Genomic DNA, 63,810 nt, shown 5'->3' on the forward strand with positions numbered 1-63,810 from the left:
ACTTGCTTTCACAGCAATTTAAAGCAAGCAGCTATAACGGCTTAAAATGCGCGGCGACGCGAGTTTGATTGATTGCAGAGCAAGAAAACGCTTCCGAGGCGAACCGAAGTGGGATTTGAGCAAGGCACGATGAATATTGAAGAGCATTTTTAATCCCCCCTGAAAAACGCCATAAAGCCCCAACCAGACGTCGGAGACAACAACACGAGATGGGCATTGTTTAGTAAATGTAATCGTTACAGAATCGACTCGGCGAACAAAACAAAAAAACAGCAACAAGCGCTGGGCGTGGACAACCCGCGACGTGTATCACTATTAACAGAAAACCAACATAAACGAGCATAGGGTCGCAACACTGCATTCGTAAATCAGGCGTCATCGGCTCGAGGAACCTCGCGTTGTCTGACGTAGGTTTTGTTAAAATAGAGAAGTCGAATCAAATATAATCATCCCGTTCACGTGTACATGATTTACGTTTCATTGGGTCAATTACCACTTTACGGATGGTCACAAGTACGAATCGCGTGGACGAAAAATTGTGTTTCTAATGGAAAAACAAATGTATATTGTAGAGAGCAGGTCCAATCGAATTTTTCTTGATAAAGCTGTGTGGGAACGCGGGTGAGTTTACAGCGGGAGTAGATCGATGAAGCAAATGCGCGGTCGCACAGTCATTAGCTATTGATTTTGCCTTAGCACACAATTTGACCCGTTATGCGGGGCCTTCATTTTCGGCAGTACCGGAAAACTCTCGTCATATTGCTGCGTAATCATCAGAATATAAGGATCGGGAGGTCTTGTAACCGCGCTTCGGAATCGTTCGATAAAGACGAAAAAACAAGGCCAAGTGCCGATAACCAGCAGTGAAAGTGAATTAAGTGTAAATATCGCTTGTTTGCACGGGGGCGGAAGATACACGCGAGTATCGCAACTTTGCCGATTAAGTATTCCAGTTTGCAAGTTACCACACATGTTGTTAAGAGCTATGTCAAGTCATAACGGTTATTATGTACGCAGTTTCACACTGCTCAAACCAAACTCGTGTACGCAAAATGCTTTTTTGTGTCAGTATCAATTGTCAGGTGATTTGCAACCTGTGCGGTAAATCGTAAAAATAAATGTGCGTTAAAAAGCAAGAAATGTCTGTTACCAACATCAGTAAATTTAATATACAGGCGTATAATTTTATACAAAATAAATTGCCTACGAAATACGACGTTATAGGGGGTGTACGATGCTGTCTGACATCTCGAATGCGAATTAATCAGCACAGCACAATGATGTCTCTATGAGGTCTCACAAATGAGTTTAACGCAGTGTATATACCGAACATTGCGAAGGCACTCACCGGAATATTCATGACAGCTAGGTCAAGGCACACGCCGGTCTGGGTTGTCGCAACTGCGAGTCGGAATTCCGATAATAATGAAAACAAAAGGCGGCTTTGAAAGGGCGGACAACGCTCAAGTGCATAAACGTATATATAGAGGAAAAGCATGTTGAAGAAAGTAACAAGGCTCGGCGTAACAACGCTGGAAGGCGGGAGTTCAAAGAGCCGAATAAACGCCGGGGCTGAACGCGCAAGTCGGATGTATTTATCTGCAAGCCCTTCGTAACTCGCACAAGACTGTTTGCGTCGGAGGGACGCACACGCGCAACTTGTACTCAAAGGCAACGAACAGAATCGCAAGTAAACGAGAAAATACTGCTTCACAAAATCCGTTATCCGCGTTCGGTTCGGTTTAAATACATAAAGCCAAATGTAAAGATCAGTACAAACTGAGCGAGGAAGTTACCAAGAGGTCGTAATCGCGGCCACGGCGACTCCACGGCCCAGAGATAATTGCACCTGCGAAAAACAAAGAAAAATCTTCAGATACACTTCGATCGGTGAGGGAAAGGAACAGGCTTGCGGGCGACAGCTTGGATCCACGGCCACTTCGCCTTGCTTTGTTTCACTACTTTAGGGGTGCATTAAATATTCATGAAAGGATTGCATTAAGCGCAATGCGAACAGATTACCACAGCGGCTTCGCACTATTTTACTGCGGCGTGGACGACAGTGGTTTGGAGTTCGTTGTTTCGACTGCATTTTCTGCCATTGGCAGTGAAAATAATTTCGCTGCCTTTTCTTTTTTTAAGTGTTAACAAATGATTAAATTTTTTTGTGCTTCCGCACAAGTAAACAACCACCGAGCGACTATCGGAGTGGATTTAATCATGAGGGTGGATGACGAATCATCCAAAATACATGGGGTGGTTTTACTGGTGGAAGCAAGATGTGGGGGTTCAGTCTATTTTCAATGCGGTGTAAATCCTACTGTGGAATAATAGTATATACAGAAAACAAAGTAAATTCAGCTATTGACACACATTCATGATTAGGCTAGAAGAAGGGTTTTTACATTCCACAATATAAAATTTAACATGACAAAAAGAAACCTTGGTTTCTCCCAAACTAACCCCAATCTGCTGGACAAACATTAGGAAGATAAATTTGGGGGTGTCCCTTAATCTTGACGCAAATCAAATCTCACTCATTCAAAAACAGTGAAGCGCTCCTACCCTACCTAGGTTATGTTTTGGCTTGTTTCACATGTCTTCTGCTGCAGTTAAAATGGCAAAAAGGTTTGTTTGGCAATAGAGTTGAACAATTTCTTTCAGGAGTAAATTTGGGACAGTGATGCTGTGTCAAGCTGCTTACTAGGATTGATTTTGTTCTACTTTACTAACTTTTACTGAATATGAAGAATATATAACACTTTCACTTACTTGACAATGGGTATTGAATTAGGCTTTCGGGACAGAGACCCCTATTATGATTCCAATGATTGCAAGGATAACAATGACAATAACAATGATGATAATCTTTTTCTACAAAAAGAAAGCACCGAAAATTGTTACTCATGAGTCACACAATAAAGGCACATCATTACCAAAGTTTTACATAGCTATTACAAATATTAAAAACAGACTTGAGTACAACAGTTTGCCAAAATTTCTGCTTGCCCTTCTCTCTCACTTTCCTGTTAACGGCCTGCTTAATGCAACTCTAAAACTGTGATACTCTGCATGATTTTAATTCTCATTTCTTGCAACCTAAAACAACCCTACGAAATCTCATTCCAGAAAGTCAAACATATGCACATCACAAATAGTTCACAAACTTAATTGGGACATTTTTCCAGCACAGACCTGTGTCTAATGCAGTTTGGCCCATATATCTATATCATAATGCATATTTTATGCAATTGATGCTAATTATTATGAATCACATATTTGATTAGAAGTGTACAGAAGCATAAATTATGTTAACAGCACCAAAGAAAGCAGTTGTTTGCTGGCGCAAGCTATGCTACAAGCACCAGCATATTTATTATATGCCAGCAAACCTTTTTTATCAACTTTTATATATCTAGCAGAAGTGTACCGGGGCGCATAAATTTATCAACTATAGATTATGGTTTGGCCAAATCGTGAATTGTTTTCAGTATCAAATTAGTCGCCATTTTGAATAAATTCAGTCATTTTGACGCTCCAATAAGCCATCTATGGAGTACACAAATCCATATTTCATACACAGCATGCATGTCACACAAGATACATCAAACACACAGACAGTGCACAGAAACTACTTCCAGTGATACACACGGTAAAGCACACAATGGGTTGACACTAAACAACTGACTGAAAACGGACACTGTGAATGACGACAGTCTGCATGCTGCCTTACCCTCCGTGCTTTGCTTTGGTACTTGACAGCTTTCTTGGTGTCTGATACTGCCCGCTCAACGTAACCCACTGAGTGTTCGACATTGTACTCAATTCTGTCGATCATTTCGCCCTTTGGGGGGCAGGCGGGGAAAAAAACAACAAAGCATATTTAGTGGGTTGTACCTTGCGAGCTTTGCTTTGATATATAACAGCCTTTTTAGTTTCTTGTTTTGCGGTCTCAATGTAGCCCTGGGCATTGGTGACATTGTACTCGATTTGGTTTACCATTTCACCCTGAAACAAAATAGGTGCTTAAAATACATATTTAGGTGTTACAATTTGGGAGTACAACAATAAAATATACATAGATTAAAACAGATCACCCATTTAGAATTGGTTATGCCTCCTTTTTTAATTTTTTTGGACATCACAATGTCTTTTTAAGTATGAACAAATATTGTTGTAATCATGTTTGGACAGGTACACATTAACTACTATAAAAAAAATACGCAGAATATCAAATTACTTTTCAACAAAATATGCGCGTAAGCATCATGGGACAAAACCACACAAACATAGTTACAACAAATAAACAACATCGACAACACACAAGGTTGAAGGTATTTACCTGAGAACACACTGCTGATACAACAGTATGCAAGTCTCCAACGCAAGCAATGCATTTAAGAAAAATAAAAAGGCTGTTTTAGTAAGTACACACAATGGCCTATGTAAAACCACTATCAAAATAAAACCAAGAAAAACACACATTTTATTAGTCACTTTCAATCTATTCCTAGACCTACAAAATTGCATTTTACCTGTTGCTCAACCAACATGGCCATATCCATAAACATGTCGTGTAGTTCTTTGATACTGTTTTCTAGTTTTATGATGTCATTGTGTCTGGCCTCTATGTCATTCAAGGCCTGCTTCGTCTGTTGTGTGTCCATGATAATCTACATGCAAGGATACCATTAATTGATCAAAATATATTTGGGTATTTCTGACACTTTAAATATATAAATGTTTCCATTGTACTTTTCATGGCTACGGAACATTGAGTTAAAGGAATGTGGCTTAGATATAATAGAATATATAAAATTTATTTACAGTAACCAGTAGACCAGATGTGTTTGTAAATAATGACTTAGAATTGTGTTTCCAGAAACATTTGATACAAATCACAGGTCATCATAAATGCAAATTGGCCTGGCTGCCCTCAAGTTGTATCATTTCCTTATACCCAGTGAAACACAAGTGACGACGTATGCGGTGACTAACCGATGCTGTGAAAATTGCCGGGCTACCATCTTTACTGTTTTCCAGCATGTCTTCCAGTTCATTGTCGGACACTTGTCTCCCTGTGATTTCAAGCTGTCTCTGTATTCTTGCTTTGCACCGTTCTCTGTAATCATTTTGCGTGGTGTTGTACTCTGTCATCACTGCAATGAATTTCCGTGACAAGGTGGAATGCTAAACAGGGAATAAAAGTATTTTTTATATTCTTATAACATTCATCTCACAAACATTTTTACAAACGGTTGCTAATAAGGACCTGAGTTTTTTGGATTCGCTCATGAGCCTGGGGCAGATTTGGGTTTTCTTCGAAGTCTTTTTGGATCAACTTCAGCTTCGCCCTCACTTTATTGGCATTCTGCTTGATGTCAGCCATGCAGTCTTCCATTTCTTCCTTGGTTTCTTAGATTTAAGCAAAGTATTTTAAATCAATAGGGTTTCATGATTAATAAAAATGTTTTTTGTAAAGGGGATTTGGTTAAAGATTTTATCACAATAAAAATCACATATCAATTAGTACTGGAATGACAGTTGGAAAATTAAAACTAGGCCATTTGGGTTAAATTGCCTCCGAAGTAACAATAATCATGACTCTGTCCTAGTTGTAGAAGTCATAAATAATTTACTGTCAAGGGAAATGCCTGCATGCAAAGCCTCAAAATACCACACAACTAGCTGTTTTTACAATTTGGTGTGGATAATGTATTCGGGCCTTGACAAGATAGATTGTAAGGCCGTTTTGTACGATCATAGGTCCTAGTTGTTTCCCAATTATTTGCACCTGGATCTACAATTTGACTTGTAGAATTTTGAATACTGGATTGGTGTTCAAATCATGGCCGAGGCGCCCAAACGCACCCGCCCGCTACCAAAATATTTGCCTGGTCTTGCGCTTTGCTAGGAGCAAAGAAGAGAAAGGGCAAGAGGTGCGCATTGTTGATAACCAGTAAACATAGAAACATTACGTCACAATCAGCGCGCTATAATAGGAAACGCGAAGTAAAACAGGCGGAAGTTGAAAACAGACCGAAAGCGAGTTTTACTTTCTTAAAGTCTTTGGGACACCCCGACGTCCGCCCGACCCGTCGTACAACGAGATGGAAGATTAACGCGACATTGAAAATGCATTTATATGTAACTCTACCACATGCCAATAACTGGAAAAATCAATAACACAAGACAAATGTGCGTTCGCGATACTGCTATAAAACGAACGCTCCCGTCAGTCACTGCAAGGCCTTCAGTACGTCACTTAATTTCCTTACGGTCAATAAACAGGACAAAGGTAGGTACAATCCACAGGGGAATTGCGCTCCATCCAAATCAAAATGAAAGGTAATTACCGTTAATGTACAATGCGACTCCACAAAGGCCGGGCACAAATTTGGTGACTAAAATATTAATGCCCTTTGATTAAAGTTTCCCTGGTGCAACAAGATTTAATAAAAACTACTCACTTTGAAGGAAGTTGGTTTTAAACACAGCAGGAAACACACAGTAAGTCACAAAAGGTGAACGTTCTTAGTCATACAATGCAAAATTCACAAATTACTCTGTTCAGCTTTGCATGTTGATTGTTTGTTGTGTTGCACAACTTTCACAAAACACTGATAAATTAGAGAATAAAAGATGTTGTTGGGTTCAAACATTAAAGCAGGGGTGCACAACTTAAACAGAGATGCATGCCCTTCTTGTTGTACACCATCTATCACATGGTTAACATTGGTGTAACCTTATTTCAGGGGTGATGAAACACAGAAATCGTGCGTACATTTACAATCAGGTTTTGACAAAGCAACCACCTGTTATTTTCAGCTATAGATTGAACTTAAAATAATTTACTAATTTGTACCTTCAATGCTCGCACAGATTTCTATGTTATACATACTTATTTGTGGATCGAGAATGCTGACCTGGCTTTGAGGTGGCCCTTAGCACCTAACATTGCTGTGAACCCCTGAATTAAAGGAAAATAGTGTACAGAACACTCACTGTCATCAGCTTGTGGGGCTGAGAGAATGTCACTTTGTTTCACTTTGACTTCCTGGACTTTGGTTGAGATTTTGTCTATATACTCACGAATTTCCTCAACCTGAGGATTGGACATAGAAACATCATTAAAATGAACAAAGTTTTCCACAACAGAAACCATAGAAAGGATAAGAAGACTACATACATCTTGCTCGTCAAAACTTTAGTTGACATGGAAAAATTAATTCGAATATATACAGTATATGTATAAATTTAGCTAGCATTTATTAGTTTCTTTCACATTCAATGTTTTAGCGAAAACATAAACAAATTAGTGGCATTGCAATCTCAAAAAATGTGATGCCAGCGCAAATTTAGTATATACATTACCTGAATAAAAAAGTCTTTCATATAATTATCTGACTCCATGTTGACCGAAACTGTATCCTCATCTTCCTCATCAATAGATCCACTCATCCCCTACAAATGTTAAGGATATTTTACAATATCGAGCAAATAAACACAGACAAAGCCAAAAAAACATAAATTATTGCTAGTATCCAAGCATGTAACACAAACCTGTCATTTTTTTTATTTAGAGCAAACTAGGGCAGTGACTATTCTTTAAAACTTACACTTTTTAAATCTGCCAATCGGTCCCTCATCTTGTTTTATTTCTTGAGGTTTGGGTGAAAGTAATTCTTTATAAGTTCAGTTTAATCACAGCTTGAAAACACAGTCTTCCTTACAAGTTAGTTGTTCCTAACCATTCTTGACCTGAAATCAAAAAAACAACTCTTTAAAAGTCCATTGCTGATGTTCTCAGACTTGAGATTCTTCTGGTAAAAACTTGTTTAATTCCTGCTTAGCTGAATATTGTCAGGTAAATATATGCAAGTGCACATTTCTAAATAATAGAACTTGACCTACATCCTCTCGCATAACTCACAGCATTTCAAAGATGGATTGATTTTTGACAACTGGTACAAATTTAAATGCTCATGAAGACAATCAAACTTGTATGTAGCCTACACATTATCTACATTCCTAATAGCACGATCTAGTTTCCTTATATTTTATATTTATTGTGTAACAAGCTAGTTTATTATCCATAAATTTTGACATCATGCATATGTTTGTCCTTGTGTTTATACAATTACATTCTTTTCAGATTGGACACAGTGTCATGCACGGAGGAGTTTTGCGAAAATTTACTGCTAATCTGCACAATATAAATTAGCTAATGCATCAACATATGAAAACAGTTGCAAACGTCCGTGCAAATAACAAACTTTCCAATCTGGCAATCTTCTAGTGAAATTGGACTTGGCAAACTAGTCGGTTTAAGGGAATTTTAGCTCATTGTACTTTTGCACTTCCCATTTGATGAATAAACCATTTGGACCCAAAGTTTGTACTAAAAACTACCCTGCTTTCATAAACTTGGACTTCAACGCCACAACAACAAAACTAAGACTTGGGGGAAAACTACAGAAGAAAAAAGACAACGAATTATACATAATTTGTTGTCTACAAGTAAAAAAAGGTATAATATGTTATGCACATGAGCTAAACTTCTACTAATGGCATAACAAAGAGTATATTGTACACAAATAAACTATTCTGCCTGATACACTGTGTGAGTTGGCCTTCAATACTACCACCACGCAATCAACAACACTAACACCACACAATCAACAACACACTGCACTTTTTCTTTCGCCCAGGGAAATTCTTCCGATAAAATCTTGTCCCTGTATATAAGAAAGTTTATTTTTAGCAAGTAACATGGTTCTCGTGACTCGGATAAATTATAAACACAAAGTATAATTTCTCGAACGGGAGTCCTTTTGCTAGTGGAATAATATTTATGTTATATTTTTTTTAAGCCAAATATGAGTGTTTAACATACAATCTTTTAAAAGTTAGTTGTTTTTGCCTTTGTTTTGCGCTTATTGGTGGAAACGCTGCAATCTTTTGTCAAAGAAGATTACAAAAAAAACAGCGTATTGACAGTAAAGGCTTTTTTTGTGTTGTGATAAATTGCAAAACGAACATATTTAGGCAATGCTAAATCACAGATCCCTCACAGACCACTCAAACATATATTTCCGTGACCTTTTCTTGCCATGTGACCAAAATTAAAAGCACGCGTGAGCAAGCTGAAACAAAACATAGGCCTAATATATACACCACAGCTTTCCAAGGTGGCACTAAGTGCTTTCCGCAGTCAATGTAGGCCACAAACAGGAATGCCATGGACTACCGTCCATTTTTTCCTAAGCGTCTTTTGTTTTTACGCATTTTAAGATGTTTTAGCCATAAGCGTCGTATTTTTAGCATGTTTGGATACAATGTTATGTGCACCCTTTTTCGTTTAATTGCAAGCAAAATTTGTTTATTGCCGTTCTCACACCACAACTAAAAGAAACGTGCTAAAATATCTATAGTTTCGGTTTCAAATTAATGACAGCCCTGGCTATAAAGATTTTCTAAGAAAATCATATTTTCTCTGGCGCCTGAATCGATAACTAAGTGTATGGTTTTGTCGGTGCCCATGCCATTTTATTTATTTTTATGTGCGTAGCACTTTTTTTCGTAACGTTTCAAGCAAAAATAATACCAAGTGGATCTGATAACTGGTGATTGCTTGTTGTATATTTTTTCTACCAAATAATTACTTCAGCGCAGAAGTGACCAACTATTCGCTTGCCGTGCCGCTATTTTTTCTCGTTTAATTCAGATGCGCCATTACTTTCCTTCTTTCAAAGAAAGTTAGAATTAAATTTTGTGAAATACACTAGTTAAAAGTGTGCTAGACCTCTTATGTAGGCCTATACATCTTTTGAAAATAAGTTATTGCTATTATTTTTGCACAATCGGGAGACATTTTTTCTTTTGTTACTTCTGCCGGTATTTTGGGTGCCTCTTCTAATTGTGCAATGCGCCAACCCCTGCCTTAATGGTTGGTTGTCCACCTGTCTGCTTTGATTAATTATTGCAGTGAAAAACACTTAAGCAAACAAATAAATTTTAAAAAAGTGGAGAAGAAAAACTGATGAACAAAATAGAAGCATGGAATTGTCATGTTTTTAATAAATCTTATGCAAATGCGTTTACAAGAAAAAAAATACTCTTTATCGTTTCTCAGGGCTTGTTCAGCACTAAATTAAAAAATGTAAAAAATAAAACAGCAGAAACGATCCTCGGTTTAAAAATGTCGAAAGGTAGAGATATACGAACAACGAATTGGAGAATGTAGGAAATAATCAAGAGGTTTAAAAAATTAAAACCCTAAAAACGTCGAACCTGTTGTAACATCCAAATTCGACGTTTGCAATAAAGCGGCGATGCTTTCGCGAGACAAAGTGCGGGATCTGGTTCTTGTATTTGACTGGAAATTATTATTAATACTTCGTTTGACGGAATCTCTCAAGCAGTGAGTCCTCGTTGTTGGACTTGATGTCTGTTTTACGGCTGAATCTACGCTCAATTTTCTTTTCGTCGAACGGCGCCTGCAGCGCGGCGAAAGCACAGGCGATGGACTTCTGGAAATCGTTCGCCCTTCACGCCGTGGGGTAGTTCTCTTGAAAACTTGCGAATTTTTTGGCTTTGCTGGGGAAATAGCCTTCTGTGTAATATTTGAAAGCTTTCGTGGACTGGTCCGTCGGATAATATCAGTTGATGATGCGGATTTCGTCGTTGCAGACTGTTTTGTTGGTGAGAGTGAAACGCGAGGGCGAAGTGAGCGCGTCACTGATGCCTTTATTGGGGCTTTTGTGGGGCTCTGTGAGCGACGGGTCTTTTTCCCAAGGTTGGCGTCGTTCACTGTGGGGTTCGAACACACTCGCAGCGATTGTTGCTTGGTGTTTACGCTAGTGTTTGATTTTCCCGGTGTGTCATTTTGGGACACGCTCGATCCTTTCGATGCGACCTGACGGGCTCTTTTTAGAAACCTACGAACATGTGAAGCATCGGTGTACGATAAAATTGAATCTATAAGGTTGGGTGGTATAAAAACAAGCATACAATAGTCACTCACAGCATTTCCAAACGAATGAATCTCATTTTACAGTAACTATTTTGTTGGAGTTAGTGATAAACAATGCAAACTTACGATGCAAGGTTAAGTCCATTAGATGAAACATACTGGTCCAACTTCAAGTAATTGCCTGCAGATTGCCCATAGTTCAGATGCTGGACAGATTTGCAGTGCTGTGAAAACATCTGGTTGATTTATGTAAGTACGAACTGAAAATCAATGCTATTGTTGCACCTTGGACTCACTCAGGTACGAGCTTTGACAGCACTCACAAAATCCTTTTTGGTCTGCATCTTTCTTCTTTTTAGGTGTCCTGCAAACCACACAGTTTAGTTGAACATTTTTCACAGTTTTGTGCATTGGCAACTTTGGCCTAGTTGTTATTTTTACTTGACTGTGGTCGAAGCCGACGGGTTGACAAATGGACACTGGATTTTTGAACCATCAAAATCCAAGTACATTAAACTTTCCATTTCCTCATACACAGGTTTGCTGAAAAAGTGGCATTAGACGTATGCACTTAAAATGTGATTGAAAATAATTCTCAACACCGTAATTTACTCACTGCTTTAGGTCTTCAATTTTTATACACGGTTCCTTCAGAGGAATTTCTGTTGGCCGAGGAGGAATCTTTTTTTCTTTGATTCATTGAAACAAATACAACTTTAAATATCGAGCAGAGAAGCGTGCAGATTTATTTAAAAAACTCACCAGGTTTAGGAAAATTCTCAGTTTTCTTTGATAACCACTGCCACACTTCTGCAAATAATTTAAACATGATTTTTATGAAAGCATTAACATGTTAATACAAATATGTACCTTCAACATATCGAATCTTAATGCCCAGTTTTTGGGCTGTTTTTACAAAAGAATTAGATGGCACATTTGTTAATCTTGCCTTGGTAGCCAATTTTCTGGATCTTGTGGCCTGAAAAATATTTTACTTCCATTATATTGACATTATTCAAAATTGATCCACCTATTTACCGATTCTGGTTTAAATTGTGAAAAATGTGGTGAAGGCACACTGGTATTAAATGGACTGCATAGGTTTGTTTGGGCAGGGTGTTCACCTGAGAATCAACAAAACATTAGTCTCACACCAGAACTGAATGTAAAAAATCATACTGCTAAGATATAAAATTAAAAATACATTATGTTATATACGGTCAACAAATATGTAACAACAAAATGATAATTTTTTGTCCAAACATCAAATACATTTTCGTGAAGCTGGAATGCTTTCTTCATTTGTCAAAACAAAGTGAATATTTTTGTCCAAAAAGTCTTCCACCACCTTAGAAGCAAAACAATTGATAAAGCTCGAGAGCATCACATAACCCGTGGTGTATGCAGTACAAGTACATCACCTTTTACAATTCACAAAAGGAGCATATTTTACTTACCCCACCAAGAAGAACAAGATTATGCCTTAATTTCTTAGCAAGACTACTTTCCACTTTCGGGTCAATGAAAAATCTTTTTCCCGCCAGGGGCAAATGGCTCGATTTTTCTGACTCCGCCATGAAATATCTGTTGGTCAATTGTCAAGGAATACACCACACAGACGTCCATACACTTGGTTTGGTTGAATGGTAAATTTGAATGCTTCATTAAGCACTGTCAAATGCTTCAGTGGGTTTTATGAGGAATTTTTTTCTTATTAAGTTCTTGTTTTCGCAAAAGAATGTACATTTATCGATGTGGTTATTCGATCTATAACATATTTTTTACTCTTTATTGTTGTTTAAATTAGAAGTAAATTCAGAAGCAGTACGTTTGTTCGCTATATTTGTCACAATACTTTTGTCTCGCATCAGTGCTTTGGAATTTCGAATAAACAAACACGTGCGAAAGTTTGATTCAATGAATCTGAATTGTTTACGTTTGGAAATGTAGTATTTTAAAGCGCTATTTTTGTGTTGTCAAGGTGTGCTGTTGTTTAAATGAGTTAATTAACAATTGCGCTAAAGATTTAAACGGACGGCTGTTGTTGACAACTCATAGTGAAGTCCTGCGTTTTTGAACCAAAGACATTTTTATTGTAATTTCTTCACATAATAAGTTTATGGCGTGGTATTTATCAAAGTAAAGCAATATGAATGCGACAGTGGCACAATCTTTTGCAGACCTTTTCTTGTTTCAGCAACGAACTGTATGATTACCATGTCGGTAAATTCAATTATTATAAAAGCACCATCTAAGGGAAGAAGCAATCAAGTTCATGTTCAAACGAGTGACATTTTTCTAGTCACCCCTGGATCTGTGATTACTGAAGATGCAGATTATATGAGAGGCCATGGTAAGTATATGCCTGGTTGCAATAAATGCTGTGTTAAAAAGTTCATTAGGAAACCATGCAGAAAATAAATGTTTTTGCAACTTGCCAAAAAATAGCAATCACTAAAACAAAGTTGTGTGTCCCAAGGAACCTACAGTAATCCAGAAGATGAGAACAACAAGCTCTATGCCTCAGTTGCAGGTGTTGTGGAACGAATAAATAAACTTGTTTGTGTCAAACCACTTAAGACAAGGTATAATGGCGAGGTTGGGGATGTGGTTGTGGGACGTGTAAAGGAGGTCCAACAAAAAAGATGGAAGGTGAATTGTTCTCCTTTATCACATGCACATTTGTGTGGCTTTAAAGGATTGTTTTAACTTTCAAAAAAACATGTTTAGTAGCAAAGCATGATGATCAGAGTCAATTTAATTTCAGGTAGAAACAAATTCCAGATTGGATTCCATGCTCCAAATTTCATCTGTTAACCTTCCCGGTGGTGAACTTAGGAGGCGATCTGCAGCTGATGAATTGACAATGCGTGAATATCTTAAAGAGGGAGACTTAATAAGTGCTGAAGTTCAGCAGGTGGTTTATTCTGGAAATTTCTTGTGTGAAGAATTTCTATATTAAGATGTCAAAAAAATATATATATATTAATTTTTTTTATTATATTACTTAATGTTATTACAAACTGTGCAGACACAAATACGCAGTCTGATGAAAAACTTTCATCATCTCTGTGTTAAAGATTTGTTTTCTGCAAATTTATGACATTTTAATTATAACATTTACCTATTCAAATGACTTGTGTACATATGGTTGTTATTTCTGGTTCCTTAATTTTTCCAGAATCTAGCTCTGTGGTTGGCATTGTCCTCTATGAACAACACCAATTTATTTTGATCATTAGTCAATGTTATGAAACTATCAGAAAATGAGCGTATTCAATTTTTCAATGTTGCTAATAAATCAGCTGACTTCAATTTGAAACTTCTGATATTTTCATAACATTAGTTGTTATTGCTTTTTCATTCTGTTCAGGTCCACAATGATGGAATGTTATCTTTGCACACCAGAAGTCTGCGTTATGGAAAGCTTGGCCAGGGCTGCTGTGTGGTGGTGTCACCGTCATTGATAAAACGCAGGAAAAACCACATACACAATTTGCCTTGCGGTGCTACTATCATCCTTGCAAACAATGGCTATGTGTGGGTTTCAGTTACTGCCAATGATTCGTCGAACGAAGGTAACAAAAGTGTACAACTAATCCTACATTTCTTAAACGGGTGTTTTTAATGCATTGAGAAATTATGTAGCCTCAGTCATACTGGCCATTGTTTATTTTGAAAGTAATCAACACTGAGATAATGTGTTTTATGCCATGCTACAGTTAGACATACCAGTAGAAGTCCTACAACAACTTTATCATGGCAAACGATATGTTAAAAGGGCTAATACAATGTAGAATTCACCAATTTGTATTGTTCTTACATACTCACTCATAAACCACAAGGTTAAAAACATTTTTTTATTGATATTGGAATGTTTAATCAGTTCTTTTGTGTATCAGGTGATGGCGGATTTAACGTAAATAGAGAACCAGTTCCTTTGGAGGAGAGAGAAATAGTGTGCAGGTTACGAAACTGTGTTCAATGTTTGGCAAAATCATCAGTGATGCTGTATGATACTAGTGTTCTTTATGCTTACGAAAGCTCACTAAAATATCAGGTGGGCAAACATGTAGTAAGACATTTACAACTTGGGATAGTCAACAGTTTTTGTATTAAGGTAAAGGAAATTATGTCGGAAGCTGTATCAAGAGAAATTGTGGCTGAAACTCTTTCACTCCTTGAAAGAGAGAAAACTGGGAATGGTTAATTCAGCAACAAATAACAGGATTTCCATAGTTTTTTGCTGGTTTCTTTGTTTTATTTTGTATAAATCACTTTTCATTCCAAGACTTGTCATTTGAGTTGAATAAACTCAAACATGCATTTATTAGATTAAGACGATTGTTAAGCTCAAGGAAAAGCGCCTAGTACACTCATGCGCAGCAAACCCAACAGACTACACAGTTTCCTGGAAGGAAGTGAGTCACCCACAGACGTGTGTTTAGAACCTTAAAATGAAAAGTCTTGAATAAAAATACGACAGAATATTTGAACAAATAAAGTGATGGTGTGATAATGATAGAGTAGGGTTGAAAAACAAACAACACCAAGTCGGAGAGAATTGTTTGGTACAGTGTATCATACCAGCATGAGCAAGGTGCATAATTAAGTTCTTGACTGCTTAATAGGCTAATTCTTGAGTACAGGCAATTGCTGTAAACTGTACATAAGTTCATTTCAGTCTGCACGGACTATTTCTTTGTAATATTCATGGTCCAATCCCATTCCAAATAAACGTTTTTGTCATCATCCAGGAATTTGCTTTTAACAATGTAACTACCACGAGCAAGCATGCCCTTTGGTGTCTCCTCTTCTTTGGCTGTGAAAAGATATGCTTCTGGTTTTGGTCCATAACTTCCAACCATATGATTACCCTTTTCCACTGTAAAAGCCAAATGAAGGCATGGCATTTAGCTAAAATGCAAAACCACATGCAAAGAGGTACATACCCGCTATACCCTTTCTCCTTATGACATTTGCAAATCTTAATCCAGCAACAATTTCCCTTTGCACCTGAAAGGTGAAGTCACAGTGGCTAAGTTTTTTAATGACAAATAAAACTTTGGACATAAATATTGTGCTGCGTAATTGTGTTTTAACTATTTGGTATACTATTAACATTTTGACCTACCCGGAACTTTATTTTCAGTGTGTATTTAGAACCTTCCTTAATCTGTACAGGATGAAGTGCAAATGCTTTCAGATCACCTTGAAACAAAAATATACTTGTGGTGTGTCGTACATATCAAACAAACTCACACTATTAACACCATGCAACATTAACTTGGTTGTTTTCAAGCACATACCAGTGAGATCAAGAACTTTGTCTTCATGTCCATCAATGCATATTATTAATTCTTTAACAAGAACGTTGCTTCCTCCTTCATCTAATGTTTCTGAACAAAAACACTGCATTGTTACCAAATGGAAATTCTTTGGCAGGAACATATTGTTTAATCACCAATAAGGTAAAAATTGTGGTCGTTTTAAATATATATATATAGCTTGGGCTGGTTCCAGGTAATGTAGGACCTAATTAGAAAAAAGGCTATCCTGACCTTTTTCGGTTTTGATGGTAAATAGTAAGGCCCCTTCCAAGTGTGGGAACATTATAGGACCAGTTATATGTACTGCAATATTGTTGAAAGTATTTTGTAAGGACCAGGCACCACTGACAGCCCCGTTGTAGGGAAGGATGTATATGCAGTCTTTATTACAACTTGTTTTGCGAAGAACCACAGTGTCTGTTTTGAATTACCAGAAATGTGGCATAGAACTTCACTGATGATGTCTTACCTCCAGATCCTTTGAGGAGTTCTGCCTTGTATTTTCTGAGACTTTCGTCATCTGCATCTAGATTTTTTAACGTTTCCAAATCTACTTTTGCCGGAGCCTTGTAGCCAGGTGTTGTATCATCGTCTGCATCGACTTCCAATTTTTTTAATTCGTCCACTGGAACATCGTCCCCTGCTGCCATACTGTAGGATCGGACTTGCGGCTTACGTCTTACACAATTTTAAGACCTAATGAGCCACTAAACACAAAAACATGATGTCGTTTGGTTGAAGCTGCACGCAACAATTCCTCCAGAACCTTTCACCCATATAAACATAGCCCCAGCTGCAATTTGGGAGCGGCATCGAACGGATGGGGAAGTGGAATACACCGCCACTTGAGGCAGTCAATTAATCATCGTTTTTTCAAGTGCCGGAGAACAAAGGTATAAAGTAACCGGAGTTCAGAAGTTAATGGTGACGGGAAGTTGGAGAAAAAAACTTTAATTCTATAACTGATTATCAAATATTTTGTCCACGAGAATTTGGAGTCACATTTCGCGAGAATCACCAGAAATAGGATTGCTGTCAAAATAATTTCACTCGAACACCATTTGAGGTCAAGCGTTATGTAGCCTTCCTTGCGGGTTAATGAACCTTTTCACAATTGTGAACTATATGAGGATCGAGTTCCTAAGAAAAAATATCAAATTAATGTAAATTACACACAAGAACAAATATTGGCGGAGAATCAGATTCGGTTTACGCTGTACTACTTGGGTATGTCGTTGCACAAAAACAACCGCAAAACCCACGTGTGGCCGTAAAATAGTGCTTTTCTGCATAGGTGGATCCAGAAATTTTATCTGGGGGGCGGCTGTTATGATCCAAAACTTGCTCCAAGAGGTCAAATGCTTTTTTTGGCGCTAGACAAGGAGATAAGCCAGGAGTCAGTCAAAAGTCAACAACTGAGAAATACAAATGAATTTTATGGCAAACGTTTCGTCTGGCAATGCAACGTTTTTTCAGAGCTACGAGTGTTCCATGGGGGGTTATGCTCCCCTCTGTTCGCATGCCAAAGCGTGATAATAATTGTATAAAAAGTTAAGAAACAATTTTTTTTTGGCGGAGCCAAGTGTTGTCAATTCAATTTCTCCACTTCTATTACGAGCTTTTCACTTTAACATGGTAAAAGCCAGGAAATCACAGTTTTTTTACACACGATTTATTTATTAAGTATGTTCGCTTTAAAATTATGCAACCATATGTGCTGTTAGTTAGCAGCGATAAAGTTAAATTAAAAGGCAAAACTCATGTAAAACTCTATTTACAGAAAGGCACACAATAATCAACAAATAAAAGTTATAACATCAAAATCATAGCAGCAAATTTGGCATTACATGTGAGATACAACTAAACAAAAAGCATACTAGTAAGTATGACCACAATAATCACTGATTAAAATATGGTATGATATATTTTCATTGCTCAGTGCCAACCTCCCTGAAGCACCATGAGGAGAATATATATTTAAAATGGGATATATGCATCACAGCAGCCAATTTGGCGTATTGCAATGTACACCATGCCCAACAACAACCCAGCTAGCCCTGCAAATCCATACTCTCCATTTAATCGTTTTTTGGGATCACCAGTATAATAACCCCAAGCATATGAAAACCTTGATGTGACGTAAATTGCACCACAGACAGCAGCAAACTTTGGATATACCAATCCAACCAGAATCAGGGCAACAAGAAAAGTTGGTATTCCTTCAAGGGTGTTTTGATGAGCTCTTTGGATACAATTGAACATGTTGCTGTCTTTGCTGTACATGGTTGGGTATGGCACATCGTACTTCTTTCTTGCCTTTCCAACTTGAATTGCTAGGTATATGTTGTTTACAACAGCATACACTATGCAGAGTATGACATACCCATAATCTTTAGACAGGAAGTCAATTGGAGCCATCGTAATTTTCAATGCAGTAATGTGATTAGTCCTACTTGTTTCCTGAGTGTTAGAGGTAATTGTTATTATTTATTGTTATGGAATGAAATGCTAATATTGAAACAAAACATATCATTTTAATATGAAACAAAACATAAACTTTAGTAATTTGCAAAGTTGTCATACAGTCAAGAAACCAATTACAGAAAAAAAACAGTTAGTATTTACACAATAAAATGTAACTTGTATGTATTAGATTTGTTTCAACATGTCTAATAAAATTTGTTTTAACCAAAGATACACATGATTGTTGGTGCACAAAAATCATCAAACTAATTGCAAAACTTTCAATACACACTATACAACACAACACCAAGTTTTTAGAAAGGCAGGTATGCATCACAACAACCAATCTGGTGAATTCCAACATACAACATTCCCAACAACAAGGCAAGCTGAGCAAATACTCCGTACTGTCCATTTGACCGTTTCGCTGGATCTCCTGTATAATAGCCCCATGCATATGAAAACCTTGAAGTGACAAACACAGCTCCACAGACAGCAGCAAACTTGGGATAAGCAATTCCAACCAACAACAGGGAGGCAAGAAATAAAGGAGTAGCCTCCAAGGTATTTTGGTGTGCCCTCTGAATGCAATTAAACATGTTGTTGTCATTGCTGTACATAGCTGGGTAGAAAACCTTGTACTTCTTCCTTGCTTTGCCGACTTGCAAAGCCAGGTACACATTGTTGATGATTGCATAGACTATGCACAGCATAACATACCCAAAATCTTTGGGAAGAAACTCGATGGGCGCCATGACTTTAGTATTTTTGAGATACTACCCACACTATAAACATTTAAATTTTGAAATTTATAAATTTAACAATATATGACAAACGTTTTCTACGACGTGAGACGCTTTACCGCGATAAAACCTAGTAGTCGGCAATCCGTACACTATATGTCTGCAATTCCTGTTAATTCTCCATGTAACTGAGCCGATTCCTCTACGTTACAAGGTGAGCATATCGCAACAGCCGTTAAAATAGGCGGTTTAGCGTTTTACAAAAAAAGGCGGGTGCAAAAGAATGACTTGTGCCCAAGCGAAGGTTCTCGTCTCGCAATTACTACGTGATATATGAAGAAACCGGCAGCAACAATGTGAGTAACTCCGCGTGACAGATGCCAGCATGACTTGCAGAAAATGTCTTTTGAATTGGCCTAAATTTCCGTTTTTGAATGATGCAATTGCTGGGCTGTACAGGTAAAAGCGGAACACGCAACCTACAGTCGGAAATGACAATTATTAACTTAAAAAAACCTCAACTACAACACTTGTGAATTTAACCTGTGTATTTAGAAAAAAAACTGTTACGCTTTTATCGCATTCTTATATGCGTATTCAGACGAATCCATGATCATGGATCAGATACGAATAATTTTCAAGAATTCGTATACAAACTAGAGTTAAATATGATTGCAAAATCAGAATGCCTCTTTTTGTAAGAATTTGTTCGCTCAAAGACGAATGCTGCGGCGTTCGGTTGGGGCCGCTACCATGCATCTATGATAGTACCATATATACATGTAAATTCTATTGCAAATTCAGAATGCCTTTCTTAGTGAGGATTTGTTTGCCCAAAGATGAAGGCTGAGGCATTCGGGTAGGGCCAGTAACATGCATCTAAGATAGTAACTACATATAAATGTAAATTCTAGGCAACGATTGAAACCGCAATACAAAAATGATACAAAGTCACTCACCAAAATATTAGTCGACCTGCTCACCAGGTTGCAGTTTACTGTACCACGCAAACCCGTCATACATTCCACACAACTTGCATCGTAAATTAAGTGAAATTTATTGTAAGCGGCAAGTAACTGGCAGTGGATTTACTTGGAATTAATATCAGATACAACACACACTACGTTGTGTGTGAAGTTTGAGAAGTGATGCAGGCGGTTGTGACGAAACAATACTACTTCGTGTTGGTATCACACGACAGGAGTAGAGGGTTCACGACTGATACAGACCGAGACACTTTAATGCAAAAAGATAAACCTTTCCTAAAACTCGATTACGTTAATCCGCCTTTTGCATGCTTTTCATTTTCCAAGCGCCTTTTAAAACGATACCTGAAATATACTACCCCATTTTGAAGAATAAAAACTGGCATTGATTTTCTTTTGGAAACTTTGTCTGGAAGACTGAAAATCGGCCAGTCATTAACTGAACTATAGCTTGTCGAACACCGAGCATAGACGGCAAGGTGTAGTTTTTTTTCAATAAGTTGATCGTACAACGCCTTCATAAAATTATGTCTCCACCTGCCGTCGGTGAAAGCGCCACTGATGTCCCCCAGGAAGGACAGGCAATTTGGGAAAATGTTGAGGTTGGCAAACATTATTTCTTTTCATATTTTTCTCATTAATATCCATTTGAAATTACCCATAGTCCCATCATCCCATGCATTATAAATCGCAAATTGAATCATTTTTTTCAATAAGATGTATTGTTGTTGAGATAGTTTTTTATCCTAAACAAAAATATGTAGGCTTTATAATAGCAAATAAGTTGGCTTTAATGCATTTAAATCTACAGGAGGAACTTGGAGAAGAAATTCTGAAAATGAGCAGCAATGAAATTGCCAGTCGCACAAAGTTGCTTGAAAATGAAATAAAGGTATGAATGCCTCCAAAGTCTTTGTTACAATGGTATAACCACATAAATCCAATCACAGATAATGAAGAGTGAAACACTAAGAATTTCCCATGAATTGCAATCCATGAAAGAAAAAATCAAAGAAAATGCTGAAAAAATTAAAGTTAACAAAACTCTCCCTTACCTTGTGTCGAATGTTATTGAGGTTTGTAGCGAAGTGAAACTCTAAAATTGCCCACAAAATGCAAATTCCTGGTATTTCAGTTGCTTGATGTTGACCCAGATGAGCAGGCAGAAGAAGATGGTAGCAACATCGACCTTGATTCACAACGAAAAGGAAAATGTGCTGTAATTAAAACATCTACACGCCAAGTCAGTGCACACAGTTGTGAAAAAATATAGTTTGTATAGGTGCGGTATCTTTTTCTCAATTTTTACAGACATACTTTCTTCCAATCATGGGACTAGTTGAAGCAGAGGATCTCACACCTGGCGACTTGGTTGTAAGTTTGCAAACTATATTAAATTATTGTATTTGTGTCTCAAGTTAGCCTACATTACTATTTGGTTGTTGTTAATAATAATGTAAAGATGCATTTTTACAATTTTAAACCTATTTACATGGTCATGTTTTGCTAAAAGTTTATGAAAATATGTTTTAAAATCAGGGGGTCAACAAAGATTCATATTTAATTTTGGAAAAACTCCCGACTGAATATGACTCCAGAGTAAAGGCTATGGAGGTTGATGAAAGACCAACTGAACAATATTCAGACATTGGAGGGTTGGACAAACAAATTCAAGAGGTCTGTGGGGATAATTTTCATGCAAATATATACAGAAAATCGGCATGCTTTGTAAATCTCTGTTACGAGAAACATAATAAATGAACAAAGAAAACACTTTTTAGTTTTCTTATCCCACTACATTTGTGCAGTTAATCGAAGCTGTTGTGCTGCCAATGACACATAAAGACAGATTCGAAGCCATTGGAATACAACCACCAAAAGGTGTGCTCATGTATGGACCACCAGGCACAGGCAAAACATTACTTGCCAGAGCTTGTGCTGCTCAGACAAAGGTTTTTTCCCCTGTCTTTTATATATATTTACTTCTTTAAACTCAAACTATGTATTTTGTTTTATAGTCAACCTTTCTGAAACTTGCGGGACCACAGTTGGTCCAAATGTTTATTGGGGACGGCGCCAAACTTGTGCGTGACGCATTTTCTCTCGCCAAGGAACGCAAGCCTGCCATCATTTTCATTGATGAACTTGACGCCATTGGCACGAAACGGTACATATTGTAGTAATTTCGTCAATTAGTTAGGCCAAATACGGCTTGCAGTATAAAAGCAAATACATATTTCCCATAAAAAAATCTTTGCACTTTACTAGTCCTAAATAAATATACAGCGATTTGTAAATTCTCACTAACAGGGTTTCTTGATGAATACAAAAAGGTATTGAAGAGATAAATTAACAAACTAATTTCATGAGAAATGTTGTCTTGTTCATGGTCTGTGGTGCGTTTTTTTAGGTTCGACAGTGAAAAGGCGGGAGATCGCGAGGTACAGAGAACGATGTTGGAGTTGCTCAACCAATTAGACGGCTTTGAACCAAACAACGATATTAAGGTTTGGTGGATGGCCCACCTAGATTTAAGGAGAATACGGTTTCTTAACTTTTTCGCCTTTCGCAATGTAATCACCGTTGGTGTTGTGCCACATACTCTGCTATAGTCCACCACCGATGCTTATTAGTTATAAAACCTCTGTTTGTGTTCTCTGCCAGGTAATTGCTGCAACAAATCGGGTGGACATTTTAGATCCCGCATTGCTTCGATCCGGACGTTTGGACAGAAAGATAGAGTTCCCGGTTCCAAACGAGGAGGCTCGCGCTCGAATCCTGCAAATTCATTCGCGTAAAATGAACGTGAGGTGCGGATCACGTAAACCATATATTGCTTGAGTGATGCCTTTCTAACTGAGCTCTTGTAAACCTTGCAGCGATGATGTAAACTTCGAGGAACTGGCAAGATGCACTGATGACTTCAACGGCGCGCAACTGAAAGCCGTGTGCGTCGAGGCGGTATGTGAACGTCACGAAACTAAACGGATAGCACTAAAAACGCCATTTTTGATACACAGAAACATATGCTTCTGTGAATTATTATAAATAAACCCCAAAATTGTGGTGACGAGGGGTTATAACAGCTAAATTTATCACCAGCCGTGACTTAACATGTATGGCCAATCTAAAATTGTAAGCGGATTATGACTGCTAATCCGGCGGGTAATTTGTTGTGTTTGGATGTATTAAAAGTAACTATTATACGTTTCGCTGTTATATCAACGGAAACTCGCAAAAGAGCAAATAATATTAGTGAATACGTTTGTTACCAAAACAGTAGATACTAAACGCTTGCTTCAAAGCAGCATTAGTCGGGCATTATTACTGAACGGGCGGTAATCGTCAGGATATCACTAACAGAACATGTTGGGTAAACTTATTTTACCAAAATTTGAGTTACACCAAAAGTAACCTGAAAAACTACTGTTGGTTTTTGTTTTCAGGGCATGATCGCACTTCGACGGGAAGCTGTTGAACTTCTGCACGAGGACTACATGGAAGGTATTTTGGAGGTCCAGGCAAAAAAGAAAGCCAATTTACAATACTACGCTTGAGAATATATGACGGATGGAAACTGAAACATGGCTACACATTCCCAGTCAGGAGCTGCTTGTTGAATTGCATTGTCAACTCCTGTTCTAAATAAAGTTCTCCACTTATGAACACATGTTGTGATTATTGCCGAAGAAGTTCGTAGATGAATTTTCGTAAAATTAAGTGTTTTCGTTGAAACTACATTTTGTGGTGTTGTGCAGCAGTTGAAGAAAATTTCTTTCAAGTACCGTATTTTACGGACCATAAAGCGCACCCGATTATAAGGCGCACTGTCAATAAATTGCTTTGATTAGTTTTTTGTTCATACATAAGGCGCACCGGGCTATAGAACGCAACGTATTTTTAGGAGTGTTACCGTATAAAGCTCAAAAAACAAAAACTTGTTACGTAATAAATGTAAGCAAGTCACAATAATATGAATATCACAGTTACTAGTTGCTTTTACCGTAGTTTATTGTGTAAGACGGTGGTTTATTTATAATAGTATCGGTACTGGTTTTGAGTGTAGGCAATAAAGCACTACTTGATCCATACATTAGGCGCACCGGCTTATAAGGCGCACGATCAATTTATGAGGGAAAAAAAGGATTTAAGTTGCGCCTTATGGTCCGTAAAATACTGTAATGCGGTTCTCCCACTTTTGCATGGTAGATACTTCAATCACCTCACGGACGGGCGAAAAGGAATTTCCCCGGTTCATGAGTGATATGGTTAAACTAGTAATACCTTGATAACTATGTTAGTTAGGAAAGAATGATATTTCCAACAAACATTTCCGAAACGTTAGTGGTTAAAGTTTCTACCCTTTTGCATCACCCAATGCAGTTAATTTTTTGGAAACACTGAAAGCGCTACTCATGCCGTTACTCAGCATTTGAGGTCCAACGCGGAGTTACGAAATGAATGAAGTCTTGTGGTGTTGAAGTGAGCTTAGCTGGTTAAAAAGCGGTGGTGGTTTTGTTGCGTTGGTACAGTTAGTTCATTCATCACAATGGCAGTGCGAAGAAACAGCAAACGAAGAAGTCACAAGTTTAATTACCGTTATGATTTTAGAGCAATCAACGAACAACAGGTAGGCTTCATAAAATGCCTTTGGGAGTCCAGGGAGAGAAATAAATAGAGAAATTATTATGTAAAAATTCTGTTTTTTTTACATTATTTTGTTACATTTATAAGTGTTGATGTTCCATTTAAGTAATTTCAATTAACAATCAAACTAAAGATAGAGCTTTCTGTGTTTATTTGCAAATTCGAGTTTGCAGAAACTGAGGATGCCAGTTCAGGCGAAATCGATTTTTTACTAATATATCAGCTGACTCAATTCGAAACTTCTGCTAGTTTCATTGAATTCTTAATACTAAATAGGAGATTGGTGTCGCTGATTAGTAAACAATGCCCACCAGAGGGCTAGATTCGGAAAAAACTAAGGGAACAGTATTACTAAAGATAGAATTGTGAAACGTGTGATGTTTTAGGAAAATAATGTTTTTTTGTTTTGGTAGGTTGAAGACATAACCTTGGAATTTTTTTATAAACCCCACACAATCACTTTGCTTCTCGTTATAATCGTCATCCTTCTTTATACTGTTATGACAAGGTATGTAAAAAAGGTTTCATTCCTAATATTATAGTTGTTGCCATTTTTTGACAAATTTTTGATATATTTTAAACCACTAATCAAGTAAATTGGTACTTGCAGAGATGAAAGTGCGTTGGAGAAGAACGTTTGGTATGGATTTTGTGCTGTTATATTTTTCTTTTCAGTGATAAGCATTCTTGCATTTCCAAATGGACCTTTTACGAGACCTCATCCTGCAGTAAGCTTGGATATTGCCTATGCAAACTGCACAGAGCCTAACATAAAGTTGTTGCAGATTTGGAGAATAATATTTGGTTTCAGTGTTGTTTACTTTCTTGGACTAGTTTTTGTTTGTTTTTTAAATGTCACACAAGCCAGGGCAATACTTGTCTGGTTAGAGCCATCAATGAAATATGCAAAGCGAGAGGTTGATATAATTGAGGTAAGTTGTGGGGGATGTATTAGGTAAATCACCTTCATATCAGGCCTTCTAAATTTTTTACTGTTCACAGGAATATGCAGTTAATTGTTCTGATGTAACGTGGGCTAGAATATATTCTGGTTTAGATGTATTTGCCTTTGGCCATCTTGTTGGTTGGGCCTTAAAAGCATTGTTGCTTAGAAGTTACGCCTTATGCTGGTCCATTAGCATTTTATGGGAAATGACAGAAGTAAGTTTTACCTAATCCTCCTCTTTTATGCCTTTTTTACTCCTGCTTTATTCGCGATAGTTGAAATGCATTCATTTTTATGTCACACAGGGGCAAATATTTACAAGTACCCTTAAATATTTTCCAGGTGTTTTTTATGCACCTACTTCCAAACTTCAAAGAATGTTGGTGGGACCAAATTTTCCTTGATGTGTTGCTGTGTAATGGTTGTGGAATTTGGCTTGGGATTCGAATTTGCAGATTTCTTGAAATGAGAGAATACAGATGGGAATCCATAAAGTAAGTGGTTGCATTTTGTTGACAAAGAATTGTGGTTTTATTCGTTTGTATGTAAAGTATTGGTTGGTACAATTTTCTGCCAAATTTCTTCAATTGGTTCTCTTGTTTTAGAAACAAAAATGTGAAATTAAACACCAGTAATAGTTCTGTTTTCCTGTGTGACATAGGGCAAAATGACCAGTCAGGAAAAGGCTCAGGAAACTGTTCAATACACTCAGGGGCGTATCCAGGAATTTTTGAAGGGGGGGGTCCAAATTTATTAGGGAATTCCCCGATTTTCAGGTATAAACTAAGGTTACTTGTGGACAAGAATCGCAAAATACGAACGCCGGTGTTCGCGCCAATCGTCACATAAACGGTGGCTTTCTGGCTTGCGCAATTGTGTTACGCTATGGTAAGTTTGACTTTCACGCAAGTAAACCCGCTTGTCATTACAACGCGGCTACTGAAAAACGACGTTTCGTCCGTAAACTGACGAAAAATGACACTTGTTTTGTAACAATGCACCATGTTTGGTAACAATGCCAAGTATTCGGTAACGATGCTCCCTGTTTGGAAACAATGGCGAATGTAAGCACGACGCGGTTTTTAGGTCAACGTCAAAGAAAATTTCTGGTTTTCACGCGGATTTTGATAAAATAATACAGTGGCGTTTGTTTAGTTATTAAAAAAGACCAAAATATTTCACAAAAGGGGGGGGTCCGGACCCCTCGGACCCCCCCCCTGGATACGCCCATGAATACACTACTTTATGGGAAATTTTGGCTTGTTATTTAAACACGTAGATGAATGTATGAGAATAAAGACTTTCTGTTCACTGCATTTTTTTGTAAAAAAACATGAATATAAACTTTTTAATATGGATGCAAATCTACCATGTTACTAATGTCTCCATATTTATAGAGATATTCACACTACCACTGGCAAGTTACGAAGGGCAGCCATGCAGTTCATGCCATCCAACTGGATGCCAGTAAGGTGGTTGGATCCGAATTCCTCAATCATGAGGGTTGTTGGCGTGTATATTCTCATTGTGGTCTTTGTTGTAAGTATTAATTCAAAAGGTATTTTATGCCCAAGCGACCCAATGTGCCGCTTGTGCTTTCCGTTACAACCGTATGGCCACCCTTCACCAGCAGTGCGAAAAGCGGAAGCTAAGTCCCATCTGACATCAATTTATTAAACACAATGCACTGGTGAGCCTGTCTGTGTCAGTGTTGTACGAACACGAGAGGTTGTGTGCAGCGAAAGCGTCACCTTCGTGAAAGCGTGTAAACAATAACCATTATTTGGTATCAAAAACGTGACATGGTCTTTGCTGGCAAATCGTGACCACATCAGTTTGCCTTACAAGCATAACACAACATTACATGAATGACAAATTTCATTGTTTTGAACATTCAACTAAGTTTGGAAAATCGGTTTGTACCTACTTTCATTCGATGACACGCAGCATTAGATATAAGTAGTATACTACCTATAGGTATCACATGCAAGTGATAAACCTTATTATGCGTGCTAAGCCAGATGACCGTGGCCTTTTGGTGTCACCATAAATATCCTGAACTCTGTAAAGCTCAAACCCTCTGTTAACAGATGACAGAACTCAACACCTTTTTCTTAAAACACTTTCTTCGATTTCCTGCAAAACATCCATTCTGCTGGGGTCGGATTCTGTTAATTGGTGCAATTTCCGCTCCTGCTTTGAGGTATTTCTTAATTTAATATCGGACACTTGTTTTGTTTATTTATCATGAAATCCGTTTCCTGCATCAACAGGCAATATTACGTGTATTTGACGGACACACGCTGCAAGAGGCTTGGGACCCAAACATGGGTTTTCATGTGAGTGTTGTGCATATTACATGTGAAAAATACAACTGTATTTTGGCTGAAATGCTAGGCTACTACTTCCGCATCAAACATTTGTATCAGGGCAAAACAGTTTAATAACTTTTTGGCTTAGAGATCAATGTACTTTTTCAGAGCAATCACGTGCGTTGAAAGTATTGTTTCAATAAAGTTCGGCGCTGAGGAATTTACTCGTACACAGTTCATAAACGTAGTCGGTTGGCTCGGAGTCTCGGTATGACACTGTATGCTTTAACGCTCTGCCTGTTTTACGTTACTTTTTTACATTATTTCCTACAGTTGATCGTCACATTGCTGTGTTTGTATTTGATGATCTCTCTCAGTCGCTGGGGATACAAAAAGGTAAAAGAATTTGAGTAAGGTAGAAATTACGTTCTGCGAGGAAGGCAGACATCAAAAAATAAAATTACAAACCTCATCGTTGCTGTTCACATTCTGTTGAGAATGAATTCCAATAATAGCTTATAATACGAATTAAAATTCGCTTTTACAATCTTAATTCCTCAGTTTAGTTGAATTTCTGGTTTTCGTAAACACGACAATTCGTATGCAAAAATACCTGAGTAGTTCCAATTTTATTTCTAGTCTTAATTCACTAAAGCTGAAATAATTGTAGTTGTTCACGTCTTGTGACATGGTGGGCGAATATGCTTTCAGGACATCGAGTTGTATGATGGCGACCTCTCCGGCCCCGAGTTTCCTGTTGCGCTTTTGAAGCCACTTTCCAAGTATGGAAGAGCTTCTTGCAATGGAAGTACAAACGAGGATGGATCGAGTTGTGATGCTGACAGGGAGAGTGAAGACAACTCTGAACGGAAAAACCTTGTTCGGAATCGAAACTTGTTGCCCGAGAAAACGAATGGATTTTAGTATTGCGTTTTAGACGTTTTAATAGAAATTTCATTGTTTTTTTTAACTTAAAACGCCCGTGTTTGTAGAGATTTTAAAAATCATACCTTCTCGAAGAAGCCTTTTTTGCAATTGTTTGCTTGACTGGAGAGACGTATCGCGGTACTATATGTGAATGTGGCAATACACAAGCGTTTTTCTCGTGCAACTAACACACCAACACCATTTGCGTTATATACTGCTAAACCTAGTCGAAAAAACACTAACAGTTATTTCTACCTCTTCCTTGACATCCTCCCCGAATGTACTACTTTTTCTGACAAATTACCGTGGATGGGTTTTAAGCGAAGTAACCCCAAAGTTGTTTGTGAGTGTTCATCGTATAACAGTGCGTGTATTTCTAACCCTTGTGTTTCTGCAACGAACGCCACAAGACCGTGTTATATTCACGATTACCCTCATAAAAGTACTGATCATACTCACCTTAGTCCCGTGTTGTTGCAGACTTCGTAGGGATACCAAATATAATGTCTAACCAATCTGCCAAACGTTTTGGAGCCGTTATTTATCTGGATGCAAACAAGTTGGATGAATACAAAAAGCTTCACGCCAACGTCTGGCCAAAGGTCCTGGAGCGAATAAAGGCGAGCAACATAAGGAATTACACTATATACCACTGTAAGGAGTTAGGAGTTCTGTTTTCACACCTTGAGTACATTGGCGATAACTATGACGAAGACATGGCTGCCATAGCGGCGGATCCCACGACAAAGGAATGGTGGAAGGTTTGTCATTTCGAATAAAATTCAATTAGAATTTTATTTTGTTTAATTATGTCTGCTTTAAAAGGTTTGCGAGCCATGCCAGCGTCCAATACATTGGGAAGGCCCTCCCCCTTCTGAAGGTGGATCTGGAAACTGGTGGCAGCCTATGGAGGAAGTCTTCCACGATGGACACCCGGCAAACTCTTATTCCTAATACCTTCTCCTCTTGAGAAGTTGCTTTTACTTTCCTTTAATTGCTTATAGTGAATTTCATATTGTTTGTAATGTGGGTCTTGTGAATATAGATTCCAAATGCAGTTGAGCAAGATTGCCATAAACTTACCAGCATAATTTTTCAGTTGCACTTAACCTACCCCTTACCCTGGCCAAATTTGTGCAATTTAGCAATAAAACTAATGCAACAGCTTAATGGACCTTTTTCCCAATACGACTTTAGTTTTGGTGGCCGTGAATCGACGAAGGTTTTTGAAGCAAAAAAGCTGGATTACGTTTAGGAGTAAAACTGACTTGAAAACAGGGCGTACATATTTGCGCTAAAGAAGTTAAACGATATATTTTTGGAATTTATTAATATTCTAATTCTAAAACAGACATTGGCAAATTGCGTCTGGCCCATTGATTGGGTCTTAAATTTGGCTCGCCTGGGATTCATATGAATTAGTGTTACCCAGAAAATTGTTCAGATTGCAGTTTAGTGTAATTTACTAGACATTTTTTTTGCTTTCCAATAATATAATATAGGTTATTAGTTCATAAAGTGTATAGTGTCCGTCATATTTTTCATAATTTCTGGCCCGCCAGCCAAAACAGCTGCCCATCCCTGATCTAAGGTAAGGTCGAAAATAGGGTTGCTAGATTTTTATAAATTCTGAGAGCCAAACTTTACCAAAGCAAATATACAATACAACTCTTAATAAAAAGCTTCGTATAAATTCAGAATAAGTAGCTCTTTCTAGATTTGGAAATCCGGATTTGGATGGATTTTGCTGCCTAAACCTTGCATCAGAAAAACAAACCACGTTTCAGTTGCATGTTTATTCATAACGACTATACCTGTAGTTGGATTCTTACTTAATTGTATTGTTCTCTGCAACGTTGCAACATCACATGGGTTATCGCGATTATTGTTGCGCTTATGACGTCACAGTCCATTCCCCTAAAGCTTTGCAAACACATGTCTGGAGCTTTTTGGATCTTCAGGTTACAAAAATATTACTTTTGTTTTTCATCTAAGCGTTTTGGCCGCTAAGCTGTTAACTATAAACAGCGTTACACCCAAAACAAACGTCTTCGTGCCATCCGAAACCCTTCACACAATTTATAAAAGCCATATGCTATAAAAAATAGTTACAGGCTGATTCAAAGCGCTGGTGTTGACTACTAAAAATGAAGGATGTGCTAAAATATTAAACACTTGTCTACATTCAAAAGACATTTAATCGATTTTTATGTTATTTCGTTGTTTTTGCAATAAAAAATATTTACACAAATGATAATCTTTTACATCATTGCACTGATGTAAGCAATTATTTAAAATACTAAAACAGTATTCTGTGTTCAAACGCAGGGGTTCAAATAAATTTGTGTTAAAAAACCATTGGTGCATTACACATTAGGACTCTTTCATGCATGACTTCTGTTTATGCAATGTGTAGTTGTGTAGCATGAGCATGTGGAACTGTAACCGGTTTTTGTCTCGATCTGTTGTGGGCTATATGTCAGGTGAAATTTCTTTATCATGCATGAGTACATACTGTTATGGTTTGTACGTGCTGTGTTAACAGCACTACAGATGTAAAACTATGGAATAAACTTAGAAATGTGTTTATAGATAGACATACAAACGGTTTTTGTATTAAGTTTGTTCAAATTAAGCTCAAGACACTGATAAATATGGATTCAGATTTAAATGCCCTGTTAGATGATGCCCTTTCGGACTTCGACAAACTAGCAACAAAGAAAAAAACTAAAGAAGAAAATACAAAAGAAACTGCAAGTACAAGTGCAAGTGCTGGTTTACCCTCTGGTGGCACAGCAAGTTTGCAACCACCAACAGATGTATTTAAAGAGTTTTTCGATGATGATACTTCAAAGCATTTGCAAGCTGAGTGGCACCAAGCCATTAAAGAACTGAGTGAAGAAAATCCTGAACTAATGAAGGAAATGAAAAAGATGTCAGTTTCCCCTGGCAATGTAGAGAAGCCTTCTCCAGCCAAACCAGCGAATGCACCAAAACCTGATTTTTCTGAAACTATGAAAACAGCTTTGGAATCGCTTTCTCTTGATGCAGACCAGCAAGATAATGATGATGAGCTGATTAATGGACTGCTTAACTTTGGTGGTGGTGGCGGCGATGCTGGTAATCCTATGGACATGATGGAAAACCTAATGAAAACTATGCTGTCCAAAGAAATGCTGTATCCACCTATGAAAGAAATGTGTAGTCGTTACCCAGACTGGCTGGAAAAAAACTCTTCCGGTTTGCCTGAAAGCGAAAAAACCCGCTTCACACAGCAGTTGCGATGCCTCAACAGTGTTTGTAAAGACTTTGAAGATGAATCACCAACTGATTCTGAGAATGTTAAAAAGCAGAGATTTGCTCGTATTATGGATGTCATTCATGAAATGCAAACCTACGGACAACCACCAGAAGATCTGATAGCTGGTGGAAATCCAATGCCCCAGCCAGATAGCTGTTGCATTTCGTAATCTTCTTGTAAGGAATTGGAGGATCTATTAAATATGAAGCTTTGCTGTCAATCATTGTGTGCAATTACCAATAAAACAAATTTTGGTTTTAGGTTTTTACTAGAAGCATGAAGTAATTAATAGAATTATTTTATTGAACAAATTTCACTGTCATTAATAAGGCTTTGGTTGACGAAGTTTGGGTGTTTTATTTTACCATGCTACCTTTTTATTTACTCCAAAAAACGATTTCAATTTTTCTTGGCAAGTGTTATTTGCCAGTACTATGCAATCACTATGTTTATCAAACTTAAATGTGAAATATAAAGTGTGCATGTAATATAATGTTGCAACATATAATTGTGTTAGTGGGCATCAATGTTTAACAATTATGGCTACTGGGCATTCTGTGAATGACCTTAAACAGAACCAGTATTTGGGAGGAATTGTACATTTTTTTGAATTTCTTTTTGCAATTATGACTTCCTGAAAAAAACTTGTTTTGTGCAGAAATAGTAGCAAAACCAAGTAGAATGCAAAATGCCATCTCGCCACAGAAAATCAACTCTAAACAAAATCATTCAGCTCAAAAATGAAAAAACTTCGAAACACAATGTTGAGCTCACCAAACACTCAGAAAGTGACTGGTGGAAAGAATTTGGAATTTCTAAAAAAGACATAGAGTTACTACCACCAAAAAAGCATTGTGTGTTTTGTGGGTTGTACCAAAATAGCGAAGAACGTTTTGGAGAACTCCTGCACCACTTTAGCACTGGTGGGTGGCAACTTTTTGCAATACATATTCAGACGTAGCTCAATTCAACATTTGTGTTTGGTAGCAGCATTGTTGGCCGAATTTCACTTTACTGTTGATTGTAAATAGATCTATTCATTTTCAGGATTGACAATGCATTATTTTTGTTTGTTGCTATCAAGTGGCTTACACCAAACCATTACAGATGGATCAGCAGACTCCAGCAACACAAAAGATTCTGTTTATGGTTTTCTGATAAAGGATATTATCCAAGGTGCCAATTAATGCATGAAATGTGATTTGCTATGTTACACTGTCCTGTTATTTTGCTCTGTAATGCAGAAGTCAAACGTGCAGCAAAGTTGAGATGCACTTTTTGCTTCAAAAAAGGAGCATCCATAGGGTGTGTTGTCATCAGATGCAAAGTAGGTTGTTAACTTGAGAAAACTCTGAACATTTTTACCTTTGAGCATTTTTTTCAGACAAAATTTCATTTTCCTTGTGGTCTGGAAGCTGCCACCCTTTCCCAGTTTTATGGAAGTTTTCCATCTTATTGCCGACATCATAGACCAACACAAGATCTTGAAGGTGAATTGGTTTTGCTTTTAAATGTGCACAATGGCTGGTTGAACATGTGTTTTGTAGTGTTGAAATCTGCTGAAGCCAGTTTGCAGGTATGTGTTACTTGTTGGACCTTTTTATTGAATAAACCAAGTTTGCAGGCTGTAACTTACAACATGAATGTGTATTTTGTTTGTAATAAAAGTTGGAACATCACCATCGTACAAGTTCTTTTGTCTTATCACAGTGTCCAATTTGCTTGTGCAAGATTCAAAGCAGAACGGAGGATCATCAACTGCTGCGACCCAATTGCTGCTCGAACAGCGTGTTCCACAGAACATGCGTGCAGCAGCAGGTACTAATTCCATCGCAGCACTTTAAAAAAACACCACCGTATGTTAACGTCCTTCTCCAACCGCCAGGCGTTTTCCTGTGGAGCGCATTTTTTCCGGTGTCCCGTATGTAACGACCGTGAAGAGTTTACTAGGGAGATGCAGAGGATGGGGGTGTATGTGCCGGAACGTGACGCTTCCTGGGAGCTGACGCACGACGCATTTAACGACCTCCTACAACGGCATAGCACCTGTGACGCCAAGCACTGTCGTTGTCCGCATGGCAAAGAGTGAGTTTGCTTGTGTTTGTGTTGCATATTATGGCTACATGCGGGGGGGTGCTGTTGACGAAGATGTCCATATAGAACCGACATATTTTAGCGTAGAAAAACTGTTATTTCGTGGCAGGATTATGTTTCAACGTAGCCTTGTAGGTAAAGTAGAGGCGGGTGACGTGAAGTAAGAAATTGTAATTTGCAGCAAATCTCATTTGGCAAGGGATTTTGTTGGGTCGGAATCCCTGAAATTTCCGTCACAAAAACGGCTTCGACTGGGTCAGTTAAGAATTGCTTTTCAGAGTTGTAAAACGTTATCAACAATAATTAGAAAAGGGCTGGGATGAAAAGGCGTACACAGAACAAGTGAATTTTTAATGATTAGCCTGTTTTGGTTGTCATTTATTCGGATGTTTTGCAGCCACAAACAACAACAACAGATATATCATTTTCTCACATATTCAGCGAAAGCCAATTAAACCATAATTGTGTGTGCCTTGTGTTGTTACCAACTTACTTGTACACCATAGCTACGACCTGAAAGGAACAAAGTGGGCAGTGGTTTTATGTGATCTGTGTGGCTCATCTGGAACACATATTGCCTGTTGTGACGAAGTGGACAGCGAACAATCATATTTCTCCTGCGATGAATGCCAATCAATCCATGGCAAAGATGGCGCTAGAGGGCTAGCCGTGGAAATGGGGGTAATTTCACCGCAGCGCCCCCAAGAGACAAAAGTTCTGCGTCGTAGCGCCCGCAGGAGGGCGTCGTCGAGTAGCCGAACTGTCGAAAACAAGCGTTTCCGCGGGGCGTCAACCAGTTGCGAGCTTAAGGAGTCGATCGTATGATATTCACTGGCCTACAATTAATAGTGGATTTACGGCTACTACGATCTTGATTTTGTTGATGTTTCTGGTTACGCGTCTGGTTATATACCGGTTTTATTTATTTACGAAACGAAGCTTTTTTTGCATTGTAGAGTGGGAATACTTTTGTTTTTATTTTGTTTGTTGCTTTAAATACACCTTTACCTGTTTTGTCTCGTGCTCTCCGCTAACGTGTGCTGCTCTCTAAAGCTGAAGCTGCCAACCCTTACGCAATTTAAGTGTTAATGCTCAGTGATATGTGGGAAGTGTGTGTTTGTAATATTTAAGCTGTCGCCATATAATATAACGAAGTTGTACGCAAACGTTTTCGTGTCTCTTGAATAAATATCTGATGAAACTGCATTGCTGATCATGTGATCAACAAAGTATCTACGTGCAACCACACTACAAGCTGCTCGTATACCATGATTTTCTTGCGCATTGGCGCGCTCTTGTGGTAAGATTGGTTACGCAACACGACCCATTCATAAAATCTAGGATGGTGTGCAACAATTTATGAATAGAGCTGATTTTAACTCCGCTTTATGCTTCCCACGTCGGACGTGCCCTTTTGGCAACCTCGATCACAAGCGCAGGTGAATGGTGGCAACTTGCCATATTTTGGCGCTCGTCCTCATTCATTGCGGGAGGTTTATTCAAGCGACTGAGGAACTCATCTGACCGCAGTTATGAATGCTTGCAATTTCCAAGTCCTCCAAGAGCAAAAGAAGACTCGTCGGATATTTTTGTACATCCGTGCTCAGTTGTTTTCTCCTGTTACCCGCAGTTAAAACAAACACAAGAGTCGTTCCAGAATAGAACAGACAATGGAGCATGACGTCGCAGCCATTTCGTACGGGGTGTCACGCTGTCAAGGCAAATAGCGCCGTGAACGCGAGATGCGCTTTATCCCCAGGGCGGAGGAAAACTCCGAAAATTGTCGCCAATTGGAAGTGACGTCAAACATCTTAAGAGACGGGTGTGTGATTTCCTTGAAAGCAATAAACTGTAACACAATACAGATAGGATACATAAGCAAAGCAAAAACTTCGTTTGGTGAATCATTCCAACGGCCCTTATCAACTCCATTGTTTATGAGCATCAGTCGCGCCCGTCTGTTGTAACTGTGCCGGTAAAATGCCAGGTTTTATTGTGCACTCGATATCGGATGTAATTAATTGAGCTTGTATCGAGACAAATAACGGTCCCTCTAAAAGGCGTTGTGACGCAGTTGTCTACCACGCCTCAGTCTGATGGTGATATTACGATTTGCCGGCCGCCTTTCACAGCTTGGTTTCCTTAAAACAAACGCAAAACGCAGGCAAACGTTGACGGGCCAAGACAACTTCCAAATATCGGTATTTAATATCGTGTATTGCTATATCGGGTGGTTATTAGGCAGATTCTTTGGCCAAATAAAGCTGGCAGTTTTCATGGGAAAAATTCGCAACAATTGCAAATTGCCGCCTCCTATGCTCAATTTGTTCTCATTCCGCTTACAATTATACCAGCAAAGTTTTCGAAACTTTTATTGTCTGAAAACCGATTAAAACATCCGGGTTGAAATGTTTGCACCGTTTTATACTCACAATAGCTTCCAATTGTTGGAAATGTTTTGCATTTATTATACTTTTGCCGTATAACAGTGTATATTATATTTACCAATACTTTTGCCGTTATGTTTTTAGGTGTCAATCTTATTCCAAAACTCTACTGTTTTGTTTCACCTAAAATTTCCAATTATCGCGAGGCGTTTAGATCAGCCTCAGTTTTAAAACACATGCTGTCTGTACATCATATAAAAAATTTCCCCACATCAAGAACATCATGAGTGCGAAAAGACGTCGATGACTAAGATCGAATCCCAATGCGGAACACTCAGAGGCAAGGGCCAGCGGTTATCGGCAGCAATTGGCCTGAAATAACTTGTGACGCCCCATCACAAACCCCCAAGTAGCTGCAAATCAAATTCCTACCGGAGATCCTTATCACTGCCCCTGCCCACAAACTGCCTTTGTTTTCGAACCGATTTCAGCCAGGCCACTTGTATGTATGACGTAGGACCCCATTACGTCACGCGCTAAATAGACGACTTGCTACAGTGGTGCCTGTTTGGTTTGTTGTGGTTCACTTTAGCTTTAAACAGCGTTGTAAGCGGTGACTGACGGGCTAAAATCGTGAAGCTATTCTGCCAGGGGTAGTATTATAGTTGTTGCCCGCTGTTTAATACTCTGTCAACGGTCACCAATTTCGTGTTCCTTGCCACGCACCCTCTGTCAACGCCAGCCTTCGTCGACAACGCTAGCCAGCCGTTTACGCGGCCCGAAAATAATAGAAAATTACGTAATCACTTTCTCCAGCAGTACTATTCAACAAACATGTTTATTTTGCATTTTGGGGCTTTGTTGGAGTGAGTATCAAGTTAAATCTCAAGGTATATTACGTGATGTATATCATGATTTTATTTGGGAAAACTGAGTGGTGAAAGTAACCCGAAACGGTTCGGAACACCGTGTAAAAAGAATTCTCGTCGGTGCGGCGTTCCGGTAAAAACACAGCAGCTGGTGTGTCCCAAATGGTAAAATTAGTGAATTTATTCACCGGTTTGGGAAACCTCACGTAGTATATGAAAACACAATGGCAAGATTTTTTTTTACTTCCATCACTGGGTAAACTATGTTCTTTCATGTGCGGATTTGAGATGCTGATGCCTGTTCATACCAACTAGTAAACGTTTTGCTGCAGCCTCACCTGTAGCCATCTAAAGTGTTTTCAGTGCATGTTTACAGCTCTGGAAAGCAACGCTTTCTCCTAATTGCAGCAGCGCAAACGCCACCCTAAGTGTACTCACTAATTGTTTGTGTTTTAACTGATCTTTCTATCAGTTTCACTTTACATGTCGAAACCGAACACCCCCACTTCCTGTCCAAGGCCCGGGCATCGTTCCTAATACGGCTACCCGAAACAACATGCGGTCAAACTATGCGCGTTACCCTTATTCACAATGACAGATGACGCCCAAAAGCGCTTTGGGGGATTTGCAGTGATTAACTGGCCCAACCTATTAGTCCATCCCTTTAACCACGATAAGGTGTATTTGAGTGAAACAAAATTACCATGCCTTCTGAGCAAGTCACCGTGTTTGCAAAGCAGTATTGTGTACGTATTTGGACGAGGGATTACGAGCGTGGGAGTGCGGAATGGGTGGTGACACGCAGGTTTTCATCATCAATGATCTTTCAAGGGTCGGTAGGGTATCTCGTATCCTACCCGTACTGTATAATCTTACAGATTACTTTTAAAACACTCAACCACCAGATGTCAGTAAAGGGGCATCTATTTTAGTAGTGGTATTATACGTTTACGCATTAAAAGCTGTCAGCTGACAATTACGCAAGCATACTATTGCTCGATCTTACGTAGGGGCTTAGATACTTACGTCAGCAACACGTATAGAAAAAATATATTTCCTATTTACACTACATGTCAGTCGTGAACGAACTGCGCTGTCCGTTACACAAAATATTGTTTACGCTGCCTCGCAGCGAATGCTTTTCCAAAGAAATGCGGCAAATTTGCAAATTGCTTTTCTGTCGCGGGGATTAGCTCAGCCGGGAGTCGAGGAATCTCACGCTTGTGTATTAACCAGCAGCGGGGGTCCGCTGCGGTGCGCCTCGTGTTTACCTTGGACCTTCTGGTGGAAGCAACTCAAAGTGATGACTGCGTACACTCCGACGTGAGGAGCTTACGCCGCGAGCGGTCGAGCGCTTCGCAGTTCGAAAGAAAACAAGTTTTGGTATGCGCGGAATGTGAGCAAATTTCTCACACGGTTTGCGCAGGCGACCGCCTACAACCGTGCGCACTAAGGCGAAAACGCGTCCCAGCTTGATCACGTGCGTAAGTGGCCAATCGTCAGTGATCCGTGATAAACAGGTTCTCTTTTCGGACCGCGGGATTTTTCGGTCTGGGTGTTGCGGTGTTTCGGGGTCGCTTGAGGTTGCATCACACTTCGACATTCCGATCGTTTTCGAATTCCAAACGATTGAAAATTGCGCACAATGACATCACCGACAAATAAACCTGATAATATTGTTTGGCATTTTTCAACACAACCATCAACATACAAATACTTTATTTTTCGTTAGACACACGAAATGTTCACATAAAGATTACTGAAGAAATTTTGATCCCGATAAAACTGAGGCTTTATCATTTTGCCGGCGGCGAAAAACTTCATTCCAAGCGACATATTTTTGCCCAGTCATCTTGCGTGGATTTTTTTTGACATGTTGGTCGGGAAAATCCTCCATCTTTCTCCAAAGAGTGCAAGAAACAAGTAGAGGAGGAGCGGGTGGTTCCTTCCATCCATTTCTCTCACTTGAGAATGGCGACTTCTCAACATACATCGCGACGACTGTTTCGAGATGTGCGGATTGCGCAAATCTCCGCGCATTGACGTGCCGGAGACATTTTACAACGGATCGTTGACACGCTTAGCGCAAGCAACTCGTTAGTGCTGCGACCGCGAAGCTCATTTGCGGCGCGAGGATCGTCGAGTCCTTGGAAGCCGTGGCGGGGAATCACATATCAAGCGGACTTGAGTGTCCGCAACACGCGACCTCAGTGTCGCTCGAAACTCGGAATGACAGCTTGAGTGGCCGCTGTTCCACGACGAGATCTCCTCTGTCCCGGTCGTTTGTCACTCACCCCTCTCCTATTGTGAACGCGTTAATTGGCTATTCGTGTTCGTCCTATGGTCAATTACCCGATCTTGATTGTTTAATGATAAACGCGCCGATAGACGAGGGCTAGAACGCGTCGCCTCTCAAAGTCTCCTCGTCACGGCCTCTCTGTCGTCAAATCGCCTACAAATTTTAATTGACATACGCTTGTGCTGTTATAAGCGCTACGTCAACTTTTTTGTTTACCTGATCTCTCATACCCACTTATGCTGTGTGCTCCAGATTTTTCTTACAATTGTTTGTTGAACGCTTGGCGGTTATGTTTAAATCTCAGCTAGTGAGTGTGTGACGCTACCAAAACCATCATTTGCCTCTTGCGTGGGACTCAAATAGGAAAGCTTACAAAGAAAAAGACCTCCGACTTCCGCCGAGAAATAAACACGAACCGTTTCTAGTTGATTGTGTTCTAACCCCGTCAGCCGCAACCCGCCCCTTTTCGTCTTCGGTGGCCCCGCTGCGACGGAATATCACCTGACAGTTGCTGCGGCAGGTGGAGACAGGGTCAAGTTCACTCCAGGGATCGGGTGCAAGGTACACCAGTGCAAATCCAACAGGGATCGCGGCATTAGCGCTTCGCTATCGTTCGCCCGATCATCCGCACTTTAATTCGTCTAACTAGCATCTGGTTGGTTATCTCTGATGACGTGGGCACGGACGGGTGACGTCGGTGGGGAGCTCAGTGTCTGGTTGATGTGGGTTATTCGTTTATGTGTGCGTTTGATCCGGTATATGCAGCTCGACTTACCAAATCAGCTTTGTTTGTACTCGCTCGTGTGTGTTGAAGCATTGTTGGGGCCTGATATTGTTTGAATGACGCCTTTCGTGGTAAGTTGCGTCATCTGCAAGCTCGCATAAGCCTCGTGGGCTTATCTGCATTGCGTATTTTCCAAATACAATAAGCTGATTTCAAAATATCCAACCATCGCACGTGGGGTTTTCGGTTTGGGCTGAAGAGGCAAAAAGGCATGCTTTAAATTATTGACGAAGCTACATGCGCAGTTACTCCTGCAATGACCCGATCGCATTTTCACGACTAAGCATTCCTACTACGATTACAGGTCATCGGGATCGGCCTCTATTCTGACTTGACATGGCGCGTCGCGGTGTGGTGTGTTTGTTGACACTTTACACAGAAACGCGGCTTATTTCGCCGATCTTACGGTCGCCACGCTAAATACCTAGCGTTTCGCGTGTGCCCCGGAATGTCAGATTCGGCCCCTTGTGAACTTCGCGGAGTCTGGGCCCCAAATAGCAAAACCTCAAATAGCTGGAATGCAAACCGAGTGCTTTGTTGGGCAACTTGAGCCGCGGTTAAATGTGCCGTCTCATTAAAGGGCGAATATTTACCAGCAGCGACTTGAAACGTTGAGGAGTCAATGGCCTGAACGCTCTCCGAGAGCCACACTGCAATACCGCAGCAGACACACAGCACCTGATCGTGTTTTGACAACACACCGTGGCACCCAGGGCTCGTTGTTGTCGCCGGCCAAGTCGCGGAGGGTCATTCAGTTCTCCCAGCGATGTGCCGTTCGGGTTATCTCGCAGCGTGCCAGCCATGCCGACGCCCCCGCGCGCAGTTCCTAATCGCGGTCGTTGCTACACAGCCCCCCAACTTCAGTTTGCGTAGCTCACGCTTTAGTAGCACACCACTACTGTTATCCGGTTTGGACGCGAAAGTTTCCAAGTATCGCCATGTCGCTTGAACCTTTCCAGAAGCCGTATTTCTAGTTTGGTGAGATTTTACAAGAAATCACCGCATTACCCGTTCGACTAGATATAATACAAGAAATGACGGACGATTTTGGAGATGCCTGTGATTGTGTAATACGGATTTAATTTGGTCCAACCTGTTTTATAGGCGTTTTAACGCAAGTTTGAATCCATCATTTTTGCGTCACACGAGTGTTGATGAGTGAAGCGATGTTACAACCCTTTGATCGCTGGCTCCAGTTCTCTGAATCGGTTACACTGCACGTAATCCACACAGATTGCGCAGCCAATCATTTATAATGCTCGGGCCAATGTTAACGTACCAGCGACTGTCACTGAAGTCACCCACGTCAACTGCTTGTTGAGTTGTAAATACGCTGTTGCGGTTATTTGTCGTCATGTACGTGGCGATTGTACCTCTTCTGTCATAGTGCTTAACGCCATGCAGGTTTTCTTGCCTTCTTCCTCTCATATTGTCAATATGGGATAAATTTGGAATGTGTGGAGGTTAACACTTTTTATATATTGGTGGAGAATAGTGCGTCTGGAGACAAGTTATATTTGTTTTTGCAGCTCTGCCGCAAATACCTCGGGGCTGCACTGCAATCTGCTTGCCGTTGTTTTATCGTACGCCAATATCGCCCACTCCCACCTGCATATATCCCTGTTGCGAAGACAGACCATCGTCTATATTTGGATGCTCTGTGATTGGCGGCTCACAAGCATCCCAACTCGATACGAAAGCGTTGCGGCGACGCCAAGACGTGTCGGGTCAAGGGGTGAGCTATGCGACCACACCTATCAGAAGGCGAGCGCCCCGCCCCAAAGCTGATCTCGGCGACAGCTTTTTTAGTGCGCCATGTTTGTTTAAGCTGTTGGTCAACGTGCGGTTGACGATGCATTCTGTACAAAGAGATAATCGTCGCTTGAGTGTCACACGCCTTACCATGTTTGGCGTGGTTAGAACGAGGTGTAAGACGGCCAGAAGACTCCTGAGCCTTCAGTAAACTTTAGAAACGCGTACGGTTTTACAATCAGTAGATCCAATACAAAACAAGCAAATATTGTGGACATTTTTTGCGACCATACACATCAAATTTAACAACAACAAAAACATTTAACCATTGCTCGTGTCTTCGCCGGGTAAATCAAATCAATCAACAAGGACACGTACGGTCTCACATCTATTTGAACGCTTGCGACCTTGACACGACGATTAATCCAAGCACATAAAAGCTATTAACATCATCACGGCCATTACGTGCCCAAAATTAGACCATGAATCTTGTCAGCGAGGTCGCAAACGGTTAAGTGGATCTTAATGCTTGATTTAGCTGCCGATACAGGTTTCTTCTAATGGGGGTAATTACGCGCCTGCTCCACCGACAGTTGTCAGCTGCCACGATAAGGGCGACACAACCAGCAGTACCGGTGTATGTGCAAAGATCGGAGCACCTGCGTGTTCGCTTATAGATCATCGAACGACGCCACAGTCTGACATAGTGCCTATATTGCAATCACCAATTTACGGTCAACAATAAAACTTGAACGCAAAGGAATGCGCTGCGGTAATTGGCAGCAGTAAATCGCGCGGCTTCGGCAGTTTCGCATCCCGACCGCGAGCGTTTCTCAGACAGCCGCGTGAGAGTGTGTTGTGAGTGCAGAAAGCCTCAAATGTCGCACGTGACGCAGTCTGCATGCCTTCGTGTTTTCGTCTTTCCCCCAGCCTCTTTCTCTCTCTCGGCCAACGGCGACCCGTATTTTATCGAATTATCGGCCAAACAACAGCGCCCTTCCCACCCGAAACGCTCGACCGATTGCCGTTGTTAACGACGAGATTGCTATGTTGCTATACCTTGTAATTGTGCCATGTTATGTTTTGTCATTCATCGCCGAACCGCCCTCGAGTGACACCCGGTCCGCGCTCCGGTTTCGCACGAGCGAGCGCGGAATTCGGTCGCTGGGGCAAACGGGTCCGCAGCCAACCTTGAATGTTCGCGAAGATACGTGGCCGCACGGGAAAGTGGGGCCTGTGTTTGTTAGTGTTTGCTGGTTGTTGTAACAAAGCCGCTCGCTGCGCTTTATTTGGACGCCCATTCGTGCCGCTGACGTGGATTCAGTGCAAAAACTAGGACGAGTTTGACGTCACGCGCCACGAGACGATGAGCGTGAATGCTGCTGCGTGACAAAGCAGCAGATAGTGCTACGTGGAAACTTGCCGGGCGCAGCTTTTGCGAGCGACGCATGATTCCATTCCTACCCATCCCAACGTGGCCACCCGCCCGTCGGAAACAGAGGTCGTCCATTTAGCCGCACAGAGTTCGACAGTCTCTCTCGTGCCGGAATCGAATGCAAAAACAACAGCCATGGGCGGCGAATTAGCTCGCGTGCGGACTCGGTCAGCGATCGTGCTGTTTTCGCAAATTGTGGCTGGGCGCCAAACAGGGGGCGGGGCAAACCTCTGACCCACTGCTTTGCTATTAAATTCCCCGTCCCGGTGCGCGCGTTCATTGTTTACTTTCTGTTTACCTTCTCGCCCCCTTACGTCCGGCGCACGCGATTTTCCTGTGAATGCCAGTAAGAGCCACAATTCATCATGGTATAGCAACTGCGTTGGCGAAAGGCGCACATAAACATGGGCGACCACGCCCAGAAAGGGCATTGTTTCTGCAATCGAGCGGAGTGTGTCAATCAAACTTGTTTTTCCCGCTTGTCAGTCCCTACCGCAAAGGCGTTCCTTTGCCATTGGGAGACGCCAGCTTATTATTGCCTGACCCTCTTCAAAAATTTAATTTCGGTAGCGATTTTCATTCATTGGTCGTAGCGCTTACTTGCCCTCCTAAAGATCTCGTCTCCCGATAGAGTGATTGTCAACGTCTCTCCCCTCTACCCCCGAAACCCCGTCCTGGGTCTTAATTCACGTGCAGGTGTGCGGCGTGCTGATTTTACGCCGCATCTACGAAGCACAAAGCCGGCCATTTGCAATAGCTGTCGGTTTATCGTCAGGCCCTTGGCAGTGCCGAGACATACTTTTCCGGCGTGCCCTCGGAATCCGGCTAATGCTCAACGTTTACCTTAGCCGCTTCCGCATTTGCGGTTGGCGATGGGGCGAGACGATCCGTTTACCGCGCTCTGCTTGGGAACTTGCGCTCCCCGGAGTTGGGTTGCGTCTCGCTCAAGCCGTTCCCACTGTATTAAATGCACCGAATGTTCAACGCGGCCGACTCTTGAGAGCCCGGATAAACTCGGAAGTGTGATATGTTTCAAATGCAAGCAAGCGTCGCAGTTTGGCGGGCGAAAGGCACCCTTACCACGAGACAGCTGCGCTTTGTCGAGCGCCCATTTTTCGGCTGGGGTCCAGTTTCAAATCGTTTTCGGTAAGCACGCTAATTGGTGGGGTCATGTACGGTTTGTCACACCTCTCAAGCTGATTTGCTATCTTCAGGCATGAGGAGCTCCTGATAACAGGAAAATGTTACGACTGGTAAGGGGATCAAATTACATTTTGGTAACTGTCCCTCGTTTGCTTAATATTCTTTTCTTCATAGTTTCCTGAAACACTTCACCTTTTGTCCACTTATTAGTTTGAGACCGGTCTGCATTGCAGGGAAACTGGCTAGACCGCACGGTCCACCACGCTCCTTATGAAACATGAGCGTGGCCAGTAGCTCTTGCATTTCAATTAACAATTTCCCACAATTCAGTCCAAATTCCAATACATAGCCGCGTGCAAACAGTAGCACTACGTTGTTGTTCTCCACGCAGGGTACATAAATCGCGTGCAGCAGATATGCTGTGCATACATTGTACAAATGATAACATATTTTGGCGGCAAACTGGAGTTGTACTTCGGCCCCTATACCAAGAGCACAGCGAGGCTTGCGAGCGTCCCCGTCATTATCAAGGGCTGCTGTTTGGTTTTCCTTTGACTATCTTTTTGTTTGGAACAGTTTTGTTCGCGCAAAGACTAAAGAAATGCACAGCCGAATTAAAATAATATACTTTTGCCGTTTTTGTATCAATGCGTGGGATCAATGATTACATGGCACATTGTTGAGTGTAAACATGGTTTCAATTACCACAAAACTCCAGTGGCTCACTTGCAATACTTACATAAAATTGTCAAAAGGCAAAAAAAAGTTAATAAAGATTTTATTTTGCGAAAAAAACGCGCAGTCGTCAACAAACTTCGACAGATTGCAAACGAGCGGTTTCCTCGCTACTATTTCGGGACAGGCCAGTTGGTCCACCGATATCCGCTTTAAGAATTCGCGTTCCACAGTAAACAGGATAATAGAACACGTAATTGATGTCATACTGGAACACTTTTGACTGAGTCGTAATCGGGCGGAGGTCGCGACTGACCGTATCGCATCAGCGCCCTTGCGTATATAATGACAATAGGCCAATGGATATTTTGGTCCCGTTGTGTGATTCACCGATCACAGCGTTGTGACGGAAGACGTGTGTCCTGCACTCACATCAACACTACTTTAACTGACCTATAAGAATGGGTATTGATGAAACAACACATCGATGGAAGTAAAGGCGGCGGTACGGAGTGTGGACTCCGGTTTTGTTACCCAAAACAATTACGTAATGGCTGTTAATGTGAACTCTACACCCCCTGGTGAGATTTATCAGAGAATGGGAGGATCTGGTGCCGCTGCTGATGTAACTTGTTTTTTTTTGTTGCTGTGGAAAGATACAAGTGAAACGGTTGATATGAAGTTACGCATTTTTTTGCCGATTTCTAATTCATGTGTTTACTTTGCATATGAGGGTGCAGGCAGAAATTAAAAAATTAAACTGTGCGATGCTGGCCATAAGTCAAGGGTGTACGTTACAGAGAGCCAAAGTGGTACAGCTCATGCAGTGGACAATGTTTACTGCTTCAATATAGCAATATCAGTTAATTATCAATCTTATCAACGAATGTGGACGACCTAGAAAAATACACGGAACTCTACGCTCAAACAACACATCACACAATATGATATTACTGCTCGTACGTAAGATGTGGCCCTGGGTTCCCAAGCGATACTTCAGTTTTTAGTCGACCGAACCGACCACATCCTAAAAAGGGCAAAATCCTAAATTAGAAAGGTGAAAATGTACAGCCAACGCCCTTTAACCGAAATAAACCTCTTTTGCCGATTTTCCCCCACTTTACGAAAGGTTTTCTTGTGAAGAATGAGTGACGCAAGTTGCCCCAGCAGCTAAACAGGAAATACTGGGGCCCGGGACACTCCCTGAGGGTCGCTTCCGATGCGACGGGGTTTGTCGCCGCGATCTTGTCGCGTGTCGCTTGATTTGCCACGTGCGTCACTTTTGCATTGTCCGAAATTATCGGCGAGATCGCCGAACCCTAGCTGATGATTTCATTGTTTTTGTAGGGGTGTGCGCAGGGTGAACCGCAGCATTTTCCCGCTCGCGAATTACAAGTGTTCGAAAAGCTGAATCACCTGTTTCTCCATATATGGCCTGTAAGGACAATTGCTACCCACGTTGACACGTGTTTTCACATTTACAACATGACCAGTACTGTACTTTTCCACGCCGAAATAAACAACAACTTTTTGCAAACAAAAGAAAGCACAACAGCCGTCGACGAAAAACATTTTTGTTTTGGAGCGAAGAGTCACTGCCAAGATCCAATAACACATCCATATTTATCTTCCACGGTTGGGTGAAAGGGGAAAGGAAGTTACGACAACACGAGCGCCCTTAGTTCTAACAATTGAATTCTTGGGGAAGGAATTTTTCATTATCCCTGGCCAGTCTCGGCATTTCCTATTTCCATATTTTCGCTCCCACTCGACGAACACCTGTCCGAGTCTCAAGTGATTTTGGCGATAAACGCGCGCAGTTTGCGTTCTGTCCATATGTGTTTGTTTCACGTACGCTTGTTTTTCAAAATGAAACGCGACGGTCGAGCGGTCTATTAAAGTCCTCTCGACTGGCAAATGGACTTCGTGGTGTTGCGTAAACAAAGTGACCGGACGGAGAATTCCGATCAACAGCGATAAACAAGCGCGAGCGATTGACTCAGCCCCACGCCGAGATCAGGACTCATGTAGAATGGCTTAAAGGCTTTTGGCCGCGACAAGAGCCTGGTCACCGCGACAAAGGCACTGTTTACATTTAGGCGCGCACGGGCGCTTTGCCATTGTTTAGTCCTAGTGTAATCCGGCACGAATAACTCGACAATATGTGGGAACAAGGGAGGAGATCTCTTCTCGTTACCGCTAGGGGCAATTACGTTGCGTTGGACGTCTCGAGGAAAACTTCGCCCACACGTCCTAGTACTTCCAGGATGTCACATCAGATGTCGAGTGCCGGCGCGATATTATTCGGGATAAACCTTCGCCGGGGGTTGATCCACAACATTTATCGCATTTCGACAGAGCACTTGAGTGGCTTCCAAGTGCTTCTATTCTCGTATCTCCTTTGTGAAATATGTAAAAATAGCAACGCATTTTGCGGGAAACGGGCGACAAGAACAACTGTGTTATGAGGCGATCCGTCCGTGTTTGAACGTAAATCGCGCTTTAGTGAGAATTCATAAACTTGTCCCTTCTGTCACTCAAACCGCGGACGCACGAAACGCTCAAACGACTTTTGTTAGGGCCGCGTCGCTCGTAAGGCCATCAGCCAACGTCGAGAAGCATCATTATCGCGATTCACGGAAAGCGAATTCGATTTTTTCGCAACAAACCCGCCGCTTTGTTACAAACTACTGATGAATAGCCGCACGATGAACCGCGAACCGGTAACCAATTCTCCTCAGGGAGCCAACGCGATCTCGTTTTCGCAACGCGCGCCGCGTTACCGGACTGCTTCCGCCGATAATGAAGTTGTTCATTGTGGTGTAACGCGCTACGAGCGCATGAAACCCTACCTATTGACTCCGCCTTCTTGCGCCGACGACACGATCCCTATGCTAAAACGATGGCAATTACTCGCCAAGCGATACAAACGGAGGCGTCTTGATGGGCGACAAATGAATATGACTGCGATGCATAATGCGTCACAGCGACTCGGGGAGACGAAACCTACCCACCGTCCCAGGGGTATGCGGTTTCGCGGTGTCATTGTTCTGATCGCCGCGCGCACGATCCGATTCCATGTCGAAACATTGTTTGCGCGCGCGCGGATACTGTGTCGAAAGTCACCGCTGGCTCGCATTAACGACACGAATAGCGGCAGGAATCGCATATCACCTTTCTAGTGGAGTGCGCTCTCAATGGAGGCTGACAATCGGAAGCCCACGATCGTATTTGCGTGTTTGGACGCGCGATAAGTGCGGGCAACAAACAATCGAACGGCGCACAGGTTTCTAAAGTGTTTTGTCACCTCCGAGAAGAGCGATATCGGGATTTACAACCGGCGAGGAAGCGACCACTTACACCTATCGAATGGGAAGGTTTTTGTGACTGATGGAGCAGAACTCCACACTGTGCACTCTGTGGAGATCTTAATACAACATCCATATTGATGCTTATTCACAAATATCTACCCGGTCATTGTTGTTTCTGTGAGATGTTTAACACTTTGCAGGACGCGCAATAGGGCAACTTGGTCCTGCAGGTAAACAACGACCTTGGGTTGTTTTCAATGGTCAGCTACCAGCTGTCGTTGTTTACATATTTCTAAAGTGCATTTGTGTAAGCTTTACATCTGGCTCAAAGTTTCATCGAGGCCCCCAAGGTCTGTTACCAGACCACTTCCGCTGTCGTGCTTTTCGATCCGAAAATAGCCTCGAAGTTAAATGGCACCTGGAAAAATATACGAACACGGCGAAACATTTTGCCGCTAAAGAAGGTCCTGACATTTCGTTCCTCTGTGCAGATGTTGTTGTATCGAGCTAAAACCGGACCGCCAAAATTTTCACGCCCGCTTATCTGGAGCCTGTTAAGACCGAACCAGCCTCGACGAAAGACTGACTGACAGGCTGGATCAACGACTCGATTTGGTGCCATTTCGGGTGCTAGACCCAGAAACGCTTTATTTTACATTGCCGCCGCGATAAACGGCACACGCATTTTCAGTACAAAAATACAAACGATCTGAACACGAAAAATGAAGCTGAAGTACAAACGGTTTATATAAATTATAGATAAGAAGAAAAACGAAAGGAAAACAAGCGCAAAAGACTACAGGTTTGTGTACTTCAATCGAAAACAAGACAGAGGCTCTACGGAAAGAGCAGGTTTTGGTTTCGAATTTTCGTAAAACCGATTAAAGACCAGGAAAACCAGATTTAGGTGCGAGAGAAAACACAAGATTTGAAAGACTACAGGAAAACAATTAAAGTGGCGCCGGCTATGGCCGCGGTGAAACGGCGTGGTCGGCGCCGTCGACATTCCTACCAGTGTAAGTGTAACGCCTCGAAGGGTCGTTATCGCAGTTAGTACATAGTTGTCAAGGGGAATAAAAGCACAGCACGGCCACAGTTCTAAACACGAAAAACTACGCACACACTAAGGTCACACACGCGAGAAGAAAAACAACGAAAAAAGGGGATCACCTTGTTATCTCAACCCGGCCAAAATCGACCGGGAGTTAACTTGGTGTCGTCACAGAATTTACACGAAAAATAGTTACACGAAATTGGCGCAACAAAATTCAAGAGGGTGCGCGGTCGGTAAAGTTTGGGAGCAAGAATCGAGGGCGTAGCCGTTCCGCCGCCCCGGCTTTGGGATTTTCGGGGCAATGGCAATTGTAGCCCTTGGTGAGGGCAAACATTTCTCGACGCCGACATAAACTGCCAAGTGGGTACGGAGTGTCCCGCTCTCACCCTAAGCTCTTCGCACGCGAACCACATACCAGCCAGTAAGACCGAGTGGTGGCTGTAACTTTGGCCCCGTCTGGGGTTTGTTTTATGGGCGATGGGAAAGGAGGCCTGCCACAATAACGCATGCGCGGTCGCCGAAATGGGTGAGATGGCGATTGGTTGACAAAGCGGGGGCTGGAGGTCAGGCAACATGAGTTAACTGGGGCACCAAAGCGCATTGAAGGATCTCGACCACTGTAACGAGATTAGACGCATCGAGACAGTGTGTGATTCATGGCAGTACTTTATATCAGCAAGACTGCTGGGGGTTACAGGTCACCGCGGTTAAAGGCTATTAATTTCCACTGTCGCCGACGGGCCACTTTTAAACAGGCTGTAAATGCCTGATTGATGGCTATTATTTAATGAAACTTGGTTCACACAAACGCTAACGTGGAGGCGAGATATTTTGACATGTGGAATGGTGGGGCAAAAACGGACAAAAAACAATGGCATTGGCCTTGGAGAGTTTCTTCATTGTAAAGGCGACGACCCGTGGCGGGGTGGGTAATGTTAATGTACAGACACCGGCAGGTCCCACATCGGGTCGATGGGGTTGTGGGGTGTGTTGTTGCTCGCTAGCTCGAGTCTCATTTCAACCAAGAAGGCTGTCGTTTCAACGTGGTGGCACGTCGTCGTTCCATTGCACTTTAAAGATCACTTACAGTGGACGTTGTTTGTGGGCGCGGACGCCCGGGCCCGCGCTAACCAACTGGCTGTCGCAGAGCCAAGTCCACCTGATCCATTTTCTGGATGTTGTCTCTCATCCATTTAGTGGCAGTATGAGCGCGGCGAACTCATTGTGTCGCCGTTCTGTGCGGTGCGAGTGTGGCGCCGCGCCACTCACGCCTGCCATGTGTCACCGCCCATGTGACGAAGCGCGTGGAAGATATCGTTGCTGGATTCTGCGCAGCGGGTGTTGCACTGGCACGACTTGATCACCATCATGCGCTTTTTGAATTGGAAGCCACCCTCGCAGGTGAATTTGATCGCCTTGGTGACCGTGTGTTTTGGAGTACAGCAACGTCCGTCGGTGCACTTGCCACAGTACTTGGGTGAGTACACCTTAGACTGGCAGCCGGAGAAGGAGTAACGAACACGGCGCTGGGGCTTCACAGTTCTCACACAACGCTTTCCACGCTGCAAGTAACAATAAATACAATGACTTTCACTTAAAGTCGGAAGGTATTAACAGTTAAGTCCATTTGTCAATGTTGCCAATCTACGCCAGACGTGGCATAATCATAAAATACCAACCTTGATATGTGCAGTAGGGTCACTGTTGCAAGGCCGGAGTTGGCAGACGCGCTTTTCCTTGCGGAGTTTGCAGTTCTTGTTGTCGTTGGTGACGCGTTCGGAGATACCCCATCCGCAGGTGGTGGAGCAGGCAGACCATTCGGTAGTTTGAACAACGCAGCTATCTTCGCGGATCTTGATTTGGATTGGTTCGCTGCGGCGAGCTGCAAGAGAGTAAGAGGCCAATTAGTTGGTGTGACACATCGGAAAAACATTCGCCAATAAACTATGCGGTCGCCAAGTCTGCGAGGATATATTTGAGACCTGTGATGTTTTTCAGCGCCCGCGGCGGCGCATAAACGCAGTGTTGTTCCTACGTTTCTTAGGCATTGGCCGATACTGGAGGGCACAAGCGTTCGACTGTACTTTGCATGGCGTGGCTGTCTGTTGATCGCCGCCGGTCCAGAGCACACGCGAAAAGGCCATATATGGTGATTTCGTCTGCATACCGCTACATGCCACTTAAAGGTATTTTTAGTCAAGCCGCGATGGTTCGAGCGGCGCGCGCGTGCTAACCTTTCGCAAGAAGCGCGTAATCGTAGGGTCTTGTGGCCCCGTTTAGACGGTTTACATGTGCTTGTGTAACGTAAACTGATGCCACAAACTGATGAACTTGCCTTGACGAGCTGGCGTAAACAAGGCATTTTCCTATCCCATGGTCCCAAGGCGAGTACTTCGTATCTGTTATAACGAGCACTATGCCGTGACAGGTCCTGGTATTTTGTTCCGCAATATTGCTACAGTCGTCTCGGTGTTCGAATGTTGCGGTCAGGAACGCCTTTCCAATTCGGCGCATCGGCTGTAGGCAGTAGAGCGACTCACTTACAGCCCATGAACATTGGAGTCGGCATTTAGCGGCGTCGGGGTTAAAACTACAATCGCCTTTGAAACCGCGTGAACTTGGTCGTCCCCCCAACCCCTACCCGCCCTTCTGCCCACGTGTTGTTTTCACAAACCGTACACAAGCCGGCCCCGTTTTGTTTACTTTGCTCATCTGGCGGTGCGAATCCGAATCGCTTTCGCACGAGATGTGAGTTCGTTTGCGACCGCTTGAAGATGGTGCGGTGGCGGAGAAAGGCGATTTTCAAAATCTTTGTCAGCGGTAGCGCGCGATCTATTTGACTACAGCGAGAAGCCGGGTATACACAAACATCGCGTGTCAAGGCCCAGCCTCCGTGTTGACAGAAGGCCAGTCGTTTGTAAAAACCGCATCGCGAAGGGTAAGGGTTATTTATCTAAACACCGCAAGGATATCTCAAAACACTTACTTTCAAGCATACTGGGGCGAGCGCGGGTCACACCGCGAGGTGGCTTCGTGTTGGAGGTCGTGTTGTTGCGTCCGGGGGAACGGCAAATCCACTCCGGGCAGCATTTGTTCGGCTTGGTGACCAAACGCGGGTGGCGACAGTTCTGCAAAAACGTAAACACGCCATTGATGCAACTGTCCCCAGGAAATTCTCGCTCGCAAACACGCGAAACGTGGCGCATTGAATTTGCAAGCATTTCAATGACATGTGGACGTTATGCGCGTATTGTTTTAATGCGGATGCTACGTGCGCATCAACAGGTTGATCGGTACTTTGCTGGAAGGGCTATTTACCTTTGGAGGAACTGCGGAGGCGGTCATTGGGCATTTCGGCTGGCAGCCAATGTGTCCATCAACACAGGTGCAGGTGGCTCTGCATCCCATGTCGAAAAACTCTCCGTTCCTGTAGGTCTTGCTATTGGAGAAGCAGGAGCGTCCTGGCTTTGCTGTACAAACAAACGAAAAGCTTGTTAAGGCATGCGCCGCGACGTCTCAGGTAAAATTAATAAGCTTTAAATAAACACGCGTTCATGTTTCGCGCTGTTTGTCGAGGACATTGTTTCCGCCCAACGATACAGGCGAATCGTATGCTACCTGGTGATTGTCGGACGATTGTTTCGCGACAGTAAAAACGGATCGCGCAACAATAAGCCATTGTTCACCGGACGTAACACTTTCTTCGGCTGTTGATGTTTTGCCGCGCCACAAAAGTAACCTAATATGAAATATCGCGCGGCGCTTACATCACCAGGGCCGCACACTTCGTTCTGTTCGTAACGCGAGATTTTAATTATCGCAAGGACAGAACTACGAAGAAAATTCCAGCTATGCAAAAAACTCCGGTACTCACCGACGCAAACCCCGCTGTTGACGTCTACGTCCCTGTAGCTGCAGTAAAGGTTCTTGGTGTGGTCACACAAGTTGTACTCGTCACATGGTTCGTCGAGCTGCTTGGCACAAGTCTTGCAGCACCCACACTCGTCGGTAACAAGGCTGACGCCGACTGGGCATGAAGGGACTTTGGGGCAGGATGCGCACCGCCTTCGACAGGCAGGCGATGGCGTGGCGATGGCACGGATTTTTCCGACGGCCGAAACCTGGGAAAATAGCAAAGGAGGAGGTTTATCGACCGATCGCACACATTCTTACCGCCGGGACGCCGCGGGAAGTCTACGTGTGGGGCATGTTATGTAGATTTCCATTAGGCACGGTCCTACCGCAGTGGAATACAGTCCAGCTATCACGCGCATTTATCTGCCCGACCCCCGCCAAGGTTTAATGCCAGCTGCGCCCAAACGGATGGTCCCCCGAAAAAAGCTTCTTTGAAACGCCGCCTTTACGAAATACTTCTCCTTGCGTATTGGCGCAACATACTCTAGAAAAAAGTTTTAATTTGCTTCCGCGCTTTTTGTCACGATCGCGCGGATAGTGGATTAACGTGGACCATAACCGTGTACCTGATACACACACAGAGCACGGCGTATGATTTCCTGTCTGGCGGCGCTCAATGTCTCGTCGCGCGGAGTTCGTCTCAGCAAACCCGGCGCGAAAGATTAGCGTTCGTAATCTAGAGAGTCCCGTGCGCAATTTTTCGAAGCACGCGACCGACAAGCGCTTTTGTTTGCATTCAAATGCACGAGGCGTTACAAACTCGGGCGCTGCCTCCGCCAAGAGCGCCTTTGTCTGTCTTACATTCAGCCCAGTGAACTCGCTGACGGAGTTCGAAAATATCGCGCTTGATTGCTGTAACGTTTACTAATCAACTATAGCGGCCTCTTATCGGCTCGAGGAATTCGAGTCATTTCGCCCCCGACCAAATGATCCGTACCGAGGTCTGCTTAAGTGGTCATTTGTACACAATTGGTCCTATGAGTTTTCTAAGGTGGGAACTTTTTTTATACAACATTGTCGGCTTTGTATGTTGAGGATCGACTCTTGCGCGCAACGTTGTCCGAACAACGCGATAAAGGCGCCGGTTGTTTGTGTATCAACGTTGGGGTATTGTTGCCCGATCGGGCTGCGCTCCATTTAAGTAGGTGTGTCGCAAAACATCGTCCCCCAACCTATTTAGCTTCTGTTTTTAGCCAAAGCAAATTTCCCGGAATTCTAAATTTACAGTTGCCGTCGACCAAAAACAAGGCAATTACGACCCGCAGATTGGGGCAAAAGATTTCCCTGTTCGAGCGTTGTAGGAATTCGAAAGGGCGACGGAATTGCCTCAAATTGATCCGTTGCGAGACCTAATTGTCATCTCAAGCGGCTTTGGTATCGTTGTACCAGATCACGATCCGGCCAAATCGCCCAGCGCGCCCGACGGCTATGGAATGTCGACGCGCGATGACTTAATTCCCCAGCAATTAACGGCGGGTCGTGTGATTTACATAGCTGCGTAGGCCGAACGCGCATTACGGTGTTATCTTGTCCACCTATCGGCGATCGCATCGTCGCGTTACCGAAGGGAGAATCATCGATAATGGCGAGGTGTTACGGGAAGGGGTGCTAATCCGTACCCGGTCCCGAAAGGCGCACCACCCGTTTTAAGTACATAGGCGGCGAGGCAGCGGAGATGTGATCGTAGTAGCGGGGCCTAGACAAACAATCAAATAATCCGCAAATTCCACTTGCGACCGCGCGTCGCAGGTACCCGACGGCAAACACAGCGCCAATCGAGACAGAAGGCAAACTGCCAAAAATAGCCACACTGTGTCAACTTGTTTTCGCAAGCACGGCGCTTTAACTCGGGCCGTTCTGGCGTCGCCTTTAACGTGTTGTTTTTGCCAATATCGCTGTTGATACTCTATGCATAGTAAGTCTTGCGTACTTACCGTGGATGCGAATGCAGTTGCAATGCAGATGAATGCGATAACGTTGATAAGACTTGACATCTTCGTTGTTGGCTGTTGTAGATTCTCGAAGGTGAAAGATAATCACAAGTAATTGGTAACTAAGTCGCTGACTCGTCGTCAGGTGTCGAAAAAGCAAATCTCTAAACTGTTGCTGAAGTTTATCTCAGTCGTTTTTCGCCGTAAGGCAGTCGTGAAGGTTGTCTAGTATACCTTGCGTACAAGTCTCTCTCAGCTGAGTGAATGCCAGGCCGATGCGCCTCCAGCCTTATATCAGCGCGCTGCATACTTTTGCCAGCCCTGCCGTCGCAAAGAAGGCGAGAGTCGTTAGGAGATATTAGGAGAAGACACAGAGAGAGGAAAGTGAGGAGGGAGAGTCACTACGCAACAGTCGGCGTGACGTCACTTCGGAATTTTCAAGCGGTTGTCTTGTGGGTCGCCCGAAGAATTTTGTCAGAGCTTGGCGCACTAGGATTTTGAGACTAATTTTGGGGTTGGCAGCCACAGAGAGAGTCCTTGTGAGGCGAATCCGATGCATTCCAGAGATTCCTCTGCTTTCCACACAGTCACGTCTCTCTTGCCAACTCACATGACATTTCAGCTTCTCACTCACTTAAACAGTGCTGACCAAACAAAGAGAAACACTTTCACTTGCTATGGTTTTTAGCCCATCACATCGTAAGCCATTAAAGATGCTAAAAACTGTAAAATCCTTTTTCAACCGCTCGGGCGTCAGCGCAGTGCCTCTGACGATTTTTGTATAGTCGGCTAACCACTAATTATATGTCGTTTTTATTCCACACGTAGTTGCTCTTATAATCTTTTAGTGTTTGAGCACGCACGTTCATAATAGCAACAAGGTAAGAAGTAGAATGTTAGGAATTTCGATCACTAAGTAGAGGCCATGTGCTTGCACTTGTGAACAAAGGTCGCGGAAGGGACGATTTAGAATCTGGCTAATCTTTGGCGACATCGCGTGGTATGGTGTAAAAAAAAAGTCAATTGCAAAATAAGTTTTTGATGGCGTTAACTGGACGTTTTCATTAGAAACAAAAGTAACCATTTGAGTATCTTAATTTGGATATAACATCCACGGTGGAGTGTGAAGGTACATAAATTTTTGTTTTTTTGTTGTTTTTTATGTTGCAATTTCGCGAAAACAGCGAAATGCTTTTCATAAACTGGTGCCGTTTATCGATAAATGAGTGTGGTATGTTGATTGACCTTGAAATACTCCCTCTTAACCCCAAATATCTCAGAGCGTGATCGGCAGTCCTCATTACAGGTCAATCGACCGCACGTGTTTAGTTGAAGATTTGAACATTCGCTTATGGTAGGTGTGCCTCTCCGCACGATTTATCTTCTAATTGTTTAATTTCGGATTACTGGCGTTAATAAGAGGGCGATTTAACCACTTAACGCGACTGGGCCTCTGTTGTGGTTTGCTGTGGGACCGAGGAACGAGAGTTGCTCGGTCCTTTTCATAACTAACGTAAAAACGAGCGTACGTCATCGTTAAACGAGGCGGGAGACGTAAAACTTCAACAATGCATTTTTTGTTTATTCACGTGCGTCTGCCGCAGCATATATAGCTTGTTTCCAAAAGCGGATCTCTGTTTCAACACACTGATACCAGTGGGTGGCGGTACTAAAAAGTTACAACAGTTTCCATGTTTGCTTTGCACCTATTTAATCCTCTCGCTAAACCATGTGGTGCAAAGTCGTCGCGAGGCAGTAAAACAGGTGCTTAACGGCTCATTTTAGTGTGGCTTGTTGTTGTGAAACTTCTAGGCCGCCAATGACGCATGGGCGGTAGACTGCAATGCGTTGATCGCAAACACCGCGTGTTACTAAGTCATGTTCACCACTTGCTGTCGGCAGGTGTCAGACCAAACTTGGCCTTTAAACCTGTATTACGAGGAAACGGAAAGAGCGATATAAATGAGGCGGAGGGCCGGAGACAATTGGTAAAGGCGACTATTGTCGGTGCCGTCGTTTACTTCTAATCCGCCGGCACCGCAATGTAAGGTGGTAGTTAGCGTTGCGACGTGTCGGCTGCTGGGACAAAATACAGCCGTTGCCACAAGAAAGACCTCTTTCGATCTCGGCCGCTCCGGTATTTGTCTCATCCCAGGGCCGCATTCTCGATTTTGCCCAAATACGGTCTGCTCGTCGGTGCGTGCGAAATACTCGCTTTCACTGTTCGTCCGAGCAATAACTGTAGCAAGTATTGTTTTCGCGCCCGTATAAGGATCATCGTCGCCTAATGTTTTGCTTTTATGTTCTCCAAGATCGATTAAAACCGGCGCCACGAGACATCGAACTGCGCCAAAAATTCTTATCTCGGCTGTTTCCCAGTCGGTTGCATCGCGAGATGTTCAATGCGCCAGAGAAGACTGCACCACGCAACTGGTGCCAACGATTGGACCCGGGAACGCGCGACGTGGTTCGAGATCCGGACGTGGACAGCGTTTTTCAAGGAATTGGAACTTCACGAACTTCCGCGGAAAACAACTTTAAACCCATGTGTTTATTTTACCATTTGCGAATCGAAGTTAAACCCGGATAAACCCCGGGGGACACTCAACATCCTATAACCTGTGATTTTCTTACTCCTGGTTTCCTTGATCTGTTCCAGCTTCCATCAGTTGCGAACCTCTGGTTACAAATGGCCCTGTCTGGGATTATTCCTTATAAGGCGCGGAGCGTTTAAGGGCAAGCATTTCCGCAATTTTGCGACCCGGGTAGTGCGTAAAAGGTATGTTTTGTCCTGGCGTGTGTCGCCCTAAAACACGAGGGTGTGCAATTTCCAAATGTCACGCATTCCGACGGATTTGGGGGCGATGCGTGATGTTTTGTCTTCGCTTCATCGCCAGTGCCTCGCGCCCAGTTACTTTCTCGCAAGACCGACCGAGAGGACAACGGTTGAAGCAACCGAATATACCTGATCTGGAAATCCGGTTTGCACGAGACTGAGCCGCACAAATCGTGATTTTCGTTGAATCCCCGATTACACAACTGCTATTAATAAAAGCTGTTCGAAATCTTCGCAAAAATAGGAATCCCAGTGTGAGAGGAACTTTCAAGGCGCCGACGAAACACGAGAGATTAATGCCTCGCCGTTTCAAGTTCAACGAGCCATTCGATCGGCCCGCCCATCGCACCGTTGGAGGCACGAAGTTTCAAAGCACTCCTCGACCACCAACGTGGATATCTCACCGAGCATTCAAAAATTTTTCTTTTGATTACTCTTGCTGTTGCTCCCTCGTGGCAGCAGCACGTCCGGCATTTCTTTCTGCCGAGGATGTTTTTCGGCGTCGCCTTATCAACGCCTAATGGATAATAAATCCGACCCTAGGCCGCATAACGTGTTTATTAAAAAACAGAGCGTCAATATTGCCCCACCAAAAGCCGGTTGCCAGCAGCGCGGGCAGAGCTTTTAAGTCGCGCACACATGAAGCAGATGGAACGTCTGCCGCAATTTGCCGCACGACCCATCTTCGTTACCAGAAGAAATACGGTGAATTCCTTCCCCCGTCGAGATCGTCACCACAAGCTTTCTGCCTACGCACCTATTATACTGTGATCTCCACGGCGACAAGATTAAAGTAAATTTTAGGCCCATTTTTATTAGTACTTGCGGTGTCGTCCTATTTATGTATCTCCCTATTTTGTATTAAGGTGGCACAATGACATTTAATAGGCTACAATGTAAAAGGTTGCTATTATCCTTTCGCCTGTTCGAAAATGTTTGTCAAACAGAGCTGTTTAAATATCGACGAGGCTTTTATATCACGTTGTTGAAACATTGCCGCCGTTGTGAAAAGCAGTTGTAATTACAATCCGATGAGGCAACAATATCTTTATAGTTACGTTTCACGCCTCTGTTTTGGGGCCACATCCGATTTAGACCTTCATCCGATTCTGTATAAACAACAGAAACCATCTTTCTCAATACAAGTGCCTACTTGTGTGTATCGTGTGCCTGACCTGCATATCGGGTGACCACATCACGTGGATCGCCAGCAACCGTGGTGTCACGTTGCTGCTTGTTTCCACACCAAACCCTCACAATCGTGATAACTCGCCCGGGGAGAAACGAATATGAACGCGGGCGGTGAGGTGGATTGCGGAAAACTAAAGCCTTGTTATCGGCTGACACAAATGCGGTTTTGTGCACGTTGGTGTCGATGCCCGGTCAGCGGGACCGCGTGGCCTTTATGGTGAGTTGTAAGCGCACGCGGCGCCTGGACTTTGATGGTGCTTACATAAACACTACGCTGGGTATAGGCGTCAAGTGACAAGGAACCTCACCTCTAACCGGCAGTGGCCTGGTGGTAAACTCCTTGAAAGTGATAGGGATGGTTGTGGCTGCTTGTTTTGTCACGCCAGGGGAAGGCTTTTGTTTTTGTGACGCGGTTCGCGCCACTTGTGGCCACTTAGGCCTTGACCGTGAATTTTCCGAACTGGTCGGTTGGGCGAATTGCGTCCAAAGCACACGATTGCACTTTTAGTGACTCATTAAATGGCGTCATGATCGCTAAGTGCCTAAACGAAGTGCAAGATTGCTAGGACTTGCCGTGACGCATACGAACGCCCAAACGACGCGAGGGAAACACCTCAATATAGACATTGTTGTAAATATCGCCTAATCAGTTGGACTAAAGGAAAAAATGTGGTCTTGTGCGAATCGTGGGGAGCCGATCGAGCCTCCAAAACCACCTACTGTTCAAATCGTGACTCGCCTACAAAGAGATTGCGAACACTTCGTTTCCCTGTAAATGTAAACGCTACATTCCACATTCAACTCCTTTACAAATATTTAATAACGACATTATCTCTCATCGGAAACATGGTGTGAAACGAATCTTCCATTGAAAGTTCCTTTAGAGTCGTTGGCACGTCGCTTCAATGACAGCTCGATCAGTAAGGTCCAGTCGAATAATCGAATTCAACGTTCATATCTTATTCGGAATTTCATTCGTTTCGTTTCACACAACCTCCATGGTTTATCGGTGCCCATGCCATTATATTTCTTATGTTAATTGTTCTTTCTTGCGCAAAATACAAATGATTTGATTTGACGCAAACGTAACGAGCATGCCGTTTCCTAATAGACCCAAGCGGAAGGACACATAAAAACACAGAGTTTCGAAGATAGGCAGAAGAATAGATATAACTCCCAACTAATGTTACACGCCATAATGCAATTCCTACCATAGGGTTGCGCCATAGCAAGGGAACTTTACTTCTAAGAAACGCTTCCGGCGTTGCCAATTGCCGTCGTCCTGTCGCCATAATATTCGGTATTGACAGTAACCGATGTGTGTAATCGCTAGGGATCTATTTCCGAGTCAGTGTATTAAAATATCCCATATTACCTTGCCCCACCATGACGCTGGAGGTGTGTCGTAACAGGCACGTGACCGCATGTCGCCATAACAACAGGAGTGCGAACTCGCTACCAATCGAGACTCCATTGAAGGTAATTTGAGGTAAAAATGGATTGCGGAATTATTTTCAAACAATTCCACAGCGGTTGAAAATATCTACCTCATGTTCATGTGATTTAGGGACGACGCTTACAAATATCACGCGTTGCAATTTTACAACTATATATATATTTAATTATAGGCCGTTGTATAAGTAGTCTGTATAATTTGCCCCGTAAATTCAGAACTTCGAAGACTGGTGTTTTCATGTACCATATGAACAAAACTACGTCAGGGGAAATAAGTTTTTTGCGGTAAAACATCTGGCTTCTATTATTTATGTACCCATGTGTTTTCAGTACATTGCCTCTCTTCTCGGGTATTTTCACTTTCAGTCTGCCGCATTTTATTTCTCTACAAAATTTACACTAAACATAAGAAATCGTGCTTCTCTTTTCAAAGATGGTTACGAAGATCATAACAAGCAATTGTCGCCAGTAAATAAACAAGGGCTACCATACCGTTCTCATTTCTAAGATGCCAAACAGCCAATGCACTTAAAAATTGCAACAACTTGAATTCGCTTGATTTAGGGATGACACCCACACATCCACATAACTACGCACCGTGAATTTCAAAATTGTGTCTAATTATGTGAGTTTAACGGAGAAATTTTACCACATCGAAACGATGTTGTACCATGTTTTTGAAGGGACCCGATGACATGTAATTTTTAGCACGTTTGGGAAACCACGTTACGTATTAAAAAAGCGCTGGATTACAAACGCTTTAAGTGTAGCAAGTACAACGCCATGCTTGCGCAAGAAATGGCTTCAATAATCGAAATGTCTCTTTTTATGGTATTGTACAAGTTTGAAGGTGACAAATTGCTAAAAATTTAGGCCACATATTTTGCGAAATAGTCGTAAACATGAAAGTGGGATTTTAAGGCCAAATATGTCGTGCGTCACCATCGAAGAATGCGCGCAATGTTTCGGTCGCTGATAAGCGCAATACATCATAGCAGCGCATTAGTGTAAAGATAACGTCACAGGCCAAACGACACACGGGACTCGCTGCGTCATCTATCCGATATTCACAAGGATTCGGACTTCGGCCTGATCGTAATGCGAACTAAAGCGATGCATGCCGTAACCCACTTAACGTGGAAAGCGACACAAGTGGCAGAGGCGCTAAGGACACTGCCTGAGTCTGATCAGGAGAAACGTACGACAGTGACGCAGCATTAGTATTATCACGTGAGGCAAATAAACAAAAATAGATTCTACAAGTGCCGGTTGTTTGCCATAAGACCATCACTGAGCTTAGTAACGATGAATGGGAAATTACTGATGATGCAACCAATTCAAAATCGATGTAATATTAATGAGAGAGAATGCCATCGACTCGCCTTTGAGCAATGGCGGCGGTATACACACATATTAGCGTCAACTGCTCTGCACAACGTAAGCGTTCGTCATCTGCGCGGCAAAATGACACTAATGTGTCTAGCCTGCGGCGTATTGACGCAGGCAGACGCTTTGGGACAAGCAAACATTGTTTTCGGGTATTTTCGTCCCTCAACGGAAAGGTACCGCGGTCGTAACGCCGGGACAAAATTGCCTGTGGAATTTCGTTGGGCCGTGCGTTAAGATCTTTACGATTGTGACGTAAAGCCTAGAACGGAGAAAATATAGCCTGGACTCACGCTTCCTTAAATGGAAAGCGAAACGCGTGGGATCACAACAGGGAATTTATCCTAACCCCCCGCGGTAGAAAATTGCAATATAATGCATCGCTCCCACGGTTTCCGTGGAAACAAAACGACAATCCATCAGCTTAGGATAAACACATCGAAATACACGGGTATTACGAATCGTTTTATGTGGTGGTAATTTGTTTATACCTTTACCATAGAGTAAACGCCTTGCTTTGCAGAAAAAGAGGACTTGATTTCCTAATGAATATAGTACATATATAACCAATGGAGCCAGCAATATATTATACATTACAGCACCTGCCTATGACTGCAAATTGATTTTAATGTGAAATCAATCTCCGGACCTTGAAGCAAACGG

At 42.1% G+C, this 63,810-nt stretch overlaps 10 protein-coding genes and 1 pseudogene across 14 annotated transcripts; 6 read left to right on the forward strand and 5 right to left on the reverse strand.

Annotated features, from left to right (window-relative positions):
* Positions 1 to 214: 214 nt before the first annotated feature.
* LOC145912356 (syntaxin-like) lies at positions 215 to 7,757 on the reverse strand. Its single transcript, XM_082999800.1, has 9 exons — positions 7,620 to 7,757; positions 7,375 to 7,464; positions 7,006 to 7,105; positions 5,273 to 5,415; positions 4,999 to 5,190; positions 4,536 to 4,673; positions 3,898 to 4,008; positions 2,773 to 2,874; positions 215 to 1,849 (listed from the first exon to the last, which is right to left on the reverse strand). Exons 1-8 carry the CDS (start codon positions 7,647 to 7,649, stop codon positions 2,791 to 2,793), a joined length of 888 nt encoding a protein of 295 aa, XP_082855926.1. The 5' UTR covers positions 7,650 to 7,757; the 3' UTR covers positions 215 to 1,849; positions 2,773 to 2,790.
* A 2,424-nt stretch (positions 7,758 to 10,181) lies between these two features.
* On the reverse strand, positions 10,182 to 12,600 carry LOC145911568 (protein DBF4 homolog A-like). Of its 3 annotated transcripts, none has more exons than XM_082998957.1 (10): positions 12,433 to 12,600; positions 12,248 to 12,323; positions 12,014 to 12,099; positions 11,846 to 11,954; positions 11,738 to 11,785; positions 11,592 to 11,664; positions 11,417 to 11,518; positions 11,261 to 11,339; positions 11,102 to 11,199; positions 10,182 to 10,940 (listed from the first exon to the last, which is right to left on the reverse strand). In XM_082998957.1, exons 1-10 carry the CDS (start codon positions 12,550 to 12,552, stop codon positions 10,271 to 10,273), a joined length of 1,461 nt encoding a protein of 486 aa, XP_082855083.1. In that variant the 5' UTR covers positions 12,553 to 12,600; the 3' UTR covers positions 10,182 to 10,270. The 3 variants fall into 3 exon arrangements, with proteins under 3 accessions (XP_082855083.1, XP_082855082.1, XP_082855084.1); XM_082998956.1 differs by having other exon boundaries at positions 11,102 to 11,211; XM_082998958.1 differs by having other exon boundaries at positions 10,802 to 10,940; positions 11,272 to 11,339.
* A 576-nt stretch (positions 12,601 to 13,176) lies between these two features.
* On the forward strand, positions 13,177 to 15,223 carry LOC145910168 (exosome complex component RRP4-like). 2 transcript variants are annotated; one of them, XM_082997194.1, is made up of 6 exons: positions 13,177 to 13,328; positions 13,455 to 13,627; positions 13,743 to 13,892; positions 14,349 to 14,553; positions 14,878 to 15,035; positions 15,096 to 15,223. In XM_082997194.1, exons 1-6 carry the CDS (start codon positions 13,184 to 13,186, stop codon positions 15,183 to 15,185), a joined length of 921 nt encoding a protein of 306 aa, XP_082853320.1. In that variant the 5' UTR covers positions 13,177 to 13,183; the 3' UTR covers positions 15,186 to 15,223. The 2 variants fall into 2 exon arrangements, with proteins under 2 accessions (XP_082853320.1, XP_082853319.1); XM_082997193.1 differs by having other exon boundaries at positions 14,878 to 15,198.
* A 36-nt stretch (positions 15,224 to 15,259) lies between these two features.
* On the reverse strand, positions 15,260 to 17,078 carry LOC145910169 (rho GDP-dissociation inhibitor 1-like). Its single transcript, XM_082997195.1, has 5 exons — positions 16,775 to 17,078; positions 16,285 to 16,374; positions 16,110 to 16,186; positions 15,928 to 15,991; positions 15,260 to 15,860 (listed from the first exon to the last, which is right to left on the reverse strand). The coding sequence occupies exons 1-5, from the start codon at positions 16,953 to 16,955 to the stop codon at positions 15,670 to 15,672; spliced, it is 603 nt and encodes a 200-aa protein (XP_082853321.1). The 5' UTR covers positions 16,956 to 17,078; the 3' UTR covers positions 15,260 to 15,669.
* A 1,648-nt stretch (positions 17,079 to 18,726) lies between these two features.
* On the reverse strand, positions 18,727 to 19,773 carry LOC145911035 (glutathione S-transferase 3, mitochondrial pseudogene; annotated as a pseudogene).
* Positions 19,774 to 20,916: 1,143 nt separating this feature from the next.
* On the forward strand, positions 20,917 to 24,243 carry LOC145912502 (26S proteasome regulatory subunit 6A-B). Its single transcript, XM_082999983.1, has 12 exons — positions 20,917 to 21,099; positions 21,309 to 21,389; positions 21,448 to 21,573; positions 21,633 to 21,740; positions 21,809 to 21,871; positions 22,037 to 22,174; positions 22,306 to 22,449; positions 22,516 to 22,664; positions 22,908 to 23,004; positions 23,162 to 23,307; positions 23,377 to 23,458; positions 23,944 to 24,243. Exons 1-12 carry the CDS (start codon positions 21,025 to 21,027, stop codon positions 24,052 to 24,054), a joined length of 1,320 nt encoding a protein of 439 aa, XP_082856109.1. The 5' UTR covers positions 20,917 to 21,024; the 3' UTR covers positions 24,055 to 24,243.
* A 717-nt stretch (positions 24,244 to 24,960) lies between these two features.
* LOC145910126 (phosphatidylserine synthase 1-like) lies at positions 24,961 to 29,330 on the forward strand. The gene is made up of 12 exons (XM_082997150.1): positions 24,961 to 25,127; positions 25,558 to 25,652; positions 25,755 to 25,872; positions 25,930 to 26,076; positions 26,147 to 26,305; positions 26,433 to 26,584; positions 27,488 to 27,629; positions 28,181 to 28,293; positions 28,364 to 28,429; positions 28,571 to 28,670; positions 28,736 to 28,798; positions 29,114 to 29,330. Exons 1-12 carry the CDS (start codon positions 25,047 to 25,049, stop codon positions 29,324 to 29,326), a joined length of 1,449 nt encoding a protein of 482 aa, XP_082853276.1. The 5' UTR covers positions 24,961 to 25,046; the 3' UTR covers positions 29,327 to 29,330.
* Positions 29,331 to 29,832: 502 nt separating this feature from the next.
* Positions 29,833 to 30,451, forward strand: LOC145910128 (L-rhamnose mutarotase-like). Its single transcript, XM_082997151.1, has 2 exons — positions 29,833 to 30,090; positions 30,155 to 30,451. The coding sequence occupies exons 1-2, from the start codon at positions 29,833 to 29,835 to the stop codon at positions 30,281 to 30,283; spliced, it is 387 nt and encodes a 128-aa protein (XP_082853277.1). The 3' UTR covers positions 30,284 to 30,451.
* Positions 30,452 to 31,926: 1,475 nt separating this feature from the next.
* Positions 31,927 to 32,815, forward strand: LOC145910590 (peroxisomal biogenesis factor 19-like). Its single transcript, XM_082997776.1, has one exon. It carries the CDS (start codon positions 31,984 to 31,986, stop codon positions 32,797 to 32,799), a length of 816 nt encoding a protein of 271 aa, XP_082853902.1. The 5' UTR covers positions 31,927 to 31,983; the 3' UTR covers positions 32,800 to 32,815.
* A 469-nt stretch (positions 32,816 to 33,284) lies between these two features.
* On the forward strand, positions 33,285 to 35,927 carry LOC145910588 (E3 ubiquitin-protein ligase PHF7-like). Of its 2 annotated transcripts, none has more exons than XM_082997774.1 (8): positions 33,285 to 33,553; positions 33,678 to 33,806; positions 33,875 to 33,957; positions 34,015 to 34,120; positions 34,178 to 34,206; positions 34,341 to 34,448; positions 34,516 to 34,715; positions 35,231 to 35,927. In XM_082997774.1, the coding sequence occupies exons 1-8, from the start codon at positions 33,319 to 33,321 to the stop codon at positions 35,547 to 35,549; spliced, it is 1,209 nt and encodes a 402-aa protein (XP_082853900.1). In that variant the 5' UTR covers positions 33,285 to 33,318; the 3' UTR covers positions 35,550 to 35,927. The 2 variants fall into 2 exon arrangements, with proteins under 2 accessions (XP_082853900.1, XP_082853901.1); XM_082997775.1 differs by having other exon boundaries at positions 33,878 to 33,957.
* A 14,063-nt stretch (positions 35,928 to 49,990) lies between these two features.
* Positions 49,991 to 56,534, reverse strand: LOC145910318 (CCN family member 2-like). Its single transcript, XM_082997390.1, has 6 exons — positions 56,283 to 56,534; positions 54,308 to 54,554; positions 53,752 to 53,903; positions 53,420 to 53,561; positions 52,113 to 52,315; positions 49,991 to 51,995 (listed from the first exon to the last, which is right to left on the reverse strand). Exons 1-6 carry the CDS (start codon positions 56,340 to 56,342, stop codon positions 51,699 to 51,701), a joined length of 1,101 nt encoding a protein of 366 aa, XP_082853516.1. The 5' UTR covers positions 56,343 to 56,534; the 3' UTR covers positions 49,991 to 51,698.
* Between the last annotated feature and the right edge of the window lie 7,276 nt (positions 56,535 to 63,810).

The sequence above is a fragment of the Ascidia mentula genome, chromosome 8 (assembly GCF_947561715.1).
Source record: "Ascidia mentula chromosome 8, kaAscMent1.1, whole genome shotgun sequence".
Lineage (NCBI taxonomy): Eukaryota > Metazoa > Chordata > Ascidiacea > Phlebobranchia > Ascidiidae > Ascidia > Ascidia mentula.

Excerpts from the sequence above, each read along its gene's own strand:
- LOC145912356 (XM_082999800.1), bottom strand. The coding sequence starts at position 7,649 with ATGAGGGACCGATTGGCAGATTTAAAAAGT. Across the intron at positions 7,465-7,619 it reads GATTGGCAGATTTAAAAAGT|GGGATGAGTGGATCTATTGA; the intron begins GTAAGTTTTAAA and ends TAACATTTGTAG. Across the intron at positions 4,674-4,998 it reads CGGCAATTTTCACAGCATCG|ATTATCATGGACACACAACA; the intron begins GTTAGTCACCGC and ends CCTTGCATGTAG.
- LOC145911568 (XM_082998956.1), bottom strand. The coding sequence starts at position 12,552 with ATGGCGGAGTCAGAAAAATCGAGCCATTTGCCCCTGGCGGGAAAAAGA. Across the intron at positions 12,100-12,247 it reads CATTCCAGCTTCACGAAAAT|GTGAACACCCTGCCCAAACA; the intron begins GTATTTGATGTT and ends GTTGATTCTCAG. Across the intron at positions 11,519-11,591 it reads AAAATTGAAGACCTAAAGCA|CAAACCTGTGTATGAGGAAA; the intron begins GTGAGTAAATTA and ends CCACTTTTTCAG.
- LOC145910168 (XM_082997193.1), top strand. The coding sequence starts at position 13,184 with ATGATTACCATGTCGGTAAATTCAATTATTATAAAAGCACCATCTAAG. Across the intron at positions 13,329-13,454 it reads AGATTATATGAGAGGCCATG|GAACCTACAGTAATCCAGAA; the intron begins GTAAGTATATGC and ends GTGTGTCCCAAG. Across the intron at positions 14,554-14,877 it reads CAATGATTCGTCGAACGAAG|GTGATGGCGGATTTAACGTA; the intron begins GTAACAAAAGTG and ends TTTGTGTATCAG.
- LOC145910169 (XM_082997195.1), bottom strand. The coding sequence starts at position 16,955 with ATGGCAGCAGGGGACGATGTTCCAGTGGACGAATTAAAAAAATTGGAA. Across the intron at positions 16,375-16,774 it reads ACTCCTCAAAGGATCTGGAG|AAACATTAGATGAAGGAGGA; the intron begins GTAAGACATCAT and ends GTTTTTGTTCAG. Across the intron at positions 15,861-15,927 it reads AAGGAGAAAGGGTATAGCGG|TGGAAAAGGGTAATCATATG; the intron begins GTATGTACCTCT and ends TGGCTTTTACAG.
- LOC145912502 (XM_082999983.1), top strand. The coding sequence starts at position 21,025 with ATGTCTCCACCTGCCGTCGGTGAAAGCGCCACTGATGTCCCCCAGGAA. Across the intron at positions 23,308-23,376 it reads TCGCGTAAAATGAACGTGAG|CGATGATGTAAACTTCGAGG; the intron begins GTGCGGATCACG and ends TAAACCTTGCAG. Across the intron at positions 23,459-23,943 it reads AAGCCGTGTGCGTCGAGGCG|GGCATGATCGCACTTCGACG; the intron begins GTATGTGAACGT and ends TTTTGTTTTCAG.
- LOC145910126 (XM_082997150.1), top strand. The coding sequence starts at position 25,047 with ATGGCAGTGCGAAGAAACAGCAAACGAAGAAGTCACAAGTTTAATTAC. Across the intron at positions 25,653-25,754 it reads CTTTATACTGTTATGACAAG|AGATGAAAGTGCGTTGGAGA; the intron begins GTATGTAAAAAA and ends TGGTACTTGCAG. Across the intron at positions 28,294-28,363 it reads ATTTCCGCTCCTGCTTTGAG|GCAATATTACGTGTATTTGA; the intron begins GTATTTCTTAAT and ends CTGCATCAACAG.
- LOC145910128 (XM_082997151.1), top strand. The coding sequence starts at position 29,833 with ATGTCTAACCAATCTGCCAAACGTTTTGGAGCCGTTATTTATCTGGAT. Across the intron at positions 30,091-30,154 it reads CGACAAAGGAATGGTGGAAG|GTTTGCGAGCCATGCCAGCG; the intron begins GTTTGTCATTTC and ends CTGCTTTAAAAG.
- LOC145910590 (XM_082997776.1), top strand. The coding sequence starts at position 31,984 with ATGGATTCAGATTTAAATGCCCTGTTAGATGATGCCCTTTCGGACTTC.
- LOC145910588 (XM_082997774.1), top strand. The coding sequence starts at position 33,319 with ATGCCATCTCGCCACAGAAAATCAACTCTAAACAAAATCATTCAGCTC. Across the intron at positions 33,554-33,677 it reads CCTGCACCACTTTAGCACTG|GATTGACAATGCATTATTTT; the intron begins GTGGGTGGCAAC and ends ATTCATTTTCAG. Across the intron at positions 34,121-34,177 it reads ACCAACACAAGATCTTGAAG|TGTTGAAATCTGCTGAAGCC; the intron begins GTGAATTGGTTT and ends TGTGTTTTGTAG.
- LOC145910318 (XM_082997390.1), bottom strand. The coding sequence starts at position 56,342 with ATGTCAAGTCTTATCAACGTTATCGCATTCATCTGCATTGCAACTGCA. Across the intron at positions 53,904-54,307 it reads CAACAGCGGGGTTTGCGTCG|CAAAGCCAGGACGCTCCTGC; the intron begins GTGAGTACCGGA and ends TTGTTTGTACAG. Across the intron at positions 53,562-53,751 it reads CCTCCGCAGTTCCTCCAAAG|AACTGTCGCCACCCGCGTTT; the intron begins GTAAATAGCCCT and ends ACGTTTTTGCAG.